This window comes from Diadema setosum, chromosome 17 (genome assembly GCF_964275005.1).
Source record: "Diadema setosum chromosome 17, eeDiaSeto1, whole genome shotgun sequence".
Lineage (NCBI taxonomy): Eukaryota > Metazoa > Echinodermata > Echinoidea > Diadematoida > Diadematidae > Diadema > Diadema setosum.
Window position 1 is genome coordinate 36,870,391 of NC_092701.1, and position 63,400 is coordinate 36,933,790.

Below are 63,400 nucleotides of genomic sequence, written 5' to 3' on the forward strand. Positions count from 1 at the left end.
GCTGAATCTCCACCTGATCCAATACTATACCATCCCTTCACACAGAAAGAAAGTTACTTTGATTTGAACTGCGTCACATGGCTAGCACGTCACATCAATCTTCATGAGGTGTTAAGTCATCAATCAGCCTAGGAAATTAACCCTTTCCATACTGAATTCTGAAATCCCCATAGACTTGATACACAGGCCGTCAGGTTCCTATATGGAAAAGGTTAAGATCTTCTGTCCTATACTGGCAGGAAGATGGCTAAGGCAGTCTGAGAAGTAACAGGACTTTCAACCAGTACATTGAGAAATCTATTGCCCACTGCCAAAAATGCTTTCAATCTTTGGTAATATTTTCACTAAGGCCTTGCTAAAATTGTTGCAGATGAACACAAGGTTTGAAAAAAAAAAATTATGCTACTACCTTTTTTAGCAGTAACAAGTTGGCACACATCATAAGCAATCAAGTCCTCACCATGCTGCACTACAGAAACATTACAGGCACAATGAAAAACAAACAAAACTCTTGCCATATAGTACATACAGTAGCTGTGAACAGTCTGGACAACTGTACACAATACTCATACCTATCACCTTCCCTCATAACAGAAACGCTGGTGCACCTTATGCAACTCTATTCCTGTTCAGATTTCAAGATTTCAACCAAAACATAGGCACTAAAAATAATAATAATGAACGACGAATCAGAAGACAGTAGTTTGCAGCCATACATAGGATGTGATTCAGCCAGTAACAGCCAGTCCCAAACTAGGGATATGCTTGTATCGATGCATTAGGAAAAATGGGTGATTACAACAACTGATCTCTATTTCAGTTGTTACATTGAATCTCTCCAGTCCCGATTCCCTGCAGATTGTCCAGGACCGCATCAAGGCTAGCCTCCATTTGGTCCAGGACCCGCTTCATATTGTCCATTTCTGACCGCTGGTTAGTGTATTCTCGGATCAAGGCTGCAACAGTGAAGAAAATTTCAACAAAAGATGATTTTAAGACTGGTGGAAATAGTTTGTGGCAAACGTGCCATTCTTCTGCTGGGGCTATTCAACAAAATAATATCTTTCATGAATATTGGTGCATAAATTACACAAGTACAAAAACCAAATGACACATGCAAAACAAGACTGGGTAACTTAAAGTAACATCTGGTAATTTTTCTAAATGGCTGACATATCCAAAAACTAAGAGGTCCTAATAGCAGGTGGGACCTACCTTTGATTAGGACCACTTTTTGATATCTCAGCCATTTATGAACCAATTTCTAGCAAATAAACAATGAATTCTTCTGTATGTTGTTTAATGTTTCATACGTGGTTTCTCATTATCTCATGAACAGTAAAAATCTGAATCTCCTATCTCAACAAAAACTATACCATCCCTTTAAAACTTAAGACTGTTTAAAATTTGTGTTTGCCAAAGTGTGGAAAGGCTTCTTGAACTATTACACATAGCTTTTGAGGCTGTTTATGCACAACAAACTTGCACAAACAGCTCATCAGTTAAACGTTAACGTGTCTTCCAAGGTGCAGACACAAGAAACACATACCATCTAGAGTGGCCATATCTGCTACAGTCAGCACATCACTGTTGAGGGTCGCAGCATCTGATCTGACGTCACTAATGCTTTCAAGGTTTTCACTGGCATCATCCATTGCCATGGTAACATCTGCTGATAGACTGATTGCTTCTGCTTGAACAGATTCTAGCTCCTACAAAACAAAAACCAAAAACAAAACAAATATAAACGTGAGATTGTGATGTATTTCGAAGACACCATTTGTTATCAAGGCAAGCCACGCATAAGACCTCAAACTTCCAGTGATTATCAGTGACTGTCCACTTCTCATTTAACCCTATTTTAACTGGGCTATTTGAGACCAAGTTTTTACTGGGGGGGGGGGTCGACCCCTTCAGAGCTCGGCCGCCGATCGCGCAATCGCCGCGAAATTTTGCCTAAAGATAGAGCCAGATGTCAACTACAAGATTACAAAGTCATACAATAGAAAAATATTGCCTTTCTATTTTTAATAAATTATGCAAATTTATGCATGAAATCATATTTTCACCTATAACTCCATTAAAAAGACTGAAGGACTGCTAAATTTTTGTGTCAGAATTCCTACAAACACATCAAACAATTTTGTTGTAAAAAAATAGCACAATCAAAATCAATTTCTTTTGGTTTTTATTGTTTTGTTGATTTCTTATGTATTTTATTGCTTTTTCGACCTTCCGTTTTCTATTGGTTTTTTTTTTTTGCCAAAATTTGTTGCAGGCACTTTTTCAAGCTTATCTACACAAGAATTGATTAATTTCAACGGTTTAAAGTTGAAATAATCTAATTTACATCAATTTAACCAAAAACCACAATTTGCATTGGATTTGCGCACGATATCATGAATTTGAGCTGTTTTCGGGTTGACATGCGTATGCAAAACATTACGTAACTTCAGAACGGTGTACCCCAACGTCGCAAATTTGGTCTCAAAATATGCGGGAGACTTCAATGAAAATGAAAAAAGTCCTGAACTTCAATGAAAAAAGTCATGAAACAATCATGCGGAATCATGGCGCGAAACGTCAAGGGGGGGGGGGGGGGGTCAATTAAAATAGGGTTAAGCTAAACAAAACTTATCTACTGTAAAAGTGGATATTTTCGCGCAACTAATTTTTCGCGCTAGGCCGGGTCAGAAGAGTTTCGCGTGTTTTTAATTCCGCGGAATCAAGACATCACGCACAGGAACGTATGGCAAGCAAAAATATTCGCGTGTTTTTATTTTCGCGCTAGTTTCTGGTTGCGCGAAATGCGCGAAAATTTCAACACCGCGAAAATTTCCACTTTTACAGTATATATCTATAATTTCAAGTTCCCATCTAGTTAACACATTAACAAAGTTACGTAACAAACAGTTTCTTTGTCATTTAATAAAAAAAAAGAAGTATGCCATGTACATCATAATATTTCATTAATCATTCTCTCTTGATCTCACCAAAATTCAGATAATGTATAACATAATCTTTCTGTGTGTGTTTTCTTTTTAATGAGAAATGTTATGACCACCCACTTTGCAAGTTATCATAGACAGGGAAGCAACCAAGAGCGAAGCAAATCTATTGAATAAGTAAAGGACAATTCATTCTTCTGATTTTAAAATGGCCAACATTTAACCCGTCGAGGACGAGTCCCGCGTATACTCAGGCAAGCGTCTATGGGAAATGTGTGTTGTAGCAGAAATCAAACCATCCTTAACGGGTTAAGGAGTAGGTAAAATGCCATCATGACGTAAGGACAATATTGCTATAAAAGCATAAAGAAAGGAATGAAAGTTCGATTGATGAGATAGCGGACAAAAAACTAAAATAAAGATGTTGAGCAGTGGTCACCCTGGGAACCAGCTGTTGAAGCAGTGTGAGTTTAAAATAGTGTGTTATCATAAATTCATAAAATTTTCAACCTGTTCACAAGGATGTGACATGTATGAACAACAAAACACAATAGAGAGAAGAATCACTTAGCTTTGAATAGTTTCTTACAAACATTTATAATAGTTAAGATATTTCTCCATCATGAACCACAACAAAACAAGTTGGGAGTACATGTATATCAAATCTCTCTCAACTATAAAAGAAATAGGTGACCGAAGTGTGACTGAAGAAGAATTGGAAGTCCAACCTCATTCTCATATTTCGTGCCCCTAAAGTGCAGGACAAATTCTGTGTAGGTGTATCGTTAATCCTCAGACACTGAAATATTTTTCAGACTCAATATCTACTAGTGCAACATGTAATCTTACTTTGTCTGAATGGATATGTGGTATGATGTCATTTGATATGCCTACATATGATATAAATTGATGGTAATCACAACAAGTGCTCAACAGCTTATTGTTTTTATATATTGTGTAGCCTACGCTAAGTCCTTTGTGAAATATTTTAGAGACAGTGTTTCAAAAAAATTGAACATTATTAGGACTATTATAATGTACCTCCTGTGTGACTTCTGTTCCTTGTCTTGCTCTGTCTGCACGTCGACCAGCGTCCTCTGCTTGGGCCCTCTTGGCACTGAAACACTCCTGACCCTCGACAGCACTCTGCTGAAGGTCACCAATGAGGGCAGATGTAGTTTCTGCTTCATTCAGTCTGGAGGTGCTCAGCTGCTGTACCTAACCACACACACAGGAAAGGAAGGGTGAGCAAATGTTTTCAGAATGCATTTTGGAACAGTCTGGCCAAATTTGTTTCAGCCAAAGTGACTGCACTATAATTTTGTTTTGTTTTTGTATTATTGTTGTTATGTTGCAGGCGGTGTCCTTTTTAACCTGATTCACAATGCATGATAGTAAGTTACAAAGATTCCATTCTACAGTACTTAACATTGCATCTATTTTCCATTTTGTAGTGTGCATTCAACATGCATTAAATTTTGCCACCTCATACAAAACGAAGGGAGCAGCAGTAACAATCCATAATCCACACATAAAATTGGGATTTCATTCTTCTTTGAACTTAAAAAAGTTATTGTAACTGACAAGCACTGACTGACTCTCAGAATACATCCTGTGGCATAAGACACAAGAACATCTAAAATTTTTCCGGGCTATTATGTATGACTCCATCCACGCCTGTTGTCACTAACCTGATTGGTGATGTTATTAATGTTGGTTACATTCCTCGTTGTTTCCTCAGATACCTCAGTCACTTCCTGTCTTATCCTCTCTGCCTCAGCAAGCTCATACTCGATGGTGTTTAGCTGAGACCTCACGGCAAAGGCATCTTGCCTTGGTAGAGGGGAAAAAAAATTATCTCAAAATAAAATTGTCACCAAATATATCCTACAGAGCATATCCCGTGAAGTATCTTGTAAACATCGTTCCAAATATACACACTGTTCACGTTGAACTCTGTATATTTCAGATTTTAAAGTTAGGCTGTTGTGCTGAAGTTGTGCTGAACACAGGTTATAAAATCATATCCTTGATATTCAACAAGGCTTATACTTCATAAACATGTTATATCCTTTTAAAAAATGCACTTACTTAACCAAGGTTGTGTGTTTATTTGTTTGTTCTGAGAAAAGGTTGTCCCTGTGCATCTGGTGATGTGTTCTTGAGACGGAATGGCAAGGATCTTCATGAGAAAAGCAGTAAACTACTTTCACAAGTTTTATTTTTTCACACTGAGATTTATTATGTATATCCATACATTCCTTGGCTGCATTTCTTTCAACCCAGTTACACATTCTCTTAAAGAACTAAGTCTATATATATTTCAGTATTTAAAGAATGATTCAACAAAAACAGGATGCTTTCTCCACCAGAACCTTGAATACACACTATTATATATCCAATGCTGAGGATAAATCTTAATGTAGATTCTGTTTTAAGATGTAGTAGTACTGTCATTTTAATTCCGGATGTATGTTATTTAAACGTTTACAGACTTGCTGCATAACAGGATATATAAATGACACTTGCTACAAAACTAGAACATTATAGAAGAGTCTGACCAACAGTAGAATTGAGAAATCCATATTTCTTTAAGCACTTCTTTTAATGAAATTATTCAGCATTTTTTAAACATTATTTTGCAACTTCAACAGAAATTATTTCATATGAGATTACATCTCCTTACAAGGCTTGCTTGGACGCATTTAAAATATCCTCTGCTGAGGCAAGTGATGCTGAGGCGTTTGCTACGAGAGGAGTGACGGTGGAATCTGACAGACTTGTCTGGTTGATTTGCTCCACCAGTGTCTCCATCTCAGTCGGTGAACGAACCTGCATCACCTGCGTGGCGATGGCGGCCTGCCGCGCCTCTTCGCTGTCCGTCTCGGCAGCATCGAGTTGGGCGAGGGCCAAGAGTGTGTCGACATAGGCACTAGTGATGTTTTCCCGAGCACCCATGGCAAGTTCCTGTCAGAGAATGGAGCAACAGAGCATTAGCGCCCCAGTGATCCCACAGAAGGAGACTAGGACATATGCATAATCTTTCTCACCTAATACCACTAAAGTCAAAAGGGGCCTGAGCTTTTGATCCTTGCAGGACATTCATCAAAGGAAAATTATTTGCCTCTGACGAAGATTCTGCTTTGATCAAAAGCTTAGACCCCCTACCCTCTTATAAAAATTCTGCAAGGATCAAAAGCTCAGGCCCCTTTTGATTTCCATGTTATTCAACTGGCTTGCTGCTACTGAATAAGCAGTTTTGAGTGCCTTTTTCTCTCCACCTAATACTTCTGATATATCATAGCATACTTGTGGTAGCTAATCAATGTTAGATGTACAGTGCAACCTCTCTTATCCGGATATGCTGGGACCGGCGCTCATCTTGATAAGGGATTTGGCCGGATATGGGAGACTTACTGTTTGATACACGCAGTTGCCTAACCAATGGTAGCTACACGTAACCTATTGCAAGTAGTGTACACTGAAATTTTTCTTCATCTTTCTTTGCTATAAGTGCAAAATTTGGGGGTAGTGAATGTCGGAATGCATGTAATTTAGATAAAAATTGGATGTGAATGTATGTTAATTATGTTGGGAATGATATGTCATTGATGTGAGTTTATGTAGGATTTTTGTTTTTTTAGTTTGAATTCCCATCTTCTCCAATATCATCACATTAAAAAGAAAATATATCACAGCAAGATCGCATCCGGATAATACAGAGATCCAGATGAAGGGAGGCCGGATACGAGAGGTCGGACTGTAATCATGCTACGTATGAAGACTGAGATATCTATAATTCAAATGTCTTGTAATTTGTGGAGAATAAGGATGGCTCAACCTTAGTCACTCAGTGTGGACATAAAAAAAAGACTAGAAAAGAACTTGGAGAGCATAGACAGCCGTCAATTTCCACCCATATTATGATTTCTCACTGTGTTATAAAAGTTGACTAACAGTCAAACATCCTGATATAGTATACAAACGAGTGAAGGCCATGCTAAGTAATCTATTGTGGAGTTACGTGAACATATGCTGAAAATGGCAAAGTTTGATAAAGAATCCTTCAAAAGAAAAACAAAAAATCTGGATCCAGACGGGGATCCATATCTCTACCATGATTGAATAATCTGTTCCATGTGCCATTATCTACTTTTCCCAGAAATTTCCTCTAAATCAGTTCATAACTTTCTTATTTTGAAAACAGGCAAACAAACCAATGCCAGCAAAAACACAACCTCCTTGGCCTACTCCAAGTAAGCAGTAGGGCCTGGGTATGACTGCCCAAATTTAGTAAAGGCACTCAAGGAGAGTAAGAGGAATAATCACTATCACTTCGTGGCGGAGGAAATGACATTTCTTTAAGGATACGGGCCACAAAGTCACCATTTTTCAAAAAGCATTCTGTGGGTCACACAGCCTTTCAGTCAGTTTGAGATGTCAATGCAAAATTTAAGGTTTTGGAAAGTTCTTGGACAAAATCATACCCTGGTGAGGTCTATTAGTAACCTTTTCACAAAAACAGGTTTTATTCCCCTCAAAATGGCAACTTTATATGTGTATACCTTGGCATTTGCATGTGATCTGGAATTCTCTCAGCCCCACTTATAGGGCTCTTTGTTAAACTTTATCACACTCAGTCACGACCTACCCACACGTTTACGGGGTTTTGCAACAGCCTGGCACATTAAATTATAGTATGAAGGGCGCCCTCAAATTATATCAGAGGGAGAGCATTCAGCTCATAGCCACTATATCTGACTGGTAGAAGTTTAAAAGGTTTCAGCTAATTATGAATTCTACCAAAGATAACCCAGAAAACTTTCCAGAATAAGTTTTCCTTCTGCATTAGCAAATAACTCAAGAAGTGTCCTTGCACATTATAGCACAAAATGCTATTAACTCACCATTTAAAAAAAAAAAAAAAATGTGGAACTCATGTGGCACAAAAATGATCACATTTGTTGGAGAAAATGAACTTTGTCTCCTAACATGGTTTATTGAACTGTAAAAACAGCATACACAGACACAAGTCTTATCTGAAACATGGCCTTGCACCACAAAATGATTGGAAAGTTACCACAAGATTGCTGACATAGTGTCAAATTTTGAAAAAGGAAAAAATACTGACAGTCATATAAAAGAGTTTACTCCTTAATCAAGCACATGTAGAATCTTTGAGGCAGACCCAAAATAATGCATCCAATTTCCCACTAGTTTAATTCTATAAATGTACTTGTAACCAAACACTTTTAATTGATGATTACCAACACATTGGGTGACAGGGCTCGACCTTAACTTTTTTTCTAGGAAGCCAGCCGGGCTCCTCAGGGACCTTTTTGGGGAGCCAAATTGAGTTTTAGAGAGCCACGTTTCCCTCAGTCACAATCAGCAGTAGAGGTCTATTACATGTACATGTATTAACCTGGTGGAGAAGATTTCGTTTAGATATAACATGCATTTCTCCAGACACAAGCCGGAGATACCTGGTTCTTAGTATCTAACGGGTTTTAGCACAGTCACAGTGTGTGTGTGTGTGTGCGTTGTGTGTGTGTGTGTGTGTGTGCGTTGTGTGTGTGTGTGTGTGTGTGTGCCTGTGCCTGCCGTGCACCTGCGTGTGTGTGTGTAGGTGTTTTGTGTGGTCCCTCTCCCATTCCCTTGTGTAATTTCTTACCCTGGTCTGTTCATAATTATTGTCTTTCGTTCTCGGTTCTTCTTTTTTTAGCTGCAAGGTGTGGGTTAGAAACAATTATGTAACGCCACATGTTGATTGATCAGTAGAGCTGCCAACCTTTGGAAGCACAAATCCGTACTCAGCAGCTCCAAAATCCGTATTTTCCGACAGAATCTGTATTTTTTCCACCTCCCTCATTTTTGCCATTTTGAATTAAACTTGTCGACTTAAAAGGCCTACAAGCTCTTTAACATAACATTACGACACATGCCGAAGTATCGAGCTGGTCACTAGCACGATAAAGAATCCAAACTATGCAATGTTCAGCGGTGATTGATTGCTTTCTCTCAATGCATGTGTACAAGACTACAAGTGCATGTATGTACATCCAGAAACTTGCTGGGCTGGTTATGGAAGCTTCCACTATCTAGCAGGGAAGGGGGATGCTTTCATCTTCTCAAGAAAGCTTCTGTGTGAGTGAATGCAAAACTCTGTTCGGTGTTTCCAACTATTGTTTACTATAAAACATAATCATGCGCTGTTTTCAAGCTTTTTAATATGACTGGATTTTAAACATCAGTATTTTCCGAAAGTACCGGTATTCCAATTTCTTTTACCCTGACTGGAATCGGAAAGTCTGCTATAACGATGATCGCAAAATGCCGCGCTGTGTGTGTGGTTGCGCCACTGTGCAAACACGTGGTTGTACTTTCAAGTTTAAAGGAATGCGCCATGTGCTCCTGCCTATAGAGGTTACTGCAAGTTCGATGGATCGAATGTGCCATAGCTGAGCTGATGGCTTGTTTACGGTATTTAACATGCAGTTTACATTCGATACGAAGAAGTCATTACGTCTTTCACGAGGAAAAACATACAAAACAAACCAAAAAAAAAAAAAACACCTACGAACGAATGTTGATAGCCAAAACTTTGAAAAGTAATAAGCAGTTATGATGAGCATGAACTGAAATTAATTGTCATGATTTTGCTGTCTAACCATGTGATGACTGCATCTCATTGGACCTACTTCATAGTGAATTTGTCTGGGCATACGAGACCTTTTAAGTATTTCTGTGATTGCCTTTTTAATTGACTGATTAATCGATTCTTTTTTTATTGTTCAGGGAACATAAGATATTCGATTAAGTACACCATATTCGACTGATGTTTCCTGCTATGCACCAAAAGAAAGGCTATAAAATTGTAGAATCACGGTATCTTTGCAATGGTTCCTTTAATTCAACTGAGCTGGTTCTTCTCGAGATCGATATTTTCAAGATATTTACACGCTGTTTATTCCAGTGCGCGCATTCTTTCGTCTGGCACGCACCTGGTTGTGGCACCTGCTTTTGTGGAAATTTCCACAAGGGGAGCGGGGTGGGTGTCAAGTTTTTTCGAGCCGAAGAGACTGCGCGCACGTATTCAGTATTTCACAATCTCTTCGCTCTAATTTACTGTAATTCATGACATGCTTTCTCCTTGAATATTCTGTGCTGATATTGAACATTTAGATTTAACTTTACGAAGGTTGGTAGATCGTGGATCTTTTTGTTGTGAGGTGTATGTAATTTCTTTTTTTTTATCATTCTTTGGAGGGGAAAGAAGAGTAAGGGGGAAAAAGAATAAGAGGGAAAGTGAAATAAAACGAACGGCAAGTACGCTCAGCATTTGCAGTAAGCCGTCTTTTTATACCAGCGTACCAGTTTTCATCATCACCATCAGACATCACTCAGATCATTTTAGCCTTTTCCTATCAACATTAAGAAACACGCACAGTCCCTCGAGATAAAAACCGAGGAAAATAAATAACAAATACAAAGTATCATCACCTCCCAACAACACAAATATTTAGAAAAGACAACACACGTCGCTTCGATTCGAAAAAGTATTGCAGCAAAGCGGAGAAATCGCTGTTACGAAAATAACAGTGCGAGACACTTGAAAGAATTGTTTAAATATTTCAAAGTATAAAGGGAACGGATAAAGTGATATAAAATGGAAGAAATCGTACCAAACGAGGTGTGAGAAACGACAGAAATAGAACGATAAGTTTAGTAGTAGGCCTAGGATTAGGCCCTAGCAAAAGTTTGCAGCACCGAAAGCTACGCGAAAATTAATACACATTGGAAACTCTGTATTGCGACGAGATCCTTGGGATCGTCAATAAACGATGCAAAACAAAGGAAATTAATTCATTTTGACCGGAAAATAGTTTGTTATAAGTATTCTGTTATATGAGATCTCCTTTAGTAGGCCTAACATTAGAAATACATCGAGTTTCCACGATACTCGGGAAAGAAAGTTCGAACGCTTTTCACCTGCACATTTACTGCAGTGCTCATCAATACACGAACAGAAACTCACCTCTTCCTCGCAGAAAAATGATGCAATAACGTTACAAAACACACACACAACATTCTAAAAATCATTTCGTACTTGGGAGGCAAGGGAAAAGCGGAAGAAGAAGAGAAAAAGAAGCAGACATTGCACAACGGAGTGCTTCTACCCCGACTCAAAACGAAATCGGGTACTGGAGTGTAGTGGCAGCTGGCTACTAGTGTGTGATAGCTAAGCTACTATACTCACGCTCCCCAGCCGGCCACACATGTGGATACCACGGCGATCGATGTAAACATCCACGGTCCGTAGGCGACAGGGATTCAGGCGCGCGAAGTTCCATTCGGCGTACACAGTACGCAAGCAGCGAATTGCAAGTGCGCACACTACTAGTATTCTATAATAGAAGATAGGAACACACACACGTCGGGTACACACAGACACACACACATGCGGGCAACGTGGGCCGGCTGGAGAATGAAATATGTTCAGTGTGTAGTCTATATTGCAATTGCAGGGATAATAACTTCGAGCGTCAGGGCTCGCTGCGCGCGCCGGGGCCGCTCGCGCTCGTCAATAGTGTGATTGTGTACATAAACTATGATTCTGTCTTGAAACGTGTGGCTATACAGCAAAAAAACTTCAGGAGCCAGCCGGGCTTTTTTCATACATTTCTGGGGAGCCCGTAGCGATTCTGGGGAGCCAATGGTCCCCGGGCTCCCGCTAAGGTCGAGCCCTGGGTGAGTAATACCTGGTAGGTTAGTGCAGCTGTCGTCGCCATCATTGTAGCCACTGCAGCTTGCGATGCGTTAAACCTGGCCACTTCACTCCTGTAAACATTCCCCTGGGTAACCTGGCGCCCATCTTGAGCCCTCTGGAGAGCCTCTGTAGCCGTTTCATTGGCTGTCCCCACCAGCTCCTGAGAGGCTGAGGCATTAAGCTGGGTGAACTCTAGTGGGTACTCCTCCTGTAAGGATGCAATCAGCTGCAGGCGCTGTTGATTCTCCTCCACCTCTCCAACCCTACTGGGCGTGGCTAGGATGCCTTCCACTGTTCCTCGCTGGGAGGCAGCATCCTCCACATCCCGAATCAGGTCGTTGACCTCTACAAGGAGCTGCTGAGCCTGGGCCTGAAGGGCTTGCGTTTCCCCATAGATCCTTTGAACGGCAGTCCACTCTGTGAAACCATTTGCTACGACGCCCTCTATTGTGTTCAGTACTGCTGACAGCTCCTGGTTGAGACGATCTGAAGTTCGCATCACGCCTGGCTCCACCTCAACAGATCCATCAAACTCGGCAGTTGCAGCTAGCAGGGCTGTGATGTTTCTTTCTAGGGCAGATATGGAATTCAGCTGTGCTGTCTGGTTCTCGAGAACAAGTGATATCTGCACAAAAAAAGAAAAGAAATAAATATATCATGACTAGAGAGTGATTATAGAGTTGAACAGGCTTACAAGTATCATTACTGATTTTTAACTGAACTGAATAGTTTAATTAACTAGATGTTTCAAATTTTATGATGACATTGGTCTAAATCTCAAAGCCAAAACAAATTCAGCAAAATTGTTTTCATCCTTGTGTGAATGATTGTGATGCTCCTTAAACTCAAATCACCTCTCTTCAATGTAAAGCACCAAACCCTAATACCAAATGCAATGCACATTAAAATCTACACCCATTAATGATACTTGCTGTTTCCTTTTCTTTCTTTCTTTTTGTTGAGAAATATCACCTGCACAGTGTTCTTATTATGGTTGACTTATATGGAAAACCTCAGCAAAACAAAGCATGATACCCACACAAACAAAAGCTACATCCTACTTGAACAACAACCTACAGTTACTGAAAGTACGGTGATGAGAGTACAAGATGTATTGCAGAATTCGAAGTTTGATATTAAAGGTGATATTATCCCAAATATGATGCAGCTCATATTGCAATGTATTGTGATGTCATTTATAAACACATCTGCCTGTTGCATAATTCATTTTAACAAGCCCTTGTGCCGGAGGCTATCTCACGCATGTTCCCTCAACTGTGACTCTCAAATCCAAATGGATGTCACCGACACTAATGAGAGGAAATGTATGGAAAACTACACATCAATTGAAAGAGAAAACAATCTTTATTTAAGATGTAAATCAGAATCCTCTGATGAATGTGAAATAACAACATTAACACATACATATGAACTAGATTCTACACATTTATTAATAATCATATCACTTATTTCAAAGAAAGCATTTTATGAAAAATAGGAATAGTCTTTATATGGAAAGACAAATATTACTGTTGGAAATTGTCATGATGAAAACTGGTACAACATGTAGGTACTGTGATCTAAACCATACACCCATAGATAGGAATACAGTGGAGTACATACGTGCACGAAACTGTTTGATCTCACACGCATGTAGACCTATTCCGTTTATAGCTGTAAAACTTTATAAGTGAACGCCTAAATCCAAATAGTGAAAGGAGGCAAGGCAAGGGACTCTGGGATGTCAGGTCAGAGTAAGTTCGATAGAACGATGTATAAATGACATCATTGTCTAAGTTATTTCTGCTACAGATTCTCCCATTGATTGATAGTTGTACGTGAACTATGGGATATCACACAGATCAGCAGATATGGATCAAAGCTGCGTCATACATCCAGTTTCGACCTTTCACTCACCATCACAAATGCTCTTTGAATGTTTTGAAGCCTCTCAGCTTCAAGGTTCCCTTCCGCAATGACTTGCTCCGCATAGGTGAGGTTCCCCCGGAGAGAAGTGAGCAATCCCCTAACCTCCTCATCGGTCAGGTTGCCATAGTTACCCAGAAGTTCTGATATTGGGTGACAGTATAGTCAGAGAGTGAGAGAAAGATGGAAATCTGACGAGAAAAAAACTCACAAGATCTTCAAAACACATTGATTACACCTTGCCTGTCTGGTTAGTATCCTTGCCTAGACATTGTACGGCTTCTCACACTCTTTGCTATGCTGATAAAATGAATTGAGACAGGAAGAACAGTAAAACCCAGGAGCAGGAGAAAATGGTTTTCCTTACTAGATATGATGAAAAAAAAAAAAAACTATTCGGTGTCATCCACTGTTGAATGCGATTTCCATTAACTTGGTACGACTTCCACCCTTACACCAATATTCTCGTTTTTGCAGTGGAATGTCATTTTTTACCCAGTGATACAGAACTTTTAGAAAGGTTTTGACAACTGCAACAAGGACAGTGCCATAATGTGATACCATGCCCTCCTTTAGAACATTAATATGCTTGATTAGGAAGAAGCATGTAATGCTGAGAGGGAAGCTTGTGATAAACGTCACATCGGGCATCAAGCATCATCTTGCACACAGCATAATGCACACTAAATGTTCTCTACATTTCTGTAACAAGGATGGAAATGTCACGGTCGTAAAGAAAGAGCCCACATTTTTCAACTGTCTTTATTTGCAAATAGCTGCTCATCAAAGTAAAAAATATCTCAACGATCTCAATTCACAAAAACAACTTTATGATTTTAAAGAACAGTTTTTACGAACAGAGATAGAAGATGGTCTTGAAGTCACATTTATGATCAATGCAACCCCAATGCTATTGTCAAATGTTCCCATGTTCTGTCTGGAATACTTACGGAGAAGTTTCACCCGCTCGCCAACCAGCTGCTCTCCCAGTAACTCCAGCTCATTCCTCCAGTTCTGGAAGCATTCTGGACACGGCTCACAGTTTGGAAACCTCCCTGGATGGAGATCACAGGTATAGAGCACAGACAAGTGTCTCAGAATGGCTTAGATAAATAACTATACCTCATTGTTTTACACTTAAAGCATTTGATCGCAAGACGAGTTAACATCATTCTTGCTAAGTTGAGATATTTGTGACTACAGCTCTGCTAAAAATGTACAAAGAATACTAAGAAAATGTTGGACACTCTTAATCATAACTTCAAGAATATTCCTTACTTTTTCACAAGTGAGGTGTCACAGGAAAGGTCATATTTTGCTCTATCTGATGATGGACTTACTTTGAAATGTCTAAAAATGGCATCTAGCCTATTTTGCGATCAAATTTTACACTATTTATCCAACAGCAAACTTCTCCTAAATACTTAAATTAATAAATAATTAAATTAAAAACTTTGTGAACCCTGCAGGATTATTCATTTGAAATGACATTTATCTTACACAAGTGGTTTTATTTCCAGAGCATATACCTTCATTCTTCTACTCTTTAATTCAAACTGAAATGTACTCTCACATAACAAACAGATTTCATTTGCTTTTAAAATCATTGCATATTTTGAAAAGAGACATAGAGAAGCTCTCTTCAGAGCATGTAATTTTTGAGCAATAAAACATGTGTGTGTGTGTGTGTGTGTGTGTGTGTGTGTGTGTGTGTGTGTGTGTAACATAAATATTGGACAAAAACACACACAAAAAAAACAACAAAATGAACATATTTGAAAATCAAAATGTAGCTATGAGTTTGTCCCCAAAACTTACCAACAAATATTTCTTCCACAACTTGCACAGTATCTGTAAAAGCAGAATAACAAGACATAAATTTTTACTGAATATCAACCTTCTACAGTATGTTATTTCCAGTGATACAAAATAAATAGGCATTTATCATACTACTTGTTATCAGAAACATGGGATGTGCATTACTGGTAACCATCTAATTCTTCTTGTTTTGAGAATGCATACAAATCCAAACACATCACTATGTCAAGACATTGAAGAATGAAAATGTCACACTTCAAACACAAGAGATCTGCTTCCAGCTGTCGTTTTAATTCATTTCCAAAGACTATATCTCAGTATTGCACAAACCTGTACTTATTGGGTTCTGAACAACATTTTGTAACTTTGAAATGATTCCATTCTGAATTTCAGTACGTCAGTACCACTACAAGGATCTACAACTGTACATAATGAATTGATTGAGACATCAGTAAAACAACTGACAAGCAAATTACCAGATAAATCCTTCTCATGTAGGCTATTATACCCACAGCCCCTGGTTTCCATCATAATGGCCTACAAACCTACTAAACTCTTGTTCAAGCATGCATTTGACTTATTATGCCTACTTTGAATATGGCTCACAGTTCTTGTACTGCAGTGATGTAAGAAATGTATGTCTGGTAGTGATGAGCCATGTTGTTCTGATCCGTGTTTGTTTTGAAACCTTCAATTCATTTGGATGTAAGCATGGCTAACTTTAACGCACTACTGGGAAACAACAAAATAACATCAAACTGTATTAAGTTCACATACTCCTTTTCAGAAGTAAACAGTGTCCTGCAAATTCTGATTGGATTTTGAGTCCAGTTACCTTGATCAAGTCGCCCACATTGGTCACATGTTCTTCCAGCTATTGTTGCCAATTTGCAATCACACTGTCCTGTGACTTGGTCACAACTACAGGAGCCGTTGCTGCATGTACTCAGTGTAGTGCCGTTCATGTTACAGTTGCATGCTGGGAGAAAGCAAAATTAAAATTTGGCATCATGTATATCACTGTTGAGAAAAATATTTAAACTAGATTTTTGCCATGTAGAGAAAATAAGCATCAAATCTCATCTATGTGTGGCTCTGAATAACAAAACCTATAGAAAATCACATTGGTTTACACGGCTGATTTTGGGCTGGCATTTCCAGACTTCACAGTTTCAAAGTTTGGAATATAAGAAGTATTTTAGCAGTATTTGTAGACCCGCTTCTGTTTGTTTCAAGTTAGTTTGTTCACTTTCCCACATTTACTATATTCGGAAGTGTGCAAGAAAACCCTGTAGACAGACGCTCTGAAGATAGCTAGGCAGTAGCATCCAGACTTTGTCATGATCATAAATCTGGGTGACAGTGTCTCTGAGTGTACCGAGAGTTTGATAAGTGACATATTGGTTGCCATGAAGTTTCAAATCCCCTTCAGTTCCACATACAATGAATACTGACTCAGAACACGATACCGTTTCTTGAATGCCCTTTTCATCACAAGTAGCGTTCCTTTGTGTCTATTTTCATCCATCAATCATTTTGGCAACTTGCCAGCCTAATGTTCCTTTTTTTAGGGATTTGTGGTGCAAGGTCTACACATGAGCTTCTATGTCTTCAGTTATCATTCCTTGACTGTTGTGGGTGTGGTCTGAAATATCTGATGCAAATAACTGCTCATCAAAGTAAAAAATTCCCCCAAGATCTCCACTCACAACACTTTTATGGTCTTAAAGAAATTATATTATCTTTTTAACCCTTCAGATAAGTATGCATAATTATTAACATTGCATCCTATGTGTATATATCTGGAGTTGGTTAAATGGGGATTAACATTAGGGAGATATTCATATAAAAATAAAATATGGCTCAAAATCTTTTGCAACAAATCAAATGCTGGTGGAACGCAGTGAAAAAAAAAGACTACCTGGTATGCATTTGCAAAATGTAAGAGTGGACAGAAATGCTTAAATGAATTCAACTGACTACTGGTCCAAAAGAAAGAATTTTGATCTTAATAAATTGGGGAACATCCATTACTAAAAATATCCTACCCAAGGTTACCTCCAGTGCACTTGACTGTACTAAGACAGCAATCTAGCACTCACTGTATAGCACACGGTATGAGAAAAAGGGTTCAGTAATCCATATGAAGGTTACATTGAAAGACCAAAACTGACCAAGCACAATATGTCACGGCACAATGTACTAGTATATGGTACTACTTCTAATTTGAGGACATGCATCAGCTTTAGCCCATTAAAGCCATCTCCGGTTCCATGAACACTGCCTTGTAGCATTAGTGAACTGGGGACAGCCATGTCAGATACACAAGTCTGGAGGTACAATCTATCAAATTAATCTACAGATTACTTTACTGAGAGTTCATTTACACTCAGTAGACAGTACATGTAACTCTGGGTCCCTTTTCACACACAGCACATGGTAACTGCAAAGCAATTATAACTAGAGAGATACTCTCACTCCAAAGAGTTAAAATCACTTACCGATGCATTCCTGGTCAACTGCATAGTATCCCATGATGCACTGGTCACACTGCTGTCCAATCACTCTGTCTTTGCATGAACACTGTCCAGTCCTCTGAGTGTATGAAATGTGATTCAAACAATTAACTCTTAGCTTCCCAAAGTAGTAATTTTACACCACGGAATACTGTATAAGCCATATATTTCGTGAGTCTAAATTTTCGCGAATCTGGAATTCCAGATGATTTTGCGAGTGGTTAAATTCACAATCGTGGAGTCCTGTACTGAATGGAGAAATGTACACGCGTATGTAACATTCACATCGGGATCAGAGTCAATATTTTCGCGTGTCTTTAATTTCGCGAATAGCACCCAACTCTCGGAATTCGCGAAAATACAAACCTCGCGAAATATTCGGCATGTACAGTACACAGTCACAAATCCCACTGAGCAGCAAAGCTGTTTGACCTGTAAACAATTAACATCACACTTGGCTGGCATGTGTTCCCACTGCGTTTGTAGCAGCTTCTGTAGAATGAGCTGACATGCATTCTTTTCAAATATCACACTGTAAACCATATATTCACGGCAAGAAATTTTCGCCAATTGGAACCAACAGCCTTTTTCATGGCATGAAATTTTTGCGAATTGCCACTGGCGTTCAATGCATATAGTGTAGACAAGAACTTTCGCATGCATTTTAATTTCACGGATCTTGGCGCTCGCGAAATTTGCGAAACTAAAATGCACGCGAACATTCCTCGTTTTACAGTATTCCTTTCATTTGTTACCTGTGACAGTCTCTGTGTGTGTGTACACATGTGCATGTGTGTATGTGTGCACGTATGTCAAAAATGTGTGACTATTCTGTTACTCTGTACAGCGGTATCAGCTTACTAGTGTTTGCATTGTTTAAATGTTAATGGGAAAGATTAGTGAAGAAAAATGTTTTGAGTGAATGCGTGTGAGTGTGTTTTATGTTTCATCAGGTTTGCAAATTTTTTTCAATAATGTTCAAATAGATAATATTTACAATTATTACCATTACAACTATAGCATTTTGCCATCTTTGACAGAATAAGCAAATTCACACTGGACAATGTGAAGGAAGAAATGAAATTAGCTAATGCATGGGGACATTTACTTGCACATCTATTGAAATGGGTATTTAAAGCAGGAGTATAGCAATGCTACAAGATGCAATTTGATTCCTTCCACAAATATTGTTAGAAAGTAAACACAGTTTAAATATCAGGAGATGGTACTGATCTTTTGTCTTTTAAATCTCTCACTGTTTTTCTCAGAATTCAGACAAAATTGTTTTTTTCTTTTTTGGTTCTGTTTTCTGCTTGAGTTATTTTTCAGATTTTGATGTGAGAAGGGATCTATGGGAATTGAGGTAAAGGAAGGAGGGACATATAGGATATGGATTTGGACAGAAGAGGGAATACAGGTAGGAAACATACAACTATAGAGATAGAGTCTTTGGAGGGGAAGATTTTGGGGTTTTTTTGCCATGTTTTTGAATTAACATATTTCATTCAATATATTGCCTTGGAGAAGCACATATTCATCAATTTCCCTGAGTTATTCAGTTGATTTCTATGTTACGATGGACATGAAATATCTCAGTTATTGTCTGTCATGTACACTCATATTTTGAAGAAAAAAAAGTGCTCATCTACTTTTATGTGATTGTATTGACTGGATGGAATAAATGTATGGTGTATTGTATGTGTGTGAGGGTATTAGTATGTTTGTGTGCAGCAGTAGGAGATTGTGTGGACATTATCATTTGCTAACAAATGAAGAACAGTTTCTCAGAAGTCACGCATGAATAAACAATATGCCCAGTTTTCAATACAACTGAGTTAAAAGTTTTGATCAAAATTTTCAAGTATCTAAGATGAAATGTCTCCTTGTTAAAGTGCTTGTGCATTGCCATACAGTCAATGTGATAGGCTGGCATATTCTTTGATAGTACTGACTGATGACAAAGCCCCAAAAATATCAAGGCCACCTATGCAAAAAAAAATAAAAAAAATAAAAAAGAAGCTACATTTAACAAACGAATAGCAGCAACAACAATAATCATGGATGGAGGCATTGTAAATCTGTATCAGATACTGTATTTGGGAGGATTTTATTCTTTTGATCTTTTCTTTTTATCTCTTTCTTTTAACATAACATCCCTCCTTTTATTGAACTCTGCTGATTCAGTTCATGCTGCCTTTAAAACTTTCGGTCAAGATGTCTGTTTCATGGACTTTTGCTTCATTAACCTTTAAAATTTGAGGAGATGAAGCTCTACATTTAATGATGCATGCCCTTTCTGCAGTGAAGGGTTATGTTTCAATGGGCATGTTTGTTACCATATAATCCATATTTCCAAGGAGTGTGAAGAAATTTCCTAACAGGGACATTCACTGCATCATCTTATTTTGTAAGGCACAAAAAAAAAAGAAAAAAAAGAAAAAAGGCATGTCCTTTAACTAGAATACAGTGAGAAAAATGTAAGTACAGCAGGAATTTTCAGACAAACAGCTTAAAAATAATCACAAGCTTAAACAATGCAATACCAGGATGAAGGATGTTGCAATAACATGGACAAGACATCTAAGGCTGTACTATGAACATTTGAATTGCAACTTCATTCTACAGCATTCATTATCCAAGATTCAAATACTCTGTTTCGTTCCTAATGTCTTTCATTTATCATCAAGGCAATTGTGGAATTTGTGGAGTCCATTGTGATAATTCAGAAGGCTTAGTTTCATGTGATAATTCAGAAGGCTTAGTTTCATGTGAAATGGATGAATGAAGTAATCTAAAATGTTTGTTCCCCTATTTCCCTGCACTGTCAAGTACCCATTAAAAGACTTGATGAAATTCTTGTGTCAAGTTGTTTTTATTTCAACTGAGTGACAAGTTTCCCTGTATAAAAATAAATATGCACTGAATTAGTCAGAGATTTAGAAATAGCTAGGATAATAGAAATCACGGGCATATATACTCGGGCAGGATTTGAACCTATGACCTCCTGGGGGGCATTTCATGAAGGAACTTGTCGGATAAAATATCTGACAAGTCAATTATATCCGACAAGTTTTGAGAAATTCTTTAGTCTGATTGGCTGATTTCTCTGAACTTGTCGGATATAACTGACTTATCGGACATTTTATCCGACAAGTTCCTTCATGAAATGCCCCCCAGATCTCCGGATAGGTGTCTTATCCACTAGACCACGGAGCTTCCGCCCTACAACCAGTGCTGGTGTATAATCCTTATAAGCATGCAGCGAGTACTGCGTATTTACTAAAATTGATCAAATTCTTGCACTGAGTTGCTTTCATTGCAACTGATTGACATAGGTGCCCATTTATCAGCTGGAACATCTTAGGTAAAATATACTACTCCCGAATAAATATCAAGAAAAGCAATTAAGGGTCAAAAAGTCGAGCAGAAATTAGATCATGAGTTTATACTATACCAGGTCACACTGGGTTTGTCCGTCTTGCGTTCCAACCGGGTGACAGTTGCAGTCTGTGCAACCTGATCCACTGGCAAAGCCCCAGGAGTCGGGGGCACACTCCGTGCACTGAGCCCCCACGACATTGGGGTAGCAGTAACATATGCCAGCATCTTGGGTGCAGTTACCATAACCACCAGTCAGATTACACGTGCAATCTGGAAGAGTCAAGCCAATCCAATCAAATCTTATTGATCCATTCCATACTGAATTCTGAAATGCCCATAAATTTATTACATGGGTCACCAGGTTCCCATACAAAACAGGTTAAATGATTGATCATGCCTGTCTACTATCCCCTAGCACCAGAAAGCCAACTACAATTGTAAGAGCCATGACATGGGATTCTTTTAGTTAACGTCAAGGAGAAATTGCCTACTTTTAAGATGATATCTGACTCTCTACATTGGAAATTAGAGGCAACACATTTTTAGAGGATTAAAATTGGCTTTTTTTTTTCAAAGGGAATGAATCTAACCATTTCAATCTAATCTTTCTGCAATGAAGACATAGTTTAAAGATATCAAGATGATCATTTTTGAAGCAAAATTATACTGGTCAGTATGTGTGTATGTGTGTGTGTGGGGGGGGGGAACCTTTTTCTTTACAGCAATATCATATTGACGTGTCTAACTGCAGTGATATTCAGTTCTATACGGAGTACCCATTGATATATCCTAGATAGGAAGGTTGCTTGGTAGACAAATGACCACCATAGCTGATACAACATACCTTGGCAGTTATCAATGCTACCCCAGTAGCCAAAGTCGCAGACATCACATGTCCGCCCTGAAGTGTTCCCAGTACAGTTTAGACACTGGCCAGTTGTGCTGTCACATGTGTCAGGGCTCAGGTTGCAGAAACATGGCTGACACTCTCCTCCATTGTTCTGTATCAGAAGAGAAATGTTTGGGATTTTAGGAGAAAGAACTATGAAAAAGTTCCAGAAATTCACAATTTTCACTTTTTCAATATTTCAATACAGTCAAACCTGCCTTAGCGGCCACCTCTCTATAGCGGCCACCTGTCTATAGCGGCCACTGAAAAATCCCCCCGAGAGAAAAGCAATGTTAAAGACCCTGTGTATAGCGGCCACCTGTCTAACGCGGCCAGAAATTTTGTTTCCCGCGGTAGATTTTAACCTGTCTATAGCGGCCAAAAACCCGATGGAGCCGTAGCCAAGCCGATAATTCAGCGTGTTTTTCTGCTTGTTAGCCGTGCCAGTTATTCCTGGGCAACGTTCAGTGATCGCCACCGTTGCATTCATCACTTATTCAGTCACAATAAGGCACTAGTGACTGCACATGCTACATCATGTACTGTGCAACAATTTCATAAGCACCGGCACTGTTCTATGCATGATACACACATGTGCATACGTACACACATACATGTACATGTACATGTAAGTATATACAGAATGATGTATACAACGATGATACATGTTACCTGTCTATAGCGGCCACCTGTCTATAACGGCCACTTTTCCCGTATCCCTTGGGTGGCCGCTATAGACAGGTTTGACTGTATATAAAGAATGTCGCAATCATTTCTTTACTGTACAAACAAATGGGAAGGAATTTACTTACAACCTCATCTTATTTGCATAAAGCAATTGTGACAGACATCACTGGTTTGTTAGAACAAGCATGCGAACTATACACTACCACATTTTTCTCTTGTCTGATATCAAAAGATCCTTTGTTTCACAATAGGAGATTCAGGCTTCTACCAAACTTTAGTAATCTGCTGGCTTGCTTTTGTCCACTCCTGTGGACTTCTTCAGGCCACTGACGGTTAGTAGAAGCCTGAATCTCCAATTGTATGAGCTCCTGAACTGATGAAAGTTTTCTGCAGCATTCTTTGTTTTTGTTTTGTTTTGGGTTGGTTTGTTTGTCTTTTATTTACTTTACTTTCTTCATTATACGCAGCTGGAACATGGAAAGGAATCTCATTTCACAACCCTGAATGACCGAAACCTTACATCAATATCTGTTGGTACTCCAAAGTAGCCTTCCACACAGAATTCGCAGTTCTCTCCACCATGCCCCTCCCTGCAGTCAATGCACACTCCATTATCATCACAGGTAGCAGCGAAGGAGTTGGTGCCTGGTACACCGGGGCACTGGCAAGGTTGGCAGTCATCTGTGTATGTGTGGGTAAAAATATGAAGTGGATGCAAAGTACATCCCTCTCGCATCAAAGAACCAGGATTGTGTTTTTGCTTGGTTGGGATAATAACTTCAAATACTGTACCCTGTAGCTGATTGTATTCTTTCTTTGGCTTTTAACAACTATCAGTATAGATGTATCTAATCTGGATGACAATTAGTAGGAATTACATCATTTACTAATTAAAACCCTTGTCATATCAATATAGTCTTCATGGTAAACTAACGCTTTGCATTGTCTAATTGTTAATGAAAAAACCAAGCAATTGGGAGAATAAGTGAATGACTGGAATGGGGATAAATGGCAAAGACACTTCAGGACTGCAGTAGGTGTCACAATTAAGACATGTGGGACAATAACTATCTATCAACTTAGAAGTAACAGCTACACAAAATGTCTCTTTTCACTGTTCCCCTGTTGAGGACGGGCTGATTTTGATACAACACGCATCACCCATAGATGCCTGCCCGAGTATACTCAAGACTAGTCTTCAACAGATAACACCAGAGTTGGCATGCAGAGTACAAGCCTCATGCAGTTTAGACTGATGCAATTTGAGCCAGGGAATCATAGCAATATGTTTGTATGTACTTGTACACGTTGTCTGCATAGCAGATCATGGATTGTTATAGATGAACAGTTTGATATATAAAATGTCTAACCTGGTGTCCCAACCGTCGCATTGCCATAGTAACCATCTTGACACATCTGACAGAAATCCCCTACCGTGTTGTCCCCACACTGATTGCAAACCCCTGTCTCAGGGTCACACGGAAGGGCGCTGTGACCATTGCAGTCACAAGGAATACAGTCTGTGAAGGAGTCACCTCCAGTCATGGCACGACGAAATCCAGGGGCACAGCTTTCACAAAACTGACCCTGGGAACAAAACATATTCCAAAAAAAGAATGTAATTATGTCTGAGTTTGTTCTCATACATATGTATATCAACTGTGCAATATATCAAACCTATCCGACTATTTGAACACATCATCCTCACCATCGAGGCGCTGATTATGCCACAGATTTAATATACAGTTAATGAGAACAAAGGCAAGATACAATTATTCAACAATAGTATGATTTCCTCTAACAACTTGATAAAGACTTCAGCTGAGACATTTCTGTCTTATATTATGCAATCATGATGTGGGAGTTCATAATTCTTCCACTTATTCTGCTCTCCCACATGGCAACATTAAGTAACAATTAAAGTTGTAGCTGGCATTAAAAATATTTGATCACATCACCAAGTTTAATACACTGCAAAAATACAATAAGTACAGTTTATAGTCACACACCTGTTTGTGGATACAAGTACCTCCTAATTTTCAAGCTAAAATTGCCTACTTTTGTCACATAGATTGCCATTGAAAACCTGGTCAGTTGTATTCAATGTCTACACATGAATTCACATCAACAGATGAATTCAAGGAAACAGGTTAAAGTTACAAGTAAGCCTGTTAGCAGAGACTCCAACATCAAGCATCTAAAAAAGAACCCAGAAGATTCTCCCGCTTGGACCCCCAAGCAAACTGAAGACTGGTCACGCCAACTTATGTACAATAAATTCAGCATTTCTTGCAACTGGGGTCCAAGGCCCACCTTACAAGCCTTGGAAGCTTCAGGGTTGTAGAAGCTCTCTGATGCTACACAATGTATCTTAGTCTTATTTTTTAATATACATGACAAAACTAAAATTGAGGCAGGAGAAACCTAAATTGAAAAGGGGAGAAAATACATCTTAAGTGGGAGAAATTCAAACTCAAATAGTGGGAACAGAAGATTTTGCAAGAATGGCCTCAAGGCAGGAGAGTTGGAGTCTCTGCATAGGCAAAACATTGAGCCTTACTCAGAAGATATTGGTACACTCGGTATGATTCCCAGACTCACTGTATATTCTGGTGGGCATGTACAATTTTCAACAAAGTCAGCGCGGATGTTATTGGATGAGGCATTGGCAACCATGGTGGCTTCAAAGAGAACAGCATCATGGAAGTATACTGACTGACTAGGAAGCTGTGAGCAAAATAGAGAATCATAAAGCAAAATCAGAACACAATGATGAGCACTGCTATAAAAGGTTAGACATATCATAGTTTTGGTACGCCTGCAGAAATAGTCCATTTTTCCTCTATATGGACACGTATATGCATTAAAAAAAAGAGTGAAAATATGCTGTGGTTACATGTCTACACTTAGATAATGAAAAAAAATCAGGTACCAGCCAGAAAAAAAGATATGCCAGAAGTACTGCCATATTACAGCATATCTGATCATGGTGACTACATAAATGTGCACTGGTCTGATGGTCCAAACCAGGAAAAGTCACTGCTGGACTAGTACCTTTTTCAGAAATGGACCAGTAAAAAAAAAAGGAAAAACTGGGTACCTACTGGTCTGACAACAGGTCGGACCAGTAGAAAAATATGGGTTAGCGTGCAGCCCTGCATAAACCAATTACCAATTGGGCAAAAGCAGTATCCATCTATCTTCTACGCAAGAATGAATAGCATGCAGCCTGTTGGGTCCTTGTGCTGCTAGGGCACTACAGATCATCATGTAACATTCTAACTATCCACTACAGAATGGGAAGTGTGCTACATCACTTCTCTTCAAAAGTTGTGTACTGCAATCAAAATTAAATACATTTTGATCTCAAAATACACCAATACAATTCATTATCCTGGCAAATTGTAGCAGCCAGACAAGTATGTTAGTAGACCATTGTTATATATTACAAGCAAATTCTAAATGATGAAAGATGAATTTTGAGCCCTTCTGAGAAATATATTTACCTATAACATGAGAACAAATGAGCAAGCATTGTTCAGAGGGAAGGAATGGAGTGTAATAATTGTGCATCTTTGTACCATAGACATTTACTGAACTTGGCAAAAATGACTACACAATAGACAGGGCTATTGTGGCATGTATGATTCACATACCCAGTCAGGTTCATGTTGCTGTTATAAATTCTATTGTTGATTTCTAATAACTTGTGTCATGTGGCCTGGCCAGTTCTATAGACCGATTTAAAAAAGTACTCGCCTGTCCAGACACAGGATTTTTTTTTCAATCTTCTAAATCCACACATTCTAAATGCTAGAATAAGTAAGATTATTTGAACTGCAATTAGTGAATACATGTGTTTGATGAATGTGCATCTTTCCGTCGCAAAACTAACAAAAGATGACAGATAGGATGTTTTAGCTCACTTCATATTGGTGGCAGTCATTGCAATGAGCGAAAGAAAGAAAGATAGAAATTTCATGTCCTAAAACTTTATGGCTTTACGACAACAGTAGCAATGTCTTCTCAAGATATGTTTTCCACGATGGTATTAACTTGTAGAAGCCATATCAATCTGAGGAGCTAAAAATATTCCAAATGACCTAAATTATTTCCATCAAGGTGACCTATTCCAAGTATGGCTTCCTAGATTTCCCTAAAAATATGTGGGTAAGTTATTTGTGGTTTTCTTTCATCTTGTTGAGGTGTTTCGCATTAATCAAATTGATTTATACTGATCTATCAGGTTATAAAAAGCTCCTACTCTATATTATTACGAGACTATTTCCATGGAAGCCTTCCATTCTGCAAGCAATAATCATGACCAAAAAAACAAATATAAAAATAATCCAGCACAAGTAGCTGTATGTCACTAGAAAGGGCAATATTTTCCCTTTGAGTCCTTTGTGTCGCTTGAGAGACAGGATATCATAGATAATTGGCATTTTTGGATCACACACAACAATAGAAGACTTCAAAAACCCTGAACATGAAATTCAAGTATCAAAGTATCTATACTGTGACTAAAACGTGTGGCAAAGCTTACCAAGCTTACCAAACTTCAGATCGCCCAGGGCAAGTAAAAATTCTACTCGGCAAGTGATTTTGAACAATCATATGAGAAAGAAAGTTTTGAAGCCACCTTTTAGTTAACTTTTTCCCCCAACAAAGTCACAAGCAGGAAATCATGTAAACACTGGTTTAAGAAAATCAGCCTTGATGTACATGTATACACGCACACAAGCATGTACGAGAATATCCCTTTAAACAAAATGTGTCACTTCAAAGCAATTAGAAACAAAATGTGTCAATCCAAAACAATAAGTGAAAGTTTTCACCAAAAAAAAAAGTAGAATATATTTCTCTAATTTTTTTTATTTTTGCTGCTTTAAAATGTTGAAGAAAGGAAGTAAAATATCAAACTCACGACTCCTTCATCACCACATCAGATTTATTTTTAAGCCAGATAATAGCCTCCTTGCAGTCTACACACCTTTTCTTGCTACGACTTTATCAGTGTGACATTTTAAAGGGTCACATCAATTATACTCACACATATTTCTTTTGATGAAGGAGGCTAAAGAAATGTGGATCCCTGCTATCAATTCTGGACTGCCAATGAATGCATATCAGAAATCATACTACAATAAAAATCATATTCAGGTTAATGAACTGAAAAATGAACAGTTGTTAATGGATTGAAATAAAACACATATTCAGCATGCTAACATGACTTTCAGGGAGAATATATTTACTCAGTTTTTGTTTTTCTTGAAATAAAATCAGACTAAATATCATCAACACCAGAATTATGGTAGCTCTGCCAATGTGACAATGTATTTTTTTTTTAACTGGATGGTTGTCTTACCGTGGAATACTTGGCCCTGATTCGAATCTCAGCTATGTCTGCTAAGATGTGCACCACCTGCGCCATAGTGGGCCTAGGTCCTGACACACTGCCAAGGTTCCAATAATTCTCATGAAGTTTAATCTGTAAGAACAATATATCAATGAAAAAAAGAATTGACAACACTAAGCACATATGATATAATCAGTAGGTGGGCTAACTGATAAAGGAGTATTTCTGCAAAAAAAAAAAAAAAAAAATGTTGGTCATAATAATTCAAAGTGACATGAGTCATCCTCTCACAGCTCTCCCATTACCTTATCCAATTAAAAAAAAAAGAAATTCGCAGAACTTCATTTAAGTTAATAATTTTTATAGGAAGTATAACTGCCCCCCTTAAAAATTCACCACTTCACAACTCTTCCTTTAGCACACAAATTAAAAAGAAAATTGGGGACTTCATTTGGGTTAATCATTTTATCAGCAGCTAATACTCCCCTTGAAACTGTCATCTACACAAAAAAAATCATGTGAAAATTCTGCAACAATTTTCACACAGGATGTGATTTCTCCTTTTGTGGTCATCTAAAAAAAAGAAAAGGCATTACAATTTGTGTAATTTGTATATAATTAAGCTCTGCTTCATGTTTCATTGCCTCACCTGATAAGTTGTTGCATTGTCAACTGGGGAAAAAGGTGGTAAAGGCAGGCTTGCAACCAGCTGGGTATCATCCTGACCTCCAAATATGAAGACGTCCCCCTCTGGGGACACAGTCAGATTATCGCTGGTTGTCTGACTCAGGGTGAACTCAAACATTTGACCATATGCAGTGCGGTGGTCACCCAGGTATGGTGGTGGTGCGACGAAAAAAAGGTTGGAAGAGTTGCCTGGATCCATGAACTCTAGTACAAACCTGAAAGGAAAGATAAAATTGTAACACTCGAAGATAAGACTACTACACTTTCAACCATCCATAACACTGTCATTGTATTCAAGGTTCTTTAGAGTGAAAGAGTTACAAATAGGGATACATTTACAGGGATATGGATAAAGATAAATATTTTGCGATCAAATAAAAAGAAAATGCATTGGACTTGGGTGTCATAGCTAGCTGGAAACCTAACCACATACATGAGGGAATCACGATTTTAAGTGACATTTCAGATACATTTCTTTTTAAATTTTTATTTTCACAACACCTCCTTCTTGCCTAAAATTTACACTTTGCACTTTGCTTCGATGGTACAACACAAATTTCTGAGAATATTGACCTAAGGTAAAGTTATAGCCTCATGATCACTACATCTGTCATGGCATTTGTAAGTTGCCACTAATCTGCCACATGAAAAGCTGTTTAATATTTCAGTCAAAGTACAAAGGAGTAATGCAGGATGTCAACCTTTTTGAATTAGTTTAAAGGATTGTATAGTTTTGGTTGAGACCTAATTTCAGGTTTCTAACATTTTTTGGTGAGATAATGAGAAAGCTCTTATGAAATATGAAAGAACATTTAATTTCATGAGGAATTCAACGTTTATTTGATGAAAATTGGTTTAGAAATGGCCGAGATATCAAAAACAGAGCGATTCTGATAAGTGCGGGACCCACACTTTATTATGATTGATTTGTTTTACTTTGGTTTTGGATGTTTCAGTCATTCCAAACCCGATTTTCATCAAATAAACTTTGAATTCCTCTTAAAATGGTATCCTCTGTACTATTTCATAAGTGTTTTCTAGGTATCTCGCAAAAAGTCAGAATTGCATTAAACAAATACATACTACTGAACGTTTTCGACATGCACTCTTCGGAGTAGAACCACACGTATGAAACAAGAAACGCGAACATAACAATAAATACAAAACGAGCAAAAAGTTAGAAGCCCAATTCTCATCTCCACCAATACTGTACCATCCCTTTAATAATCATTTTGTATCTGTCATAATCATCTACTTCACATACCATCTTTTATGCTGCTTGTCTACTACAAACACAACAAATGAAAACACTTCTACTTTGGCAACATTATTTTCAGTCATTATCATCATGTCCATATAGTTACATATAATCATCTTTATCTGACACATTATAAGCCTCATCAAAAAAAGAAAATGTGACCCGTTACAACAAAAGGATCCTAAAGTCGCTGACGGGTGAGCCGAGAAAATCGAATTTGAAGTCAGATTACCAAAATCTGTCAAAACGATTTCTGTTTTTACACAATTTTGTAGTCTAATGTATCTTCTATCATCTGCCGAATTTCGAAGCTAAATGATCAAAGGAAAGGCCTGAAAATAGCATTTTTCTGGGCCATGTTTGGCTCGCCCGTCAGCGACTTTAGGATCCTTTTGTTGTAGCGGGTCACAAATATCAATGCATTCTATAATGTACTAACCACAGTAACCCAGAAGGAAGCCAAGTGCCACTCTATCATGTGTCCTTTTATTTGCTTTCTTTTACACATTAAGATCACAATAGTCATCACAGTGTTTACCGTGGATCACTGATCTCCAGAATAGGTTCACTGGCAAGATCCACCACAGCTCCAGTCCCTGTCATCCCTGTCCATCTCTCAGAAACAGCGCCCTCTAGGTTGAGCAGTGAGTAGTGACTCTCCACCAGGGAGATATACCAACCATCTGCCGAGCTGCAATTTGTGGTGTGCGAGGAGCACAGACACTCAATACAGCCACGCTCGCTGTACGGACCAAACCCGTATGAACCTGGCAGCAGATAAAAGCGAATATTTCGTGAGTCATTCTCAGTTTATAGAAGTCAATTCTTATGTTGCAGCTGAGCTCATAGATTGAGGCTAATGAGGCGAAATAGGGGAAAATACAAAGTACTGAAATGGTTTGGGAATGCAAAAAGAAAAAGAAAGAGCAACTGTTACAGTTCATGTTATTTTATGAGTTTGATTAGTTAAGAATTTGAGACTAAATCTCAGTTTCTATCTAATTTTACACCATGAAGTGAAAGAAATATTCACCCAATATTTGAGAGCTTATAATAAGTTCAGAACAAAAATCATATGTCAGGTTATTTGTTCAGCAGTATATCAAAACTTTGATTGCTACAATCAATGTGATGACAGTTTTGTTGATGACAAATGATGATAATAATGATATTCCAATTCAACATCACTATCATAGTTATCACTATAATTGTCATTACTATTATCACAACACCTACAGTAATGTACGAAAACAAGTGATATTTGTGACCAGTTGTTTCTGATAGTAAACTATAGGCTGTGTTCCATACCTTCACGACACTCATCACAGTTTGTTCCAGTGGTGGAAGGTAGACAGATGCACTGGCCCTGGCTGTCACAGCCTCTGTCCACACTCCCTCTGGTATTACAATCACACTCCACACAGCCATCGCTGGTGAGGTTGAAGAATCTGAAACATTCAAGAAAATAATAGAGACGAGTTAGCTTCTCCCTATCGTTTTTTAACTTTCTTCAGATAATTGCTATGCACACCAGAAAGCACATGTTAACTCTTCATACATTTTGAAACATCACTGATGCTTGGAAAGAGATCAACAAAAATGCATATCATTTACATTTCACTTGACGTTAGTTTCTAACATTAGAGGTGCTTCCATAAACACATGTCATTCATCACATAATATTATGCCAAAATCTTCTCTTCCGCTGATAGTGATTTCTGCCAAAATGGACATACTAATCGTTTCCCAGGGAGCCACTTAAAAAAAAATAAATAAATAAAAATCCTGACGCACAATCAGATTAATATGAGTTCTAAACTCAACACTAGAATGATTACTCAATGCTTTAGAACGTATCAGGTCACATACTTGTTTTCACTCAAATCATAATGTGACTTTTATGGGGTAAGGACTTTGTGCCTTCTAAGAAAGATTTTTACACGACATTCAAATTCATAGAAGGTAAGAGGTGTCTTGTAGATTTTAGGCAGCTACAAGTAAGCTATAAAAAAAAAACTAGAAATATCACTTAAGGTGATTAATACCCCCGCCCCGTGACGACAGTCTTACCCAAGGAATGATCTTTCCTTGATCTCCTGCCATTTAAATGCCGTTACCATGGCAACGCACCTTCCAACACGTCCGAAAAATATGTCTTGCACATCTTCCCACCAAGACTATTGTGTGTGCCACATTTCATAAGCTTTTGTCAAAAACTGAGGAAGTAGTTCAATCCACAAGATCTTTCCTTGATCTTCCACCATTAATATGCCGTTACCATGGCAACGCAGCTTCCGACATGTCCAAAAAATATGTCTTGCACATCTTCCCACCAAGACCAATGTGTGTGCCACATTTCATGAGCTTCAGTCGAATACAGAGGAAGTAGTTTAATCCGCAAGATCTTTCCTTGATCTTCTGCCATTTATATGCCGTTACCATGGCAACGCAGCTTCCGACACGTCCGAAAAATATGTCTTCCACATCTTCCCACCAAGATAAAGGTGTGTGCCACATTTCATAAGCTTTGGTCAAAAAACTGAGGAAGTAGTTAAATCCGCAAGATCTTTCCTTGATCTTCTGCCATTAATATGCCGTTACCATGGCAACGTACTTTCGGGTACTGTCAAAAAATGCGACTTGCACATCTACAACCAAAGGCACACATCTGTACCAAGTTTCATGGAAATTGGGCAAAAACTGAGGAAGTAGTTTGCAACACAAAATTTTCCATCATTTTGGCTCATAATATGTGAGCTGTTACCATGGCAACATACTTTTTGTCACTGTCAAGAAATGTGTCATGCTGACCTATATCCTAAGACAAACATTCAATATGAATTCCATGAGAATTGGAAGAACACTGATGAAGCAGTTTTGCCATGAAGTATTTTGCCCTATACTTTACCAATAACATGCCGTTACCATGGCAACGCACTTTTTGCCACTGCGGAAATATGTGTCTTGCACATTAACATATTCAGATGAACATCTGTACCTAATTTCATAAAAATTGATCAAAAACTGTGGGAGGAGTTCGCGACCCAAGATTTGTACCCATTTTTGCCCATAATATGCCGTTACCATGGCAACGTACTTTTGGGTACTGTCAAAAAATACGTCTTGCACATCTACAACCCAAGGCACACATCTGTGCCAAGTTTTATGGGAATCGGTTGAAAACTGCGGAAGTAGTTCGCGACGCAAGATTTGCAACGGACCAACCGCCCGACCGACCGCCCGACCGACCGACCGACCGACCGACCCACCGCCCGACCGCCCGACCGTCCGCTGATTCCTATATACCCCCTTCAAACTTCGTTTGGCGGGGGTATAAAAAGGTAATACATGTAAGTGAAAAACAAGTAACATGATTTTAAACATGAATTATAATCTAGCATATTTTGGTATCATGTCATATATTTTCTCCTTAATCCTTCTCAAAACCATATTTGCAGACTGAGATTATCTGTAAAACCAGAAACATTCACAGCATGAAACTTTCATGAATTGCTACAAGCATTCAATGCATTGTGTAGACAAAACCTTTCGCATGCATTTTACTTTCCTAAATCTTGGCTCCATGCATAATTCACAAAAGTTTCATGCATGCGACAATTTCTGGTTACACTGTAATGCATTTCACAGGCATATTTCAACTATAACAACACTAGTATAAACACACTTCATTCTAGGAACTGTTTACTCTAATGAGCGATATCCATCTTTTTTCTTTTTTTTTTTCATTTATACATCTCATAGAATTTACATGTCACTGTTCTTTTCTGTCACACTACTGTACACCAGCCTGTGGACTTTTCCATGTATCCTGTTGAAACCTCCCTCTTCATCCCATTAATGCTGTTGTCATTCTTTCACTATTTCTTTCCATCCCCTTTCATCCCCTTTCATCGAAGGGGAAATCCCCTTTGTTGTTCCTAATCTTGGTCAATGTTGTCTTCTCTTTCAACTCTATCAATAAAGGTTTATCCACCCATTGGCTTAGTGATATCACAGGCCTTTCTTTACCATTCTATTGTGTTTGCTTACTCAACTGCATTGATTCCCCTCTGATATCTGATTGGCTCCTTGCTGATTACACCAAGCCTACCCCTTTTGTTTTCATTGTTCTGTATAATAATGTGACCATGCATCACAAAACCAACAAAAAGACGCACCCTTTGATTTTATTCCAGGACTCCAAGAAGGTGAAATGGGTCAACAGAGTCAATCTCGAGTTTTTCATACATGTATTTTCTAAAACTTCTACATTATCCTTTAGTTTTGGGTCATATCATGAATGGGAAAGTGTGTTTTCTGTAGTTTTTCTACAACCCTTTTTTGGGGGAGAGTGGAATGATCAGGTATGTCTTAGAGTTCCCTTTTCATTTCTTGAAATCCTTTTCACACTCTTCACTTTCAAGTCAAATAACTTTTGAAAGGATAACGCTTCTCGCTATTGCTTTGAAAGTTGGCATCAATCACGGACAGAATGTGTTAATAGAACATGCTCAATTTCAGCTTAATCAGATAATCCCTTCATTGTTGTTGCTCCAGTGGTTTACATCCTGTGTTTTGTCCCTTTTATCGCACAGCTAGCACAGCTTGGTAAAGATTGGGTGCTTGAATAGACCCTGTACTTCAGAGCATCTTTTCTCAAGTCAAACTTTTCCAGGGTGTGTGCTTTCTTTCCAGTATTTAGATACTAGGTTTAGGAGAGTCCATTTGAATTGAGTTATACATCATTGGCTTAGAGAGTCCATTCTTTCAGAATCTGCCCTTAACTGAAAATCCATGTCTGGTGACTTTTTGTTGGTTTTATGAGGGTCACATATTTCACCCTTCCCAGTCAGCACATTTTAAATTGTTAATATCATATATGCCTACCCTCTCAGAGAATTGCAGAAGGAATGGGTTAAATTGAAATAAGATGACTTACCCAAGACTGCACTGTGTGCAGTTGAGTCCACGAACTCCAAGCTTACAGGTGCACTGTCCCTCATCCGTGCAGGAAGAACCCAAAGAGAATTCAGGAGCACAGTCACAGGGAACACAACCCTCACCTGATGGAGAATGACGAATGGTATTCATTGAGAGATGCTGTCCTTAAAGGAGCTTTGATTCATATTTATACACGAGCAGCAGCACATGACAATTGAGTTAAATTATGATGGGTTGACACTTTAAAAGAGATGTCAAGTTCTACGGATATTAAGCAATTATTTGATGAATCTATGACTACACGCATTTTTCTTGTTTTGATTTTCTTTTCCTAAATGCTAGCAAGAGAGTTGTGAAGTGATGACAAAAATTGCCTCATTTAGTTATGTTGTACTATGTTATTATTATCATTTGTCATCAATCTATATGTGGCACCATCTACATCACTGATCAGAGCTGTTGATTCTATTTAAGTGGCTTCATAAAACTGTGGTACAGGTGGGATTATTCCATAGAGTTTCTTTTCCCCTTACTTTGTGTGACAAGAGTGTACTATATAACAGGAAATATTAAAGCATGGGTCTCAGTTGTGTGCATACAGTAACTATGGAATTGTTGAACCCATGAGGTGAAGCTGAGTGGGTTTAGACTATATTCCATGACAGCTACTATATGTACACTATTCCTACTAACACACAAAGATGTACATTATTTGTTTCATAGAACGATGGACAAATTTTTACCAAAGACTACCGGTAATCTTTTTAATCATGCATCCTGTAATTAGTGATACACAGCAAATTTGCAGGATGCTAGCCTGCCATCATTTGCTAAATGTGCAATCACTTGCTAATTGTGTGAACTCTATACAAGTGCGCAGTAGCATGTTTACAGTGGCTATCATCTATGATCCTAATGATTATTTGATATTGAAAATGTGTCCAGTAAAAGTCAATGCCCAGCTCTCAGCCACTGAGACTGCAGAATTTCCTCTGCCTATTCTACAAAATAAAATGTCTTACCTGTTGCTAGTCCATAGTGGTCAGTTTGACAGGCACTGCATTTATCACCGACAACATTCTGCTTGCAGTCACAGACACCCGATGTTTGGTTACATGACTGAGCAACAGAACCCAGCAAGTCACAGTCACAGTCTTTGACAATAAGAGATGAAAGAAACAACAAATGCAAACTTCTAGTAATCTACATTTCAAATGTCCTCTAATCTCCGGAAAGTTAGGTCAGGTGCACTTTTAATGTAGATATAGCATCGCGTAGTCCACGTGCCATGCTGATCCCAGCATTGCTCTTTGATGAAACATGTTGTGAATTACATTTTTGCATATCAGGAGAATATCTGCCATCAAAAGCGATTTTAGAAATTGTTCATGACTGCTTTCAGGTATACAGACAGTCTAAGCTTGTTATTGATATTCAATTACAATGTGATGTAAAGACCAACATGTTGAAATCTGTACTGTACAAGGATCTATCTTACACATAATTGGGACAATCCTCAATTTAGGCACATGTATCATACAAGCATCAGCCTGATAAAGAGGTGGCAAATGTACTACGTACTATGACCCTTGACATCATTTATCAGTGACATTGCATCTACATGATTGTACTAGTAAAGAACAAAACCCTGCGTCACATCATGAAGGACTGCCACCTTCGGAAGTTTCCAGGGGGCTTACAGAACTTGGCAAACCATATGATGCTCCCCTGAACTGGCTCCACACCTTGGACATTAACCTAATATGAGGCTGTGACCTGCCCTTTGTATTGCATCATGTGATAGAAGATGATCTGTGACATTTGAACCACTCACCAGTGCATCCTGTTCCAGAATCAATACCATAGGTGAAAGGAGCACAGATATCACATGACCTGGAGATGACCCCTGGCAGACAAGGGCACTGACCTCCAAAAGACTCACACACCTGAGTAGACTCACTTCCTAGTGGGCTGCAGTCACAGGCTAAAGAGATTTGATGAGCATACACAGAACGGGGATATTATAATTCAAAGTAGATGCTGTCAAAAGACTAAAGATACATGTATACTAACAGTAAGAGAATACTCTCAAAATATAAATGGAAATCATTGATAATTCTACTGTTGTCATCCAAATCAGACTTGCAATCAGTCTTGGCTCTGGAAACAAGATTTCCACATACCACAATATGTTCATCAGATCACAATGCCTAATATGTGTCTGAGTTTACAAGTGTATGTCTTCTCTACAAGGTCCTCATACACACTCAGGTAATTCAATGCATTTAAATTTGTAGAATGATAATAATCTGAATGGAAGATTGATTTTTTTTTTTTTGGTATTTCTTGAAGGATCGCATTCCAAATATTGAAGTTAAATTAGTCCGAAAACTCAGGTAAGTTTGTGTATTACACATTTTTTTTCAATGTACAGTTAACAAAAGCATGAAAAGGCATTTCTTCCAGTGGGCCAGGGGTTTTGGATCTTTTCATATCTAATACCAGAGTGCATTCATAAAGACTCAAGCCCTTTCCTCTCCCCACCCCATCCCATCCTCCTCCAAATCAACTAAGAGTTGTTTAAGTTGATTATTTCACTGGTGGCTCAACTGACAGTTTTTCTACGCAAGCAGCAGTGTACAAATAGGAAACTAAAAAAATACTCGGAGAGTGTAGACCTCCGCCAAGCCATTAACTCACTTTCACCCATACACACGCAAGCAGTTTCCAAGTACAGAAGCCTTTTGTTGGGGTCATGAGCTTCCAGCTGCGTGGCATCTTGCCCGATATGTGCGTGTATGTAAACATCCATTACGTGCAGCTCAACTCCAAATTTTATTGACCTTATATGCCAAGAGATGAAAAATCCTTTAAAAATCCATAAAAATTTCAGCGTCACTACCAAAATTTAATCATCTGTTCCTCGTGTCATTATCAACTTTTCCTGCAAATTTCATCCAAATCCGTCCCAAGCTTTTTGAGGTATTTTGCAAATAGACAAACCAACAACAATGACCACTTAACCTCCCTCCTTGGCAGAGGTAATAAAGATGAAAGGAAGAAGGTATCCTCAAAATATAATTCATAATAAGACCCTGTTCTCCAAGTAACCATCCTCTTCTCTTCAGGATCAAATTGACTTCATTGAAAGGACCACAGACTTACCCACTGCCCCATTAAAAACCTCAGCCACGATAGCAAACTCCACTTCTGAACAGTTTGACCTGGACCGCGGTCCTGCAGGTACAGAGGTCAGCCAGCAGTCCTCAGCCAAGGACCGCATCTCATCACTGGTGCTGTTTGACCGGTAGATCTCCAAGTCTTCCAGCACAGGGAGAAGTACAACCTGAGACACAAAGTAGTATGCATCACATTAGCATCGCATTAAAAGTTGTGTCTTCATGAGAGAGTTAGTGGAGACCCCTGGGGGCATTTCATGAAGCGCTTTGGTCGGATATTTTTCTGTCAAACTGTTACAAGCTACTGAAAATCTTGCATCTGATTGACTGAGAGCAAATTTGTCCGTCAACTTTGTCAGACATATATCATGAAATGCCCCCAGAACTTGTGAAAGCCAACAGTAAGAAATATCACTGATAGAGTTATCAAAAAGTTGAGTGTACAGTCGAACCTGTCTTATCGGCACCCTATTTTACACTTGAAATCATTACTTCAGTCAAACCAAAGATTTTCCATGACATTCTTGCTGTAACAGATGTCTTTACTGTCCCTTTTTTTCTCTCCATGAAGCAATGTATTCTGGTTGATTACCGAATCAAGGAGAATCTCTGCAGCACTGCCCCCAACTGTCGTGTTCAATGTGAGGATGACGTCATACGTTGTGCCTCCACGGAGACATTGAGTTGTCAACTCTGCAGCGCCTGGTGGAATGATTGTAAATACCTCAAGCATTAGAACAGATGAGCTTCTAATTCTTTATCAATTCACAACCAAACAAGTACAGCATACACCTCCTGGTTCTGCTTGATATAGCACAGGAGAGAATTATTTGTTCTGAATTATAATATTTAGGAATCTGTTCATATTTCCATTGAGTGCCAGTCTTTTCACAACGGAGGTTTCACTGCGCTCCCCCCCCCCCCCCCCGACAAAAATCAGATGCTCATTCTCTTGATTAACTCTTTATGTGCCACGTTCGAATGTCCGACTCAATCGACGGCGTGCCAACTTCGCATATTCTGCTCAAACGCACAAAGCTGCCCAAACCGATCGATAAATCGCATTATGCGGCGGTACAATGAAAGCGTTTCTCGCGCTTTTGTTCCTCTCACATACAGCTTTCATTCTATATGGTGATTGACTATCAAGCGGTGTTCCCAACTAGATTTGCGTGTACATTTTGAGTTTTTGTCACGGTTTTATGTGCAAAAGTCATGCCTTTACAGTAATGTAGCAACCGGTCATTCTAAAGAAACACTAAAAACAGATTTGTCGTACAATTTATATCAAAGCAAAGCTTTGCATTCCTCTTCAACTTTGCTCACTCGAAAATGGAAGTGAATCACAAACTGTCACTTATCACCTATAATTGCCAATGTGCAAATGACTCCAAACTTCCTTTTTTAAAGGAGATTTTTAAGCATGGTGATTTTCTTATATTACAGGAACATGGTTTGTATGAATCACAGTTTCCCTGGTTTGATAAAATAGACGATGAAAATGGTGTAGGGAAACATGGGGTTAGTGCAATGAATGAAGAAATTTTGTTGTCGGGAAGACCTCATGGAGGAACAGCTATAATCTGGAAACAAAGTAATAAGTTGAAAGTGGAACCTGTAAGATTGGATTCAATTAGTAAGAGAATGGCTGCAGTTATTATAACCTTTGAAGATATGAAGAGAATGTTATTATTCAATGTATACATGCCGTGTGATGATAGGTCACAGTATGGTAACTTACGGCAGTACCAGGAAATTTTAAATGATATTGAGATTTGTTTGGAAGGAACCAATGTTGACTATGTCTGTATTGGTGGTGATTTTAACACTGATATCTCCAGAGATACTTATCAAACTAGATTATTTTTAACATTTTTCAATGATAATTTTAAAGTTTGCACACAAGATGAGTGTTGTATGTTTGATTACACCTACAGAAGTAAAGGGACTAATGCTACATCATTGATTGATCATTTCGTTACAACTGAAAATCTAGCAGAGTCTGTTCAAGAATACGAATGTATTGACACAGTACATAATTTTTCTGATCATGTGGCTGTGAGATGTTTACTAGATCTGAACGTCTCTGAGGCTGCTGAGAATCAATCTAGTCCAGGTCCCCTAGGAGAAAAGGAGGTTGTGTGTAAATGGAAATATGCCAAAAAGGAAGACATCAATAGGTATGAATCAATACTAAGAGGCTTGTTAGAGAAGATTGATGTCCCCTTATGTGCTATTCATTGCAGTGGGACGAATTGTAATGATCATTACTGTGATATAGATAATTTTCATGAGAATATAATTAGTGCATGTTTGACAGCAGCTAATGTAATATTTGATAAAGATATTTCAGAAGTCAAGAGTAAAGTGATACCTGGCTGGAATGAATATGTTGATCCGTTTTTTAAAAATGCATTGTTTTGGCATAAGATGTGGGTTGAGAATGGACGTCCACAAGAGGGTCAGTTGTTTGAGATTAGAAAGAAATCAAGGGCTGAATATCATAAAGCTCTAAAAAGAATACTGAAAGAGGCTGAATCAATAAAAAGTGATAAAATTGCTGCGGCTATTGCATCTGGTAATTCAAAAAATTTGTGGAAAGAGGTAAAAAAAATGTAACAGTGTTAAAAATGTGAAAAGATATCCAAATGTAGTTGATGGAAAGCAGGGAAAAGAGGATATTGCTGAAATGTTTGCACACAAATTTGAGAATCTGTATAACAGTGTTTCCTTTGATGAAAGAGAAATGGCTATTCTCAAAAACAACATTGATAGTCTACTGAATGAAAAATGCAGGCGTGACTCATGTACTCATGGTGATCATGGTATATCAGCAACTGAAGTGTTCAATGCTATAAAAAAGCTGAATAAGTCTAAGAAAGACGATATTACTGGAGTAATGTCAGATCATTTTATTTATGGTAACAATGCTGTAAGTGGATATGTTGCTTTGTTGTTTACCGCAATGATTAGACATGGGTATACACCTGAAAATATGCTTAGAAACACAATGGTCCCTATTCCAAAGGGAAGATGGGCAAATCTTGGAAACTCATGTAATTTTCGTGCAATAACTTTGAGTAGTATAATTGGAAAAATCTTAGAATTAGTTATTATGAATAGAGAACTAGATCATTTATGCACAAGTGATCTACAGTTTGGGTTTAAAGAGGGGATATCTACGACAATGTGCACAAGTATGGTTAGAGAAACAGTTTCATATTTTCTCCATGATAAGAGCAATGTTTATGGTCTTGTGTTGGATGCCAGCAAAGCTTTTGATAGAGTCAACTTTGTCAGATTATTTGAAATTATGTTATGCAAAGGGGTGTGTCCAATGTTTTGCAAGCTGTTGCTAAATATGTACTTAGATCAGAAGATCAGACTCAGATGGAATGGAGTTTATTCTGATTTTTTCACGGTTTCAAATGGAGTTACACAAGGTGGTATATTGTCTCCATGTATGTTCTGTCTCTATATTGATGGGCTTCTGCATCAGCTGCAGGCACTTGGTGAAGGATGTTACATGGGTCAAATGTTTAGTGGCGTTTTCTCATATGCTGATGATTTGATCATTTTATCCCCAAATGTGTCAGCTCTGAAGGAAATGATTACTATCTGTCAAAAATATGCTTCTCAATTTGATTTGAAGTTTAATAGTGACAAAAGTCAGCTTATTATATTCAAATGTGATGGAAAAGAAGTTGTAGATCCAAGGATAACAATTAACGGAGAGTATGTGAAAGTTGTAGACAGTATATGTCATCTTGGTCATATTATTACAAATGATATTTTGCATGCTGATTTGTCTAAAATTAATGGTGATTTTAACCGTCAGTGTAATATTTTACTGAGTAATTTTAGATATGCCAAGTGTGAAGTACGTAATGTTTTGTTTCAAAAATTTTGTTGTAGCTTTTATGGCTCTCAGTTATGTCCATTATATGACTCCTCTTTAGATGCGTTATATAGACACTGGAGAACTGCTGTTCGAAGAGTATGGAAAATTCCATGGCAGACACATAATGCATTCTTGCCTTTTTTATCAGCAATGATGAGCCCTGACTTATGGTTCCATAGAAGGTGTTTGAATTTTATAACAAAATCTTTAAACACAAAGAATCAGATTGTTTCTTATATAACAGGAATGAGTAGATTTGGAGCATATTCTGTACTAGGTGGTAATTTGAGATTTTTGAATAGTAGGTATTTTTTAGACCAGTCAAAGATAAATGAAAGATGGAAGGCATTATGCGGTGAGATGGATGAAGCCATGAGGAATGCCGAGCAAATAAGGGAATTGATACATATGAGGGATTACAAAGAATTTTCTTTTTTAAACCCTCAAGAATGTAATGAGTTGATTTCGTATCTGTGTCTACATTAATGTGGCATAGTGTAGCTGGAATGAAATACTTTCAGGAAGAATGCAGTTTTTTTACTGGCTACACTATTATATAGAACATAGAGTAAAAGATGCAATTTTTTTTTTTTTTTTATCATCATGACTGCTTCGGGGACAGTTGTTGAATTTTATACACATGTTGTGCTGCATGTACACATACATGGTGTAGTTATATACATGCACACTGTCATATTGCTGGTAGTCCATTTGCGGGAGTGTATGGGAGCGAGTGAATGCCAAATTGTGAATGCATTCGAATGTGCGTATACATTTGTACCGGTGCATAGTAGAACATCGACTTATTGAACAATGTGTGCATGTCTATGAGAGCATGCACGGGCGTACGTGCGCACTTGCGTGTACACATCATGTACTAGTTGTCAGAGAGTGAGGTACATTGTGCTGGATTGGGTGCGTAGTTTTTTAGCTGGGATACGGATGGGTGCTGTGCTCCACTCACTTCCCCGAACAGTCAGAGTGGGCATGGGTGAGGGAGGGTTGATGGGCAAAAATATGTGGATGTCTGTTGGATCTCCCTGAGGGCATTTTTAGACCTATGTGTGTGTCTGTTTAATTTTTTTTTTTTTTTAATATTTCATTTCTGTATCCATGTCTACACATTGTATCTGCATGTTTTTAGGAATATTTTACTGTATATATATGTGCTTTGTAAGAAGCGAATAAAGAATATAATAATAAAATGTCCAGCTCAACAGAAATTTGTAGAAGTTACAATTTGTATACAGATTGGAAAAACATAATTCTTTCTCAAAGCATGACTACCTTTGTTTCTCAGAATAACGTGGCACACACTGGGTTTCACCATGGCAAATAAAGAGTTAAGAAGATTTGTTCAACATGAAGTCATGATCTCACCAGTACTGTAAAAGTGGATATTTCCGCGGACTATTTTTTTTTTTGCACTCAGTATTAAGAGTTTCGCATGTTTTCAATTCCAGGGAATCAAGACATCAACTACTGGAACACATGTCAAGCAAAAACATTTGCTAGCTTTTATTTTTTGCGCTAGTTTTTGGTTGCGCGAAATGCACAAAAGTTTCAATACCATGAAAATTTCAACTTTTACAGTGACCCCTCATTCCCAACCACACCTGACGAATGTTTTATGAGATGACATTATTTACAGTGGAACCATAAAATACTGTAGTAAAAAATATACAGTGTAGTTGTACTTATAATTGTTGTGATGAAAGCTACAATTAAAGAATACCAAACAATGGCACATGTATGTGTCTTATATAATAGGTTTTGCAGAGTGTACAAATAGAAAATATAGTTGACTGTAATGACCAATCTCAATGTTTCATTGTAAACAAACCTCCATAATCAGTGGCTGGGAGATCCACCATCACAGATGAATTGGGACTTGTCAGTGAACCCAGACAGGTGAATGCTGTGTTGTCAGACGTAGTGAGTTGTACTTCAACATCCGTCCACAATGATGCAGTCTGTATGGGTTAAGAGGGATGCAAGGAAAGCTTATGTTCAAATGAGAGAGGGATATGATAAAATCACACCTAAATGTCGATAGTTCTATGGACGAAGAACTACATACGTTCGATAATCCAACCTTCCAACTGTATTTGTTGCATTGTACTTCTGAATACTTAATGGAGACTCATGCTGTATTCGGTCAATTTTTTGTAACTGACAACTACAAGCACACTGTGTGAATGTCAACATTTCATCGACAGTTACAGCAATACATCTGCATACATATGTGGGAGTAGCAATATACAGTGCATCTGTTTAACTTGTAACAGAAACCAGACAGTGAAGCTTACAAACAAGTCATTTTTATTCTTCGATCTGACGTGAGGTGCACGCTATCACAGGAAAACAGAAGATTCAAAAGTGTTGAAGGCACTCAAAGTCTAGTTTCCCCACACTCAGCCTGCTTAGCCCCCCCCCCCCCCCCCCTCTTGCTGTTGCCATTTCACTCTTTTCCTTTCTTTATCCCTCTGCTGTTCCTCATCTTGTTTGATGTTGCCTCCCTATTCATCCTTTTCCTTCAATGGTTGCCCCCTTGGTCCTCAGGATCATCACTGACCCTTCTCTGCCTTTTGTCTGTCCACCCTCCTGCTCTAATCCCCCTCCCTTCACCTGTTGGGCTCCTTGCCCATAACCTCCTACCCTCCCCTTTTGTTTTCTTTGTTTTGTGTCCCTAGCCCTCCCCTAACTATTCTTGTTGTTCGTAATCCTTATATGTGATTGCTGTCCCTGCCTGTTTGTCATTTTGCCCAGGATTCTGCTAGGATCAAAAGCTCGGGCCCCTTTTGACTCCAAAGTCTAGTTTGTCAAAAATATCATAATAAGCACTCCACTCACAAGTTGGCTCTACATCCATTGAACTCACCTCATATCTGACAATAACGACATAATTTTGCGTCTGAGGGATGTTGATTCCACTAAATGTGACTGTAGTTGCCATGGAGACAACCAAAAATCCTGGCCCTGTGTGTCCTTCCTCCTCAGTCAATGCTCTTTCCTCAATAGATGTTGGCTAGATGGTCAAAAGTTCAAACAAAAAGTCAATGAATATTATCACCCTTGCATAGCATTTGCATGTAGCAGTTACATTGTCTTTACCTTTCGTATCTCTGCGAGATTTACCCTTTTATTTGGCATGTTCTAAAAACTCAAAAAAAGGAGGCTCCCACGCTTTAAGCTTTTAAGAATGACTGACACCTTTGCAGATCAATGTAACCAATGTAAAATCGTAGCAACTACCTACATGTATACAATCCAATATTATCAAGCCATTAAACCATTCCAGAATGGCTGATTCTTGCACTATTTTCTATGGTATGATAAATCCAGTGACTTGCCGATTCTCTCAACCAACCCCAACCCCCCATTTTGTGCTGTTAGGGACAATTTTTCAAAGCTTCATACAAACACAATATCAGAGACATTTGGAGCAGGTGACCACACAGCACAGATATTCAAACTTGAAACATTGTTAACCCTTTCTGTGCTAGGCACATTAGACTGTGTGTTTAATGTTAACCCGTTTAGGACGGTTTGATTTTGCTATAACACGCATTTCCCACAGACCCCTGCCCGAGTATACTCGGGACTCGTCCTCAACGGGTTAAGGGGTTTCCTGTGCCATATGGCACTCAAGTGATACAAACAGTTAAACACAGTTGAAATCAATATTACACATTTTATCGTTTTCAGTCAGAAAAACAGGTCCTGTTCACAGGGTACAGTGATTTACTTTTTTTTTCAAGACATGACATTTAATGCATATGTGTAGGTCTGTTGTACCACAAAAGATCGTATCATATAAAATTTTTGCGATAAAGCCTAAAAAATAAGGAGATATCACTATTTTCCTCAATAAACCACAACTGTACACAGTTTAGTCTGCAAAAATTTTTATTATGATTATTGCTCACATTTTGTATATTTAACAAGACTTAACATTGATTTTACCGAACGGATTCAAATTTTTACAGTGGTTGTTTCTACCCCTAACATTTTAGAACTACAGTGTATTTTAAAGCACTAATGCTGGATCTTTGTTTCATCTGCAAATGGTAAATTATGTCTTTAATCTCATCCATCAGACTCAAGTACCTGATCAGAAGTCGCCATCTCTGCTTCAACCATGATGCCATCCAAGCGAGGTACGTAGAAACCTGGTTCTGTATCATTGCAAGCTCGACCTACGACATTCTGTCGGCACGTGCAGGACCCGGTCACTGGGTCACATGACCCGCTGATGGCTGCACCAGGGTCACAGTCACATGGTGTGCACCCATCCAGGTTAGCCTGGTCCAGATTGAATGTCCCTGGCTGTGAGTGTGAGAGATAGAGAGTTTATTACACACCTAAAATCAGATTCTTGAGGGCCTGGTAACATGGCTTCCAATCAAAGTTCATACAAGCTAATTTGTTAATTAGCACAATAAGCCAACATCATGCCAGCAAGTTTTACATGAATACACAATTCTACCCTTGAATGGGCCTCTCTTAATATAAGGACTGTCTTTTACCCTCTATAGCTGTTTCGCTCAGTCTTTTGAATACTGGTCACATTTAAGTGCTATCACTTTCATGCACACACATGTACTTCATATTTTGTGTTTCATTACAATGTTCGTAATTATGCATGCTTTCTAATATGTTTTATCCAATTTGAACAAGTACATTCATTATAACTTGGAAATTAAATACCAACCTGAATTCCACCAGTACTGCATTTAGAAATTAATTCTGACAGGGAAACATCTAAAATCAAGAATTCTCAACAAACACTAATAATTTGTTCCACAGATGGAAGTTTCAAGACAGAAGAAAGTACATGCAAGTAAGAACTGTTCCCTTGACTTAGAGTCATCTTTCTAGTCAAACAATGTGTAGTACATCTGAATACAAAGTCCTACCCCCCCCCCCCCCCTCTCTCTCTCTCACACGAAAATGTAGTGTACACCTCTCTTAGAATAAATTAACCCATTGAGGATGAGTCCTGAGTATACTCGGGCAGGTGTCTATGGGAAATGTGTGTTGTAGCAAAATCAGTCCGTCCTCAACGAGTTGATACAAGATACATCTTTGAGACTCTGTCACATATCTCACTGGTAGTTAATCTAAGGAGCATGACAAAGAAAAAAAAATAAAATGAACTCCTGGATACCAGACTACCTCACTGGGAATGCTTTGGCTCACCTTACACTGGTCACACCTGACTCCAATGACGTTTTCTTTACAGATGCACTCCCCTGTCTCTTTGTCACATAGGTTGATGCTCCCTTCAGTACCAACTGGGTCACAGTCACATTCTAGGAGGAACAAAGAGTGCTTTCATTATGTAGTACTAGCAAATTTTAGCAAGCAAGGTAGTGCATTACCACACAGGGACCTCCCATGCTAACTCTGAAGCTGGGAAAGGTTTCTCTGAAACATGGAATACAATGACTCTATTGTTATAAATGGACTGGATTGTTTGCTACAGAGTAATTGAAGTAGAGGCGCTCATACATACTAGGTTTTGTGTGGGTGATATTCGCACAGGTCTACCGGTATATGAACCATGGTCTCAGCAGGAGCCCCGCTTAATCGAGAGAAAAACTTGTTCCCTCACTCTTTACTCAGGCCCTACCTATTACACATGATGAATCAATTTGTATCAGTTTCATTTCTTTTGTAATATTGTGTAAATGCACATACACACTAACAGTATGAGGGCACAAGTGTGTTTCTGTTGTCTGTTTTTCACATGATTGCCTTTAAGCTGCTTTAAACAGTGAAATGCTAATATTTCTTTGCTTTTTATTTCTTTATTGAACAAATTGTATCACTTTCTTTTGATGAAATCCTGATAATACAGAACAAACTATAATGTTGGTTAGTATATGATATCCATACCATTGAATGAAATTCAAACAGAGATTAAATGAAGGCAAAATAATGATGTGTATGGTATGTGCGCGAGTGTGGTCTGTGCGTATAGTTACCTTGGCAACCATCTCCATTGGATTCCTGGAGATTATAGAATGTGTCCTTGCATTCATCACAAGACCTCCCCTGGACATTGGCCTTGCATTCACACTGACCGTTGGTCTCATTGCAGACAGTATTTGGGATGGTCCCTTCCAATGTACAGTTGCATGCTGGGCACAAATGTAAACCAATTTATCAAAATTTCCTATTGTCACTAGTATTTCATGAGGTAAATTTGACAGCAACTACAAGAACAATGAGTGACAAATGTAATATCTAAATTCAGCTTTTAGATTTGTTTGAATTATGACAAATCACACACAAGTTATGTGAGACTCAAAATGTATATTCATTGCATTTCAAGTTATATATATGTAAAATTATACAAGTGCTCATTTTTTTTTCACACATACTCATCCTGGTGTTAAAGGAAATAAAAACATTGTGAGCTTACCCAAAGAAATTTATGTGAATGTGAAGTTAAATTTCAAGAAGAAAAGCATAATAAGAAAAATAACAAAAGAAAAGCATATCATTTACATAACTAAGAATAATTTGCAACAACAAGCTTTTTCTTTTTCAATTTGTGTTCAATTGTACAATCTAGCTCCACTTTAAATGATGGTGAGGTGCATTCTAGTTATAATGTAAAACTTGAATAAAAATTTGCAGAAAGTTCTCCATTCACTCCAACCTCACTAATTGTACAGTACAAAAGATAGCATTTTGTTACCAATTTTGGCGCAATACAGTCTCATCATTTTCAATATTAGATACAGAAAAAACAAGTGTACTACCATTAAAACTTTTTTCAAAAGTCTCCAAACTTTTCAAGGTCCCTCCATACATTCTTTGCCGAACAACAGAAACAAACAAACGAACAAACACATAAGACATCATTAAGTTTAAACAAGTCATGCTGTTACTTACACCAGCAGTATTGTGTACATGGATAAGGAGACTCTGAATCTGTTTTCAAAAGAGGTAATGGTTAGAGAGGCAAGCTGGTTAGGGTTAGACATGGTTTAGATGTTAAGAATGAGTATCGGATATATTTCCCAAACACCAAATGAGTGTGTACATTCTTAATTCTAAAATTCTAAAATTACTACAGCAATTTCATGACTTCATATACATTGTATATTGTATATCGTGATATGTACAGATCATAATTTGAAATACCCAGATGTCAAAGTGTCTGGTGAAATGTCTTTATTCTTGGAGATAGCAAAACTGATCTGTACCAACAGATAATCCACTTATCTTGGAATTGTAAAAAAAAAAGAAAAAAAAAAGGAATGGGTAAAACAGTATGTGCATACTCGTATAAGGAGCCAAGTTTTAATTTGGTGGCAATGAATCAATAAGAGCTTACTACTGTTAAACTGAAATAAGTACACAAGTCACATATAAAATGTAGTTCTGTTAGAGTTAGTAAAGTACACTGGTAGTTACACATGTATTATAACATGATATAGCAGAAAACATATTGCACACAAATATACAAAGCTTCAATTTTTGCAGTATATTCTTCAACAGACTTTAAATGCACACAGTTAAAAAGTACATGAAATGTTGTGGGTTAGAGCTGTAATTAATAGAATTTAATTAGTATAATTTTTTTCTTTTTATTCCTTCCTTCCATACAACCCAACGGTCCTTTTCAGGACCACTTGTATTAATTTACACATCTCTTTACAGGTTATTTCTCTTGTCTTCTCTCCTCAGGTCTACATTTTAACCTTATTTTAATTTCTCATTTTTGCATTTCTCCCACAGGAACCTTTTCAGGATTTTACTGTCATCAATTTTCCTCTCCATTTTATATTTTTTTCCTCCCCCGCAGCTTTTATTTCTCGGATCCACACTAGCTCCCTCTAATTTACGTCTTGAATTTCAATTTGTTCTTTTCTTTGTCCCCCCCCCCCCCCTCTCTCTCTCCCTTCTCTCAACATATTCTCATCTCTCCTCTACTTACCCTTCCTTCGAGGGATTATTCGTTCTTTCTCCATTGATTCGCATTCCATAGCCACTCTGTTCGCCGACTTCGTTCTCCTCTTGGTTTCATGAATCTTCACTTCTCTCCCCTATCTCCATGTTTCTACAACATTCAACTCCTTCCTCTTCCTCTTCCCTTCTATTTCATCTTTCCCCTTCTAACGATGTCCAAACATCTTACTTGATTCTCACACTATTCTTCCTTACCACTCTCTCTGTTCCTTTCTCTACCGTCTCCACTAGTGCAACTTCAACTTCTAGCCCATTACTGTCCCCCACTCTTCACTTTTTGCCCTCCTCACAACCCCCATATGTCGCTTCCCTCTTCATTTCTCCTCTTTCTAGGCTCTTCTGCCAAACAACGATCCGGTTAAGGACTACGTACACATGGTGTCACCGCAAATCTTTCTCCCCCTAATAGAATAGAGTTAGGGACTTTTTATCTAACCATCTTTTCAGTCCTTATATGTGAAACATCACTCCAAGTATAATGTTTGAAACAGTCAAATTCCAAAAACCTTCCACATCTTACAATGTATGTCTGATTTAAATGGAATTTTAACATTTTGCTGGTCACATTTTACTTCATTCACTTAACTCAACTTAACATGGAGTGGTCTTGCACTTTACACATGCACCCATCAATTACAATTTCAATTCCTTTTTTTTTTTGCCACGAAATATATAATGCAGCAGACACTACAATTAGTAAATGGACACAGCAAACCCTGGGGTGGGGTAAAGGGCATACCAATACAGGTGCCATCGAGGGTGGGGTCTGTGTAGGGATTCCTGTAGTAGTCTTCCAAGCAGACTTCACACTTGTCACCAGAAGTGTTCTCTGTGCAGTTCAGGCAGACTCCATAACCTTTGACCTCATCATAAACGCAGCTCTCTGCTCGACCACTGCAACCACAATCTGTAATGAAAGCGATACTTTCTTAACAAAAACAAATAAGAGCACAAATCCAATCTCCAAGGTATTTTCATGAAAAAAAGGAATATACCCTTTATCAGATATTTTGTCGCTCTTGTCTGAATGAAAAGTTATAATCAAGTGTCTGAGCAAAAAAAAAAAAAAGAATAAATAATGTCTCAATAAGTTATACACAACACTTCTACTACATACTTCACTTGAATTTTGACTTAAGCTGAACTTTGCTGATATTCTGTAAATTTAGTTTTAGAGTAAGCTGCACCCCCCCGTAATTTATTTTTGAAAAAAGTTTGATGAATGCGTTAAATTCTGCGGTTTTGAGTTATCTGCATTTAAGAATGGATAAATTAAATTACAGAGGGGGAACTTGGATAGGATTTCCAAGACCTATCCAAGCCAGGGCATGAAGATACCTGTAAACAGTTCATGATAGAAAAAAAAAATGATGTCATATTGTCATTGTTATCATTCATTGTTGTTGTTTTAAAAAAGGAAGGAGTTACAGATGTTATTGTTATCTAGCACAACCATACCTTGACATGTATTGGCATTAGTTCCAAGTGCTGGTTGCCATGGTCTGTTGTTGTACAGTGGCTGGCATAGATCACAGTGGGCTCCCATGGTGTTGTGTTGACATACACACTCTGCCTGATTCTATCACACAGAGAAAAAAAAATATAATCCATGGGTGCAGAATGAACTGGAACTACTGCCACCTGATGCACACTTCAAGGTCATTCAATATTGCATGAAGAGGTACAAGAAATTAGACTATTAACAGTAAAAACTTGAAGTTTGTATATCTTACAGACACATATCATACATACCTTTTGTTTTACTATGGTATCTATGAATGTCAGATTTTGTGTTAAAAACAAAATGCCATTCAAACTTTAAAAAAAAGGGGGGGGGGTTAGCAGTTATGGCAGTGCAATGTGGTACCTTAATCTTACTATTTGAGAGTTGCAAATAACTTTTCAGGTTTGGTCAAAAGAACTACTAGTACACACTGCCTCCACAGTGATATTATTCTGCCTTTTATTTTTCTTAAGATCATCAAAAGAAAACATACATGTAACTGAAGTGAATACCTTAATGTAAACTGTACTTCATATTTTAATGATAAAGTATACATTTTGTAGAGCTCTCTAACTCACATAATTAATCTTGATTCAAAATTGCTAACCTTACAGTACCTTGGTAACAAAGAAAAAAAAAATATACCAAGTTTATTGCATCAATTCAGATCAAATATCTCTTGACATACTGTACACTATTATCCAGGTATTGCAGCCAATCAATTTTGTCACTTCGCATTACTATGACATTTTCAAAATCAAATGAAATTTGATCCAGGGTGGCATACCGTGCCCATACATGCAGCAGCGTGACCATAGCACAGGCATTGGCCCTGCACGTTCCAGTCTGCCACAGCGAAATAGCTGCGGAGTTCCTCGCCCCGCCCTGGCTGCAGGAGTCCGATACGTAGTCCAGTGAAAGCAAAGTAGCGCTGGTAATCATACTCAAAATATGATTCCCCAAGCTCTTGCACTGGGTTGTAAATAGCCTGAAATCAGAAAATAGAAAATCACTTTCGAGAAACAAAGTTGCAGGTTGACGATTTCAAACACGAAATAAAATTGTAGTATAAAAACAAACAAATGATACCAAAAGAAGAACTTTCAAAAATGGAACATAACTGATTTGATAACCAAGCACCCCCCCCCCCCCCATCAAATGATTACTCTTATTTATAGCAAATGCATACAGTATTACAGTATGTACATCTATAGTAATTGCCAATTACCACAGTGACGTTCTTCATGACATTCTTCTATGCATTCTTCACTTACAAAGTTGAGCACATTAAAAATTATGTGTATTGGATCTGCTCTTGGTAAAAAGTGCATTCATGCAAGTGCTTCATTCTAAGGTTGTAGTCACAAAGTATAATGTAAAAAGAGTGGAATTTGATCTTTGCCCCTATACTTTAAGAAAATTCGAACACTGTGACATTAAACAATAAGAAAAGTCTGTAAAATTTACAGCCATCATCACAGCAGAAAGATGGCGTTAGTTGCCTGGCCATTGCCATGGTAACTGTGATATGTACAGGTTGCAATCATTGCATTATGAAATGAGGCATTGCATACATCAACAGCTGTTGCAGCTTGTACATTCCTTGACTGACAAGGAAAACACCCACTGTTTGGCTAAAGCTGGCTTTGCAAACAGTCTGTGATTAGTCTGTGGTCACTGACAAAGCCATGAGAGAGGGAACCAGCCACATGTTACTGTACTTCATTGATTATTCCTGGTTCGCAGGGCAAAGGGTCACAAAAATAGACCATATTTACATAGAAAGAATGTATTTTATGCACGTTTTCCAGACCTAACACATACAAATGCAGAGCCTGTAAACTATGAGCAAAATTCCATTATAATCCCCAAGTAGTATCAAATTAAAATTGTTTTTGCTCAAAATTCTGTTAACACTATGCACTGTACGATACTTCAAAACCAATGGATTACAAGACAAGCAAACTAAATCCAATCCAACTAAATTCTTACTGATTGCCATGATAGAATGAAACTCAGAGTAACATTTGATGTGAAAGGAAAAATTTACTCATTAGCCTGTGGGGTGCAAACTTGGACCACTGTGATGATGAAAACAAAAAGTGCTTTACCCAGTGCAGCATTCAGACACTGAGCAGTGTGCAGCCAGAATTCCCTATCAACTATGTTGTATGCAAAACTAACAACCAGTCAGAAAATAATATTCATGCTCGAGATACACGGACCTTTTTATCACTCTACTTTTTAGTGCTAAATTGATGATAACTGTACAGACAAATGTGAAATCATAGTTCAATTACAGTTGCTCTGTGTTTACGTACCTAGAAACAAATTCTACCTTGGGAAAATCTCTCTTTTGACCATGAAATACATAATTAATGTACGGGGACATTTTTCTCTTTAGAACTGAGAAGGGACAGATTGTTAATTAATTCAAACTATCAAAGTTTTATTTATTTAGGTACTGTGTACACAATACAACACACTTTTAGTTAGAAAGGGTTTCTTTGATAGCATTCTTCTAAAAATTGTGTACTGTGAGATAACTGGTGGGTCATCATGATACTACATGCACTCATAATCAACAAATTGGTGAGTTGTGAGTTGGAAATCAAACTGACCTGTTGAATATCGCCATCTACTTCAGTCTGGCTATGACCGAACACATATTCCTCACGGCAGTCGGCATTAAAATCAAACGTATCTGAGACAGGCACACCTGGAAAATACACCGCACAACTGGTGGCAAAATAACGCAGTGGAGTCCACGTGAGTCCATTGTCCAGTGTCTTCTCAATGACCATACTCGTTGGTCGGTAGTTTCTGAAAGAGAGAACTGTCTCTTGGAAGAGAAATTCATCTCCAAGGTCAAGGGTCAGGTAGACATCGCGAGCATTGTTCTCCGACTGCCACCATGTCTCCAGCTGCGGCGACACAAAGACCTGATTGAAGATCTCAAAGGTTGTCACGTCATGAGTGGCACTGGGCGGATGGGCATTGGCAGGATCGGAGGCATTGCAGGTTTCCAGGGAGAACACATCCCCCGAGGTGGTGGAGATGCGGAGTTCAAACTGAGATGGCGGGTCACCACACGTTGAGTTTATAGCCACTGACCGGCTTGGACTGTCTACTATTAAGTCCACGAACTGAGGGTAGCATGCTCTGCTATTGGTACATGTTTGGGCAGATGTCAGCGCAGCTATGACCATAACACAGAGAATACCTCTGGCAAAGTTATGCCATGCCATATTTGCCACAGTTCTGAATGATGGGAATTTGTCGGTTTTCCACGTAGTACTCATTTTAGTTCATGATTATTTCCAACACGCTGCACTGGCTCCACTCTATCCAAGATATAATCCTCCTGTAAAACAATAAGTTTTAATTTTGCGCTACATGTACATGAAAAAAGTAATTGTGATGTATTGCTGATCATGACAGGGCTGTGTAGGGTATAGTTTACCGCCATCATAGTATGAGGGGTTTAGGGTTAATGATTGATGCTAGATTAAAGGTGCATGGTCCCGGTGTTTTAGTCAAATGCTTAAGCGGGCGCACGGCGCAAGTTTCCTATAGAGGCCTACGCTATTGACTCCTCTTTAGCGCTTACGCTTTGGTCCACTTTCCCGAGTCCGAGGAAGTCCGATTCACTGTTAGTCAGTGGTCGGATCACAGTTCGGCTCATGATTCAGCTGAGGGGGATGACAGCTTTAGCAAACTTCTTTTGTGATGTCATAATAACGAGCACATTATTATGCACGCACCCTGGCATTACTACAGACTGCGCAATGCGCAGAGAAGACAACAAAGGCAACGTTACTTAGCAACAACTACGCACTTTACTCTTGATGACTGCTCAACTTCAGTAATCTTCGTATCAATGCTAACGGTGATCGGCAGTATCATCAACAGCGCCCCCTACACTACTGGGACTATGCACCTTTAACCCATTGAGGACGGACTGCATGATTTTGGGGCAAGTCCAAGCTATTTTGCACCAGTAACGCGTGGGACATCACAAGAAGATTTAGCCCTATATTGCATTGTTAAGATTGAAATTTCATATGTTGGGTTGCTTTTGATAGCTAGTAGGTATCTTCATTCAAAACAACAGAAATAATGAGAATCAGGCATTCAGTATTTAATTTATGCAAATTTATTCTCCAGTAACGCGTGGGACCAGAAAAATTGTCTTTTTTTTTCTTCTTTTACTTTTATCTCAATTATTGTGAAAATACTTGATATACTATAAAATCATTACAAACATCTTTTTCTACAACAATAACTGTACCTGAAACAAAACATTTCAGAAAAAATCATGAAACTGTTTTCTCTCAAGGTCAATTATAGAAACATAGGTATAGTAACGCGTGGGACAAGTAACGCGTGGGACATTTTTGTCACTATGAATATTGTGATGTGAATTGCACATTTGCTCAGAGAAACTTTAATATGGGGTACTTATTATCTAAACAGATGTATTTCTAATAAATTCTTGCATATTCAAATGATTTAGACCCACCAGAACAATAGACATAATAAAAAAAATATGAAATGCCTGTGTCATCCTTTATTTTTTGACATTTGACTTTGAATGTGACCTTGAAAATAGCATGTAATGATCTTTTGTGAATTATTTAAATCCAAAGTGGAACTTTTTACCAAATTTCAAGTCAGAATTCAGAAAATTACAAAAAATCCCTCAATAATGTACACATTTCCCATAGAAAACTAAAATTTAGTACACTTCCATTGACTTGTACACATATCGTCCCACGCGTTACTAAAATGTCCCACGCGTTACTAAATTTAATTGAAAATTGCAAGTATGAGATTTGTCAGACTAACTTTTTATCTCTTGGATATGATTAGGTCCATTGTGAATTTGGTCTTTTGAAAGTTTCAGATCAATCAAATCATTAAATTTTATGCAAATGAGAAATAATGACCTAAAAAAGTAACGCGTGGGACATGCTAATTTTGGCCCATCCCTCATTTGCATATATATTTAATCAGTTGAGAAACTGAAAATCACAGTCATGATAACTTGTTAGTCAGACTTATGGTCACCATACTTATTTTCATAAAAGCTTGTAAAAATTAAAAGATACATTTTAAAATATGCAGAATTTTTGAATGTCCCACGCGTTACTCTAAATTTTAATTTATGCAGATTCATTAATTTATTGCTGGTTATGCGGAAGGATTTTGACTTTTTCTTTTTGAAATTCATGTATTTTAACTTCTTAGCTTTCAAATGATACCAAGTTTAGGTAGATTGACCCATTTTGAATTTTCAGTCTTGTGTGATCAAATAGCTTGGACTTGCCCTTAAATGCTATAACACACATTTTCCATTTAAAACGCCTGCCCGAGTATTCTCGGGACTCGTCTTCAATGGGTTGAGGTCAATTATCAGAAATCAATTTTTTAAACCTATAAGATGTAATAATTCACACAAATTTATCACACAGCACATCATTTCAGTAAATTAAAGAGATCTATTTTCTATGCTAAATCCACTGTTCATCAGGGGTCAAGTTGTTTAACATGCAGGGAATCACCAAAAGATCGTATCTCAAGACCTCTGACACAAGATCATACAAATTGGATGTACAGGTCAAACAGTTAGTCAAATTTTGAACATCTGAAATAGACATCCTATTCCTAGAGTGACAGAGTGTTGACAGGTTAAAGGGATGGTGAAGTTTTGGTGTTTTTTTAAACATTTTGCACAATATTTAGAAACCACTTTACGAAATATGTTGGAAAGCATGCAATTCTACGACTCAAGGAATGCAAAGTTTGTATTTGATGAAAATTAGTTTTGAAATGGCTGAGATATCCAAAAACAAAATTAAACTTAAAGCAATCCTAATAAACAGTGTGTCCCACCTTTCTTATTAGGACTGCTTTGTTTTGTACATGTATATCAGCCATTTCAAGAACAATTTTCATGAAATAAACTTTGAATTCTTCTCAGAATTGTATACTTTCATATAACATGTAATGCCCCAGTAACATAGACATCCCGGATCACCCGGATCACCCCGGACTATCCGGAGTGATCCGGGGAGAGATCTGTGTTGATGCCTTGGACATCCTTGGACATCCGTGTCCGTGTAGATCCGGGGACATCCGGGAGGCCAACACGGCAACTTTTGGAGGTCAAAAACATCCGGCGTCATCCAGGGATTGCCGTGTTGGCAGCGAGCAATCCGCGGTGGTTCATGTGGCTGCTGTGTAGCTGCCGTGTTGATCCATGTAGACGCCGTGCTCTTTCAGCCTTATCCATGTAGCTGCCGTGTTGATACTGTGTGTACAGTCATACCAACGCTCGTCAGCACGCCATCGAGGTCGAAACTATCCCGGATCTCCCGGATCTCCCCGGATAACCATGTAGATCCTTGAGCATCCGTGTTTATATTTGACTGGTGGGGCATCATCAATTTCATAGGTGGTTTCTCATTATCTCACAAAAAAAAATTGGAAACCTGAAACCCCATCTCAGCCAAAACTACACCATCCCTTTATCCCATTCCAAGCATTCAACATACTACAGTAGCACTGCCATATCACAAGACTAGCAATACTGAAACTTGAAACTCATGAACTACCATACTCCATCCACAGAAAAGAAGAGAGGATTTATACTCTAAAATATACAGGCCCTATGATGTAGGCTCCTAGGTATTATTTTTTAAACAAATTGGTCTAAACCCAAGAACTACTTCGAGATTGCCAGAGTTGTTGATAGAAGTTAAAACAACACTCACCAAGAGGACATTCCATTTAACAAAACTATAGCCAAAACAAGAAGCCATCAATCAGCTACCTTGAGAATCTGAAACAAGTTACTAGATAGGCTAACGTTAGGCCTACTGTTTGAGTGTTAGTTAGGAAAAACTTCTCAACCCGAGTCCGCGTCCGCAAAGAGCTAGTCAGTGAGATCTAACAAACAAAATGAACCTACATTACAATGAACCTAAGATACATACACAAACGTCACCTTAATATACACCTCAATTAAAACATGAAGAGAACTACGGAAGTGAAAGCAGGGTGAAACATGAAGTGAAGATTGTCACGCACGCACTAGACAACAACAGCGCAGAACTGACAGCAGACTGTCCGGGAACTCCGGGGAGCTCGAGAACACCACACGCTATCCCGCATAACATTCCAAGGCAATGTCATCATCATCATCATTCTCTTCTTCAGTACAAACCCGAGTAATTTTACACTCACTATCATTCTCTAGAGTATCAAAGTTTAAGATCTCAACATTACCTTACATTGTAATAGCGCTACATGTCCAACAGCATTGAAAATGTGAAAGACAAGGATTGTTTCGTGGTCAACATGGAACGTTTACATCCTTGCGATGAGATGCGGTAATTATTACAAATGGCTAAAAAGCATCCGCCCATATTGAACGGTGGAGGCGTAATAACTTTGGGAGAATATAAGTGTGGCCAGCGTGAAAATGTGGATGTTTTGCTTGAGGCGACCCGAAACTATGCTAAACTTCCGTATTAAATAATTATGTTTCATCATATCAAGGTATATCAAGGAATTAAGGAAAAGGTAAAAACTAACAAGTTTTCCGGCAAAAGAGCTGACAAACAAAACAAACCAAAAATTTGTGCAAATTATGCTAGATATTGAAGCCAGATTATGTCTAGATGCTGTTCAAGCGTCATAAATTATGACAAAAAGCACAATAACTTTATGCCAAATCTGGCAACGTTAGAGAATAAACTGTGATACAATGTGCAAGAATATTTTATATATGGCACATGATAAGTCATGTTTTCCCAGTCAATTTAACGTAATGACATTGCAAGTAACTAATTTCATAAATATTATGTTAATGTCACAGTTTTTTTTTTTCTCTCTCTCTTTTGTCTTTTATAACACTTTCAAACAGGTATGTGACCGCGCATATACTTCCACGATCATTTTTTTTTTTATACTTAGTGAGATACTCAAAAACACATCTTGGCCCTGTTATTATTTTATGTAATATAATAATGTACTGTTCAACTCATCCCTATGTTATACATAGATATATAAGGTATAGAAAATATGTATAGATACATGGATATACACTGTATAGGTAGGGAGGGAGAAGGAGAGATAGCCGCGGTGAGAGATAATAGGGGAGATCGTGAGAATTATAGTGATATGAAATTCATTTGTTCCAATGTAGACAGATTGATACAATGTTTATGAATCTTTTATTGCATGGGTGCAGCACATGTTTCTTCTATAAATTCCATCACACCAGTAGGACTATGTCTTCTTACTGGGATCAGCTAGCAGACAGTTTTTGTTTTTGTTTTAAATACATGGCCATGTCGGTGAAAAAGAGTGAAATAAGAGCAAGGGGGCAAAATGAAGTCATTTCATGTAGAAGGTCGGATGTATTTTACAATGTATCTATCATTTTCTATAAATCAATAGATGTTGATTTTTATGTAAAACAACCATTCATGGTTGCAATGCATAATCACAATTAACATAAAACCTTTATTCAATTAGTTTAAAGATTTTTATTGTCATTTCATGCATCACGACCTATAATGGTTGAATTGTGCATAAAATCAACATTATTTTTTGTAAGACTGATACACTTCAGAATTAATTAACTAAAATAGGGCCTACAACTAAAGCCAAGTGAAATCATTGATATTCATGCTTATTTACAATACCATAACTTCTTAATAAGATAATCGATAGAGATCATGACAGATGGGATACATCATGCAGTGTACAACAATGGTAGTTCAGAAATCACATTTCATTGTGCAGGTAACAGCATGTTGCAAAGTTTATCAGAATAGTTACACACTTAATACTCTGCAGTGCATTTCCTCAAGTTCTGTTATTTCTGTGTTTTGTGTTGTTGTTGTTGTTGTCGTCATTATGTTTTTTTTGTGGCCGATTGCATTATCTTCCTTTCCGGTCAATTTTCCTGGCATACCTGGCCCCATATTGTCTGTGCCACAAATGTGATATGTTACATAGTTTATACGTTTGCATTCTAAAATCCTAGTAAGTATTGTTCATAGTATCAGCATATATCAATGAGTAAAATGTACTATAGTATATTATATATAGAAGAATTTAAAATGAATATGTTTTATTGGTATTACAAATTGGTGTTGTTGTTGTTTTGTTCCAGTGTTCCACGCCTTACAAGCTTGGCTTTTTTAGTGGAACACTGTTTTCCATCATTGTGATTATTTACTATTTTTGTTGCCATGGCAAAGTGCATTGTTTCTTTTTTACGACATCATTCGTGTATATGCTTTATATTGTATTTTAGAAATCCTTTATCAGGCGAGTGAAAGAGAAATGAAAAAAAAAATTGTATCACTTTGGATCATGTCAACTTTTTCTTTTCTTTTCTTTTTGATGATGGAAATAAATAAACTATTGAATTGAATTGAATTGAATTGAATACACACACACACACACACATACACATAGATGGACATACACGCGACATAAGTTAAATGTAATGCAATGATATTCAAAATACAACTACCTAGGCCTATATACCGGTAAATATCATATAACCTCAATAGCAGAAACATTTTTTTTTAATGTAATCTTCCAAAATCTACGCTTATCCTTTATAAGGAACGACATGAAATATAAGAAAAAAATCGATCTGTCAAATCTGGAATCTTGCTGTCCATTTATGATACACGAACACCAATGGACATTTATATTTGTGCCATATATTAGCCCCTTCAAACATCAGACGTAGAGAATTATTTTTTTCCTCTACTTAAGTTTGAACAGAGAATGAATAATGATAACATAGACAGTGGAACTCTGAGACTAGGAGATAATAAAATATACAAGGTGCATATTCAAAGTGCTGATTTACCATATACTGCCATTGGTATATGCTGGTATATCATATACTTGTCATATAGTAACTTTAGATCTAGTTTATGGTCGTCTTGAAACAAGTAATTATTGTGATAAAGTTTTTTTTTTGTGTGTGTGTGTATGTGTGTGTGTGTGTGTGTGTGTGCTGTTTTGTAGATCACCACCAGTAAAGGCCCAGCCCAACATAATGTGCAATATTCTCCCAACTTCCAATGTGCATGCATAATAGATTCCAACTTCTCAATTAGGAAACTGACCAATGACAGAGCTGATATCGTGAACGCGGTCACGCTTGCTCAATTTTAGCATCTTATCAAATTCGACAGAAAATAAATTGCACAAACTTGAAGATATCCGTCAGGCACTTCTCTGCTATTGAGCTGGTGAGTTTTTCGAGGAATATTGCTTGTGTAGTTTCACTTGTATGATAATCGATGACATATATTCACGTAAATCGTATGAATTTATGAAATTCTACTGTTGGGATTTTATGTTCGGGTCAAGAGGGCAGCGTCCGTTGCATAGAAGCGAGACGCTATCGCGTTGGCAATGCGGAAATGCTAGATCGGCGTACGTACCGTGTAGTGCAGTGACTCACACAGAGACTCACACAGAGCTCTAGCAAGTGGCCAGCAGCAGCCGCTGTTCTCCTACCACCGTACAACGCAGGCTAGCCCGCCCGCGCCCGGCGTACACTCCGATGACTTGCTGCTATCATATCCATGACCATACGCTAGTGAGAAGTAAGCAAAAAACACAGGCTCCAAGTCCTTTTTAATAAGTTGGATGCTGGAATATTGTGATTAGCTTGTATGCAGTTGCTTAATAGTGTAAGAAGTATAGAATCAACAAAATTTGATGGAATTGCTGTAGGCCTACTGTCTACAGTATTATTGGTGGAGATGAGAACTGGGCTTTTAACTTTTTGCGAGATTCCAAGAAAACACTTTAAGACTATGTTCGTAGTCTTATCTGTCATTACTATGTTCATAGTCTTATCTCTCCTCGAATTACTTTTCTTTCACAGGATTATTCATCCTTTCTCCATTGATTCCGCATTCCATAGTCCACATTATTCGCCAACTTCGTTCTTCTCTTGGTTTCATGAATCTTCACTTCTCTTTCCTATCTCCATGATTTCCCAACCTTCAACTCCTCCCTCTTCCTTTTCCCTTTCATTTCATCTTTCTCCTCCTAACGATGTCCAGACATCTTACTTGATTCTCACTCTATTCTTCCTTACCACTCTCTCTGTTCCTTTCTATAGAGTTCTACCGTCTCCACTAGTGCAACTTCAACTTCCAGCCCATTACTGTCTCCCACTCTTCACTTTTTGCCCTCCTTACAACCCCCAAATGTCACTTCCCTCTTCAATTCTCCTCTTTCTAGGCTCTTCTTCTGTCAAGCAATGATCCAGGTTAAGGATTGCATACACATGGTGTCACCGCAAACCTTGAGCTGTAAGTCTTTTATATCAACAGATTGGTGCAGTATGGTAATGTGCTATCAATCATTGGTTATCATTTTCATGGCAGAGCATGCAACGTTATCACGCTCAAGTTTTGCAAACATCTCCTTTACAATGTCTACAGTACAAAGCGACATTCATACTGGTAACGTTTGCTATATTGATGTCCATGCACAAAAATGAAGGGTGCCAGGAACAAGTATACAACATGTAGATTCTAGATCTATTTCACACTGCCAACATTTAAGTGGATAGAAATTAGAAATCCATCTAGTA

The 63,400-nt window shown here is 38.1% G+C and overlaps 1 protein-coding gene across 1 annotated transcript; it reads right to left on the reverse strand.

Moving 5' to 3' along the window:
- Window positions 1-816: 816 nt before the first annotated feature.
- Window positions 817-55,029, reverse strand: LOC140240664 (laminin subunit alpha-1-like). Its single transcript, XM_072320418.1, has 35 exons — window positions 54,372-55,029; window positions 52,538-52,738; window positions 51,705-51,825; window positions 50,986-51,153; window positions 49,167-49,205; window positions 48,251-48,406; window positions 47,463-47,575; window positions 46,371-46,589; window positions 45,142-45,288; window positions 44,104-44,233; window positions 38,952-39,061; window positions 38,346-38,526; window positions 37,015-37,164; window positions 36,203-36,334; window positions 35,179-35,302; window positions 31,548-31,687; window positions 30,778-31,006; window positions 28,944-29,196; window positions 28,304-28,426; window positions 25,537-25,662; window positions 24,306-24,522; window positions 23,456-23,616; window positions 22,204-22,360; window positions 21,433-21,629; window positions 17,964-18,057; window positions 16,298-16,441; window positions 15,463-15,495; window positions 14,595-14,699; window positions 13,636-13,787; window positions 11,711-12,343; window positions 5,635-5,915; window positions 4,640-4,781; window positions 3,990-4,166; window positions 1,550-1,712; window positions 817-956 (listed from the first exon to the last, which is right to left on the reverse strand). The coding sequence occupies exons 1-35, from the start codon at window positions 54,996-54,998 to the stop codon at window positions 817-819; spliced, it is 6,285 nt and encodes a 2,094-aa protein (XP_072176519.1). The 5' UTR covers window positions 54,999-55,029.
- Between the last annotated feature and the right edge of the window lie 8,371 nt (window positions 55,030-63,400).

Coding starts and splice junctions, on each gene's coding strand:
- LOC140240664 (XM_072320418.1), bottom strand. CDS start 54,998: ATGGCATGGCATAACTTTGCCAGAGGTATTCTCTGTGTTATGGTCATA. Junction 51,826..52,537: donor CTGCTGCATGTATGGGCACG/GTATGCCACCCT, acceptor TCTGTGTGATAG/AATCAGGCAGAGTGTGTATG. Junction 51,154..51,704: donor TAATGCCAATACATGTCAAG/GTATGGTTGTGC, acceptor CTTTCATTACAG/ATTGTGGTTGCAGTGGTCGA.